Source organism: Camellia sinensis, chromosome 1 (assembly GCF_055761805.1).
Source record: "Camellia sinensis isolate YWXY chromosome 1, ASM5576180v1, whole genome shotgun sequence".
Classification (NCBI taxonomy): Eukaryota; Viridiplantae; Streptophyta; class Magnoliopsida; order Ericales; family Theaceae; genus Camellia; species Camellia sinensis.
In genome coordinates this window covers 105,518,496-105,584,047 of record NC_138961.1, presented here as the reverse complement: position 1 = coordinate 105,584,047, position 65,552 = coordinate 105,518,496, and the positions used below count along the sequence as shown (strand labels likewise).

At 37.7% G+C, this 65,552-nt stretch overlaps 2 protein-coding genes and 1 long non-coding RNA gene across 3 annotated transcripts; 2 read left to right on the top strand and 1 right to left on the bottom strand.

Moving 5' to 3' along the window:
- Nucleotides 1-3,391: 3,391 nt before the first annotated feature.
- On the top strand, nt 3,392-4,227 carry LOC145789887 (uncharacterized). The gene is made up of 2 exons (XR_014328352.1): nt 3,392-3,628; nt 3,767-4,227. It is a non-coding gene; the product is annotated as an uncharacterized LOC145789887 (long non-coding RNA).
- A 27,836-nt stretch (nt 4,228-32,063) lies between these two features.
- LOC114289046 (uncharacterized) lies at nt 32,064-33,302 on the bottom strand. The gene is made up of 2 exons (XM_028232682.2): nt 32,502-33,302; nt 32,064-32,411 (listed from the first exon to the last, which is right to left on the bottom strand). The coding sequence occupies exons 1-2, from the start codon at nt 33,300-33,302 to the stop codon at nt 32,064-32,066; spliced, it is 1,149 nt and encodes a 382-aa protein (XP_028088483.2).
- A 2,338-nt stretch (nt 33,303-35,640) lies between these two features.
- Nucleotides 35,641-42,578, top strand: RPD1 (Ubiquitin carboxyl-terminal hydrolase family protein). Its single transcript, XM_028232670.2, has 2 exons — nt 35,641-37,694; nt 42,363-42,578. Exon 1 carries the CDS (start codon nt 35,731-35,733, stop codon nt 37,171-37,173), a length of 1,443 nt encoding a protein of 480 aa, XP_028088471.1. The 5' UTR covers nt 35,641-35,730; the 3' UTR covers nt 37,174-37,694; nt 42,363-42,578.
- Nucleotides 42,579-65,552: the final 22,974 nt, after the last annotated feature.

Genomic DNA, 65,552 nt, shown 5'->3' with positions numbered 1-65,552 from the left:
TGAAAAATAAATCAGAAACAAATGAGGTGGTGATGATATGATGGTTATGTAGATCGGCAACGGTGAAATGTAGATCTATGACGATAAAGTGTATATAAATTTGCGACGATGGTAGAGATAGTTGGTGAATGGTGGTAGCATCGAATAACAACAGTGGTGGTGGTGGTCGTGGTGGTGGTGATAAGTAGACAACCATGGCGGTGGTGACGAGTGGATGACAGTGACGGTGATTGTGGTAAACAATGGTGGTGTGAAGTTTTTAGAAAAATGGTGGAGAGAGAGAGAGAGAGAGAGAGAGAGAGAGAGAGAGAGAGAGAAGATGAAAGAACTTGATATATATAAGTATTGTAGGACTTATGGGTGTATTTGAAAAGTCAATAGGACTTAATGGTATTTAAATCTACTTAATGAATGTCATTGCAAGGCTTTCATATGGTCCGGTGCTCCCAGCCCGGTAATGCTAACAAAATGCTAATTGAAACCCTTTTTTAGTGGTCCAATTTATCTAGGGTTTTGTTATTCAACTCTTTAGTAAATATTTTGTATTATTTTACTGATAATTAAAATATATTTGTTAGTTTAAGGACATTAACCTTTTTTCTGGACAAAACCACCTTTAGTTTAGTTTCATTACTCCACCACCTCTGGCTACCAGTTTCATCTGCCAGTAACCATGTTCGACAATTTACTTCAACTGATGTCCAACATAGAGAAATTTCACTGTGTTAACTCAAGACCCAATAAAATAAAATAAAATAAATTGTCGAATGAGATCTCTGATGAATAATTATGAAGAAAAAATATTGTCGAATGTTTATTGTGTTCATTGTTATTGTGTGTACGGTGAAATTTCGAATTAAAGAGTAAGTTTGTAAAACTAAGGGCTTAACACATAGTTTGACACTACCATGACCACAACAATATTTTATCAAAGAAAAATTCCTTTGGTTGGAGAAATTTTTTAATTAAATTAATGAAATTTAGTATTTAATAACACAGAGAAACTTCACTGTGCTTACAGTTTTGTGTGTGTGTGTGTGTTTTTAAACAGTGAAATTTCTAATTAGAGAGTAAAATTGTAAAATTAATGGCATAAAATATACATCAACCGTATCATGACTACAACAATAGTTTTTAAAATACAAATTTCTTGTTTGGAAGAAATTTTCAATTCAATTAATGAAATTTGTTAGCTACTAGCACAAAGAAATTTTACTACATCCACACAGAAAAATTTATTTGTTTTAACAAAGTACAACTTCTAATAAAATTGAAAAAAATGTAAAATTAAGGGCCAAAAACATATTTCAACACTATCGCCTCGACAACGAAATTTTTTGAAAAGGAAAATTCTTAGTTAAAGGAAAACTTCAATTTAATTAATAAAATTTGGTCTTTTTAACACAGTTGAATTTCATAACAATGGTGTTTTTGAACCTTTTGAAAATTATTTTTACTGATTTTGCATTTCCATCAATGAAATGAAAGACAAAAGAGAGAGAGAGAGAGAGAGAGAGAGAGAGAGAGAGAAAATAGCAAAAGAGAAAAGTAGAATCACTACAGGAAAAAGAGGTTTAGGTGGCGTTCTTTTAACGATGCTTTTTTAAACGTCACTTTTATTAGTATTTAATGACATTTTATAAAACGTCGCATAATTCTTTATTTAAAACGACACCGTTTTATAATTGGAGGCGTTTAAAAACGCCTCCAAATGTGGTGTGCTTCACGCGCTTCCTCTCTCACTCTTTTCAAATTCTAATTTCGAATCTGAGAAATATTATGCCCAAATCTCCAGCGCTCTCTCTCTCTCTCTCTCAGCCCTTATCATTCTCAGAGAGATTTCAAGATTCAGAGGTTCCACCGCCATCACCATCTGCACCGGCGAGGCAGGTGAGCTCTCTTTCTCTCTCTAAATCTCTCTCTCTCTCTCTCTCTCTCTCTCTCTCTCTCAACCCACTCTAAACCCTTATCATTCACAGAGATTCAGATCGGTCTTAGTGATTTCATCTCAGAGCGATTTCAATTTCGAAGCTCTACCTCCACTACCATTTGCACCATCGTCTACTAAGGTGAGCTCCGCCGTCTCTCTCTCTAAAAATCTTCATTTCTGTCTCTGTCTCTGTCTCTGTCTCTCTCTCTCTCTGTGTTTTAGTGATTGATGAGTTGTATGTGCTCTGTTTCAGTAATTGTTTTTCACTGATGAGTTGGATGTGCTGTAATGTCAGTTCTGGCATTCACTTGATTCATTTGAGATTCATTTGACTTTGCTGTGATATCACTCCATTTTATTTGATTTTGCTGTGATTTTGCTGTAGTGGTAGAAAATACAGGCATTCACCCCATTTGTAATCTCTATTTCTTGTTTTTTGTTAAACTTGTGGATCTATTTGGTTTCTGTTTCTATACTGGTTTCTAGGGTTTTGTTTTGTGTTTTCAATAACAAAGGCAGAAAAAAAAAATGAAATCTTTCAAATATAGAGTTTCAGAAAATCTTTCAAAAAAAAAAAAATGAAAGCTGGTGTTTGTGCTTTAGCTCATTTGGATGATTGATGGTTTGGGATATTTCTAAACTCTAGCATAGCACTGAATATTTTATTAATTTATTTTTGGAGTACTGAAATTTGGTTGGTGCACTTTGTTGAAGCTTTATTGTTACACAATTAGCTTTATTTGCATTTGAAATTGCATGATGTCTTGTTCAATTAGCATTGTTCAGATTAGATAGCTTCCAAGCAATTTTCCCTTTGTAATTCATATCCTATACTTTCGAGGAGGTAGCTAAACAATCAAAGCATTATGTAATACTCAATCTTGATGGCTTATATAAAATTGGTTCATCTGGTATGGTCGTTAGGTCTGCAAGTTTAAAGATGAAGCATCAACAAAGAGCTTAGAATGTAGAATTTGCTAAAAGTCTCACCCTCTTTAACCTCTAGAGAAAAAAAAAATCTATTGCCTCTCTTTCTTTTGACTTTTTAATCTATTTCCCCTTTTCATTGCATATGTGCATAAAAATTAAAAAATAAATAAATTCCATTGCTAGGTTCATGCATTTGAAATTTTAGGGTTTCCTGTCTTTGAGATGAATGAAAACAACACAATGTTTCTCTCATTCATGAATTCTGTGGATGTCTTACAAGTTTTTTGGGAAAAAATCTCATGTACACAAAGTTTTAAGGATTTGTATACCCTGAAAGTTTTTAAATTATGATTAATTTTTTTAATTATAACTAATGAAATCTTTAATTATATCACATATCATTTTCAATTATGATAATTTTTTTTTTAATTATGACTTATTCTTTTTGAACATTACTCGGGTTAACCCGACCCAAAATGCACCCTTAAAAACGAAAGCAATTGATTAGGGTACCAAACAATGTAGAATCAGAGCCAGAGGCTGAAGTCGAGTCCCCTAAAGAAAAGAAGACAAAACCCAAAAACATCCAATCCCATGAGAATTCAGCATCGAGGGCTGAAAATGTATATGTCCAAAGTCCCGACTTAAGTGCTGAAATGCTTTGCTTGGATACACAGCCAAATAAAGGGGAGCCCATGTTTCCATTGGATCGTGATTTAATATCATCTGGCAGTTTGGGTCATTTAGCTATATATGAGAGTGTTCCAAGTATGTATCCACTTGCTTTGGTTCTCTATTTATCCTAAATCCTAATGTATAGCTAACAAACATATGATCATGTTCATGTTGTATGTTTGAAATCTCTAAACAATGCAATGTTCTTGAAACTACTTGTTTTGTGTGCAGGAATGGACCAGTTTATTGGTAAAATGGAAGTTCCAGGGAGCTTTAGTCCTTATCAGCACGGGGAAGGATATGACATCATCGGGTGATGCACACAAGTGCTATTTTGTTGCTTTGGATTGATCAGAAGCTTATTGAACTTGAGGATAATGGACTATATATCTCTACATTAACAAGTCGGTTAACTAGGAAACATACGAACCATAGATAGCACAATTAATATCTACATACTCTGAAGTTTATGATTTGTCAAGACTTGTTAGGGCTGAGAATCTGTGAATTTCTATGAAACTGAATTTCATAGTTTAATGAAATATACTAGTAGTTAGTAACTGTGACACTTCATAGTGCTTGTTGAATTTTCCATCCCGATTGTATAAGCGTGTTGCTAATATGCTATGGTTGGCATGGTTGATTCTATGTTTGTATGTATTGAATTGAAGTAACTTAATGTGAACACCAAAGTATTTGTGTTTCTCATTACTTGTTTTTTTGGTCTAGTTTTAGATGTTATTGAGGATGTTCTCAGTTATTCTCATATGACAGACTGAGAATGGGTTTTGTTTCCTCCACGCCTCCCATGTCCATGACCATAAGTGCCACTACTAATCTCCACCAGAACCATTCTCGTTCTTGCTCTGTCATCAAACTAGCAGTCTAGCTTGTTTGATTCTAGTACCAATTTTAGTGAATCAATCTTTCAAAGGAACATTTTGCTTTCAGCTTTGGTTTAGTTTTTGTCAACCGATGTTTTGCTTTCACAAAAAACATTTTGAATCTATGTTTTAAGGATTTGTATACTCTCATTCATTGATGACACTGAATTTTAACACTCTTAGATGTTAATAAAATCTCAAAAATTAATTGCTACAATTATTATTTTGGTTATTGAAATCTTGATTTTTACTTCTACAATGTTGGATAACTTGATTGTTGAACTATTCTATGTTTACATTCATTACTGTTTAATTTCAAAATTTGATGGTTTTAAATATTACAAGTGATGATTTCCCTTGGTTTGATGTTCCCCGATCAAATATTGAAACATATATTTACATGATTCAATGCTATACATTGTCTTCTTACCAGTTCACATGATACAGATGACTTTGGAACCTTGCAGTCCAAACCTAAAATGTTTAAAAATTGATTTTTGGACTTTGTACGCCTTGGTTCAGTCCTCAATAATGCTGCTGAATCTTTTTTCAAGAGTGAGATGCGGCGGAGATTATTTGTGATAGCTGTGTTAATTGTGATAAGTCGTGTTGGTTATTTTATTCCTCTGCCAGGATTTGATAGAAGGTTGATACCGAAGGACTACCTTACTTTGATAGAAGGTTTAAAAATTCATCATTCGGTTTTTTTTTTTTAAACATTTTTTTTAGGTGTATTGGGGTTTTAGAGAAAGGTTTTTGTTTATTCTCTTTTTTCTTTAATTCATTAGTCTGATTTTGGTTATCTTTACCTTTTGGAAGAGCTAATGCTTTTTGGACTTGTGTCATTGGTAATGGGTCATTGGATCAATCAAGTGAAAGCATTGTTACATAATTTTCCCTCTTGTTGGCTGCAGCCGGGAATGGTAACAACTGATCTTCTGTTGTCTGGTGCTTCTACAAAGCAGGTAGAATGTGTATTGCATATTTCCTTGATTTCTTTTGTGAAGCTTTTGGATCAATCAAGTGAAAGCGTTTTATTTATTTCTGGCCAAGTTTTTCATTAATGTTTTGGCAAAATCGGCAGAAGTGGTAAGAGTTTATTGACGTGGTGATCTACCTAAGGGAGTGATGTACAAACAGTGTTTTTAATTCCTTGTTTTTGAGTTTTAGGTGCTTGCTTTGTTTCAATAGTCATCTGAATTCATGATTATGGATTGTGATGTTCGATGAAATAAATCATATGGTTAGGTTTTCCAAATAGGCAAATGCACATACAAGACTTAGAGATGGACCGTTTAGACACAACATTCTAGGCTATGATCAACTACTGACTGAATTATGTGTGAGTGCTCAAATGAATTTGGGAAGAAAAAAAAGAAAACCGGACTTCTGAAGATCATATTCAAATGTGATGTGCAAGTTTTTGACCATATTCATATGCAAACTAGTCCTCTAGATAAGTAGCAAAACATATTAAAGAAATGAACACATATTTGCAAAATATGCATTGAAGATGTTATAATTTATGTATCATTTGGAACAATTATATTCTATTTTGTTGCATTTCCTTTTCTTTTTGCAACTTGCCCTGTGTGTGCATGTGCCTGTGTGTTTATGCAAGTGAGGGCTTGCATGTAGGTAGCAGAGTACCTCATCCCAAACATCAGATCTGTCCTTGCCAATGGATTGAGCAAGCCCACTTACATTCGATTCCTTACTGGCTTGAAAGCATACTCTCAGATATTCTTAGTTAAGTGGAAAAAAAAATGAAAAGAACTTTTGATTCTTGGTTTTCTATATTTAAATTGTGGTTATTAATCCTTTTGTTTTTTGGCTGTATTGTGTAGAGATTTGCTTTTGGTGCTAGGAGGAATCGATATCTGCTTGAAGATTGATGAGGATTAGAGGTCTAATATGTCCATACAACATATTTTCTTTCACATAAAATTTGCTGCTCTCTCTTTCTCTCTAGCTTTTGTGGTCAAGATTTGCATTAAATCATTGGCCTAAGCCAGCTGTTTCTATCCATGTGTAGCAAACTCAAACGTTTTGGAGAGACTGTCTTTACAATGCCTTACAATTATTTGCTTATTACTATGCTAACCAAGATTGTAGAAAATTGATATAGAAGTTCTGTTGAAATTATATTTTTCTGCTTGTTGTGTTGAATTTGTTATTTGACAGGTTTGCAGTACATGTGTGTGATACAATATTTTTTCTTTTTATTTTTTGGTTGTGTTTGTTGCTTGATTTTGGTTTAGAATATTTTTTCTTTTTAATTTTTGGTTGATTTTGGTTTTGAAATCTAACTGAATGCACAATCTATAAATAAAAAAAAGAGAGGCTATAATGGCGTTTTTCCAAGCGCCACTACAGTGCCAAGTCATATTTTTAAAATAGAAAAAAATCTATCACGGTGTTTTTAAAACGTCGCTAAATACTGGATGACATCATTTTACCGTTATTTATCACATTTAGCGGCATTTTTAAAAACGCCGTCTATACTAATTTAACAACATTTTTAAAGCTTCATAACGTTATAGTGACGGCCGCATCTTCGGCGTTTGGTACTAAACGTCACAAAAAGAATTAGCGGCGTTTTTTAAACGCCACTAAATGTTAAATTTCCAGTAGTGAATGGTGAATAAGGAAAGACTGTCATCGATTGTCGTTGACATGTATGATGGTGGTGCTTTTGCCGTATAGTGAAAAAAATTATGATGAATCGGATGATAGAACTACAACCACATAGAAGGCACAAATAATGCGATTGATGCAATCAGGCCTAATCTTGGGCATTTGTAACGCCCTGATTTTTCAAGCCATAAGAATATGCAACCCCTTTTTGATTTTATATCCTTTTTATATTAAAAATTCATACAAGATAAAGACATAAATGAAATACATCAAGTAATGATTTAAATACTTCTCTTTCTCCTTGAACTTCCCCAAAAGATTTCGTGCTCTTCTTATAATGATATTTTTCCCAAAATATAACTATCTGACATTAGTAGTTCAAAGAGCTAGAGAGAGAGAGAGAGAGAGAGAGAGAGAGAGAAGAACTAATGAAGTGCCCTAATGGCTTACACCCTTTCAAGACAAGGGTCTTGATTGCACAAAATAGAAAGACTATCCAGACAATTTAACTCGAAACTGTATCATATATAGCACAACAAAAGTGCGTTTGTGCTCCACCATAATGCCTCATCTTCAACTCAACGAGGTAGGACTCCATCATCTTGACCTAAATTTTTTATTTTGACAGGAATAAGCAAAATAGCCTAGTAGAAATACATTTAATGGAGTATATGAACATTTGATATAAGTATGATCGTGCTCATGCGATGTAATGATAAAAATCCATCATTTTCTTTTTACAAATAAAATAAAGCTTATGCACTTTTATTCAAAAATCAACCAACATCAAGTGTAAGGTAGAAAATATGAACTAGAAACCCAAAGTAAGAACCAAATACATATAGGTGGGTTTCATGTATCAAAATAGTCCCACATTTACCGAATCAATACGGAAGGGCATTTGGGCACCTAAAATCAACACTTTTCCCACATTCTCTAGCATGAAGCCCGGAAGTGCAATTGAGCACCTAGAAAACATCATTTCCCACATCTGTCCAACATCAAGCCCGAGACAAAGCAGTTGGGCACCTTGACTCTCTGCGTGGGTACCAATACAATACTCAACACATTTGAAAAACCAACTCTCTATCCGGTTTACTAAGCCATTTACTTTTCTTCCAATGTCTCAACATCCATGTGAATAAAATAAAATGAGTTCAAAACTATAAGATACAATGCAATGCAATGCATGAGTTTGTAAAATATCACAATTTATCTAAGGTTCCAATTAACTTTATAAGAAATAATAGTTTAGATCCATAAAGGAAGTGAATCATTACAAAACTACCAAGAGTTTCTACAACAACCTACCATTACAACAACATTCCTAAAAATCTATGACTTTCTTATGATTAACATTGACTTAATATTATTGTAAATATCAATTTGCTCTCCAATCTCTCTTTTGAAACCAAATCACAAATTAGGGTTTGATTTCCTCAATTTCCTTCATAAATCAAAGAACCCTCAAGGCATTAGCCATTTTACACAAAGTACTCAAAACATTTCAAGTATTTGAGTGAAACTCCATTTTCAAACATCAAAACCCTTTTTAATCAAGCCATTCACCTCACACATCAATATATCTAAGAACTTACCACATATTCATATCAAAATGTAGATATACTAACTCCAAGAGTTGGATGAGTTGGTAAGGCAATGGCCTGCGTGACGGAAGGTCTCGGGTTTGAAACCTATACCAACCTCCTTATAGCTCTTGATTGAAATTGGAGGGTGAGGGGTGGGTTCTTGAATATCCTTCCCAAGTTGGCTTGTAGACTTGGGTCATAAATGGGCCTGGTCTTGGAGTTTCCAGTCAAAAAAAAAGAAAAAAAAAACTAATATGTAGATATACTAAGTTAAAGGCATTCCTACCTCAAGGGAGAGAGTGAGGAGTTGAAGACTCAAAAGTTGATGGTCACGAAATCCCAATCCACTTATACCCAAACATAGCGTTCAACATGCTCTAGTTTTTTCCTTCAATAATTAGGGGTTGATTTCGCTTCTAAGTAGATAAAACCAAGATTGAAGCTTAAAAATGGAGGAAAGTATGAAAGAGAGAGATCGACGGTGGTGGAAGAAAGAATGAGTGACAAAAATGAGAAAAGAGTGGCTACTGTATATAGGTTTGTAGCAGGTGTCAACACCATGAAGAAGGGTGTTAAACCTAATATATGCAGCAGCAAAGGGAAAGGTTCAAAGCAGATAAGGTGTCGACCCCAGATTGCCCTAGTGTTGACACATAGAGAGGGTGGTTTCAACCCTAAAAAGTAGAAAGCAACTATGATAAAATCAGAGACAATGGTGTTAACCCCAGGATGCACTAGTGTCGACACCCAAAAGCAGAATGATTAAGGAGAAGGGAAGGGAAACAAGTGTCAACACCCAGAGGCATAGTATTGACACCCAGATTCATTCTAAGTGTCGCGACCCAAACTTGCCCCTATAAGTTTGGCGTCACAACCGGCCAATAATCTGAGATTACCAAAGGCCTTCCTGTACAATCATAAATAATCGGGACTTGTGGAACCAATATACAAAAACACCAATAGTCCAATGAGATGTGCATCTATATGAACAAATATTTACATGCAAAAACATTAATTTATCCACATTTAATACATAACTTATAACTTAACATCTTATACATAACATATGCACATAATAAAAGTTTATTTCATGATCAAAAGCTTGACAATGGCCTTCTAGGCCTAGCCTCAACTCTAAGGCACTCAAAATCACGCGGTAAGCTTCAAAACGGTGGCTCGACTAAAGACTCCTTCTAAACTTGTCCTCCAGAACGCTCACCTATATATATATACAGTGAGCTAAAGCCCAATGAATAACATTAAAGTAAAGGGGTTAGTTAACGTATTCCAAATATATCATATCCGTAAAACAAATCATGACATGATCATTCATATCAGTCTCATATCAAAACGTAACATAATGGTACATCTCATAGAACATATCACATATCGTTTTCCGACTTGAGTAATCAGTTCCGGGTACCGATTAAACACATATCACCACAATGAAGTGGCTAACGAGATCTCATAATCACATATATGTCATGGACCTGCATTAACATGCCGTCTCCTATGACTTGGGACTATCTATGGATGCCATAATAGATTTCAAACATAGGACATTCGTTCACGTGAACAAATATCATTTCAGAAATCATAACTTATCAAATCACATTTGGAACATAATTCATATAAGCATATCTTTACAATAACGTTACTCACAGTAGGCTTTCAGAACGGTTCGTCAAGCAGTCCTTGACTCGTGACCTACAATCACAAATATGCATAGCACGATGCACAATCATCTTAAACATATTTAGTTCACTTAAGCTTTTAAATATAGATGACTAGAATTAGGAATTAATTCCATTAAGCTCTAATTAAAACATGTTTAGTCATGTATTAACCAAACTAATTAAATATAAATAATCTAATCATATACCAACTCTTATTAAGTTCACTAATTACACAATTAAACTTAAATAGGCTCATACACATTAAATTACAATTATTCAGTCATGTTTAAATTACTGAATCAGAAACTTATAAACATATAAATTTCACAATTCAACTTCAATTTCAAGCAAATCAAGGCCCAAAACCTTCCATAAACATGTGGAATTTACCATCTATAGCTTCCAACAAGCTCATTACTTTAAATTGAAGCTTAATTCCATGGAAAAATATCAAACCCTTGAATTTCAAGGCAAAAACATAATCCATGCACCTTAGAGTTCCAATCTTTGAAATTCATGGAGTTTATTCTTCCAATTTCAAGAACCATGCAAGAAAAACAATTGTATGAACATATTTTCATGAATCAATGCCATGCATGTGGACTTCCTACTTAATTTCACCTATTCTCAAGTTATTATAAACATGTAATTTCATAACTCTTTATTTTCATGATCTTAACTTCAAAACTCATGAACATGTAAGGATTGACCTCAAATACAATAATCCACAACAATTAAGCACATGCATGAAAGAATTTCTAACCATACTTCATCATTCCTTCAATTCCTTTCTAACTTAGCTTGCATGTAGGATGTATGAGCTAATTCATTCAATTCTTCCAAATTAAGACATGCATGTTCAAAGCTTTTAGATATAAGAATAAATCCTTTAATTAATCTTGAAATTCATCCAATTACAACTCAAACCTAAATGATTTCTAAGTAAGCATGCCTATTTCATGGAATAGGTGAAGAATACTTACCTAAAATGATCAATTCATGGAGGATTGGTCTGCAAGTGCTAGTTCCTCTCTCATTTCTCTTACTTTTCCAATTCTTCTTGTGCTAATCTATGTTGAACTCTCACTCTCCAAGACTCTCTCTCTCTCTTTCTCTCTCTCTCTACGTGTAAGTGAAGTGAAAGACAAGATCCACTAGTCCTCCTCTTAAGTCAAACTGATGAGTGGGAATTTGTTTTGATTCTTTTATTTTATTCTACACTTTAACTTAGGTTAATCACATAATTAATGTAAATTAATTTCATTCAAATTAAATTAATTTCATCATCTTATAATCTTAATTACACTAAATTAAATTATACTAATGTGTATTAAGCTCTAATTCCTATTCAATTATTTAATTCCAACCTATTAAAATTAGCGAATAAGATGAAATCAGTTTTCAATTAAATGTCCCAAATAGCTCTAAATTTAATAGCATTCAGGAATTAATTGAGATCTACTTGGTGGAGCATGCCGAGGAAAATGAGATCCACTCCCAAACGTTGACAATAATGCAACAAACCACCATCTTTTTTATATTAACAACAATACAAATATATATATTGTATATTTCACATATACACTTCATATATTATCACACCGCACACACAGTTCGTGTGTAACTTAAATATATATATATATATATATATATTAGGGTAAATTACATTGATCTCCCCTGAGGTTTACTTTAATTACAGGGACCTCCCCTACAGTTTCAAAAATTACACAGACCACCCCTGCTTTTGAAACTAATATACAAATTTCCCCTTCCCGTTAAAAGAGCATGGACGACGTTAAGTTCACAGCAAAAATGACCATAATACCCTTAATAGAAAAAACCCCTAATTCATTCCATTGCCTATGGTTCACGATCAGAAATTCAAAGAGAGAAGAAGAGTGAGCAACGAAGGAATGGAGGAGAAGATGATGGCTTAGGGATTTTTTCGAAGATTTGGTATGATTATCTTTCATAGTGCAAAGTGTGAAAGAGTTTAATCGGTTTGTTTTGTGATTTACGACTTCCAAGTAAGTTCATTAACAAATATGCTGAAGATCAAAATTTTTGGAAAAAAAAAATATGCAATACATGGGTTTAGGGTTTACGAATGAAGGATTTTTTAGAATTTTGGGAGTTTTGCTAGTGTAATTTTGAACAAATTTTTATGGTTTCAAAGTTGTATTTTTTGGTATTTAGGGGTTTTCTAGTTCATAATCAAATATTGTAATTTTTTTGGATTATTCAACATTATTACTTACTAGATTTGGAGTATAAAAAGGGTTTGTTAGATTTTATTGAATTATTTTTGATTTAGGGTTATTGTTCGATTTTGTTCAATGTAGATAGATTTTGTTCAATTCAATGTTGTATTACCTGTTTAATGTTGTGAAAAATATATACAAAAATTGTAATTTTTTTGGATTAGTAAACATTATTACTTAATATTGTGCGTTATTCATGATTATCAATTTGTTTATTTGGTTCAATCATGGTAGCTTTTGAATTACTTGAATCTGTTTTGCTTAAAATTAATTGAATTGGTTCAATTTGTTTATCTGTTCAAATTAAATGTTGATCTGTTCAAATTTGTTTATCTGTTGAAATGAGATGTTTATCTGTTGAAATTATATGTTACCATTTCAGCTATGGCTGCATTTCCTTCATTTGATTTAGTCATCCATTACAAGGGTAAAGTGGGTAGGGTATACAATGTGGATCCTGATATGTATTGTTATGTTGATCTGTTGAAGGATATACATGATTCAGTTCTTACTAACATAGGTTTGATTAAGGCTCTTGTAATTCATTTTGTACTGTGATATACCTGGTACTGATAAGAGAAGAATGTTAGAAAATGATCTTGATGTGCTAGATATGTTTTACATGCAAAGGGTGAGTAGTATAATTAACTTGTATGTAGATGTTGTTTATTCGATTGGGTGTGAGGATGGAGAAATTAATGCTAGGGATAAGGATGTTGTAGAAATTGATCAATTAGTACATGATGGTGATGGTGATGTAGATGGGGATGATGAGTACTACATGGATGATTTTGTTGGGTTTAGTGATGAAGACTTAGATTAGAATGAAAATGTGGATGCTGAAAATGAATCTGGTAGCACAAATAGTAAATATGTGTTAAGTCAAGATGATGGCTTAGGTGAAGATGATGGTACACTTAGTGATTATCAATCAGGAGATGATGTAATGGTGTATGATGTTAGTGCTGATAATGACTTGGATGATGAACCTATTTGAAGACCTAAGAGGAGGGATTTCAAGGGAAAACAGTTTCATGCTCCCTATGATGATAAAGAGCCATATTTGAATCCAAAAGGGGAAGTGGTATTGGAAAAGGGGATGATTTTTGCAAATGTAAATAGCTTTAGAGCTTCATTGAAAGATTATATAGTGGAAACTGGCTTCAAGATTGTGAGGGACAAAAATGAGAAGTCTAGGTTAATCTCCTCTGCTTGGAGGATTCATGCATCTCCTTGTAGGATTAACTTACAAGATAAAAGCCCTAGTTTCCCAACACACATGCACTAGGTTGAACCAAAATACTGAGGCAACTTCAGATTGGATAGGAAAAAAATTGGTTGACAGTTTCAAAGAAAATCCAGATATGGGGTTAAATACAATGCAAGGCAAGTTGAACAAGATGTATGGGATTGATGCTTCAAAGATGCAGCTGTATAGAGCTAAAAAAAAGTTATAGAGATGAAATGTAGGGTAACCATGGCAGCCAATATGTGCTGCTACCAACATATGCTGCAGAGATTAAGAAGACAAATCCTGGTAGTTTTGTGAAGATCAATTATGATAACCCACCCAAGCCAATCTCAGACGATGAACCCACACCAGATGAAGAGAGTACAATCAGTTCTAACCCAGTGTTTAAAAGAATTTTCATCTCATTTGAGGCAATGAAAACAGGGTTCGTTAATGGATGTAGACCCTTCATAGGAGTAGATGGTTGTCACTTGAACGGTCCTTATGGTGGAGTGATAATTTCAACAGTTGGTTTATATGGAAATAATGGGTGTTTCTATTAACAGCAGGAGTAGTGGAGTATGAATGTAAGGAGAGTTGGACATTTTTCCTACAACACTTGAGAACAATACTAAGTGATGCATTGCCCACTAGGCCTTGGACCATCATGTCTGATGGACAAAAAGGTCTTGACACAATTGTGACTGAAATCCTACTAGAGGCTAGCCATAGAAGATGTTGTATGCATTTGTTTAACAACTTCAGAGGTAAATTTCCTGAAATGATCTTGAGGAAGAACTTTTGAAAGGCAGCAAGGGCTTGGAATCAAAGGGCATATGATGAGGCTATGAAAGCCATTCAATGTATCTCAAAGGAAGCATATGCATGGCTGTAAAAAGTTCCTGCTAAAGCAAGGTCTAGGCATGCATTTGATGGTAGGATAAGAAATGATCATATCACAAATAACATAACAGAATCATTCAATAATTGGTTGGGGATTTCCAGAAGTAAACCGATTTTGACAATGTTAGAGACCATAAGATGTAAGTTAATGGGCAACTTTCAAATGAGGTATCAAAAAGCATTGCAATGGCAGTCCAATGTAACTTTGAACATTAAGAAGAAGCTTGATAAGACCTTGTATGAGTCTAGGAAGTGCAAAGTAGAGTATGCAGGAGAGCAGGAGTATGATATTAGGGACAATGAGGGAGTGAGACACATTGTGTATGTAGGTAAAATGAGCTGTTCTTGTAGAGAGTGGGAGATTTCTGGGATTCCATGCACACATGCTATGGCTGCTATCTCACATAGTAGAATGAATGTAGAAAACTTTGTGCATCCCTATTACTCAAAGCAAAAATATTTGATGGCCAATGGTGGGATTATACATCCAATATCATACCACACTATATGGACACTGATAGATGAGAAGCCTTTGCAGCCACTAGCTCTGAAAAGATTGGTAAGAAGACCAAAGAATTCTAGGAAGAGGGCTGCTCATGCGCCTCCTGCAAGCACAAGTCAAGCCAAGAGGTCTTTTACTTTGAAATGCAATTGGTGCAAGGAATTTGGGCACAATAGGAGGACATGTCAGAGAGGTCCAGTCAGGGGTGGCGGAGAAGGCAGCATTTCATTTGGCAGAGGCATAGGTTCTTCATCTGGCAAAGGAGGCAGATCTATAGGCAAAGGAGGTAGCATTTCATTTGGCATATGCATGGGTTCTTCATCTGACAAAGGATGCAGATCTGTGGGCAGAGGAGGCAGCACTTCATCTAGCAGAGAAGGCACTTTACCTGGGAGAGGCAGAGACAGAGGAAGCAGTTCATCTGTAAGCATCTTTTCTTTTCTTTGCCTTTGTAGTTTTTTGTTTCTTTTTACTATTGTTATTATGGTAGTAACTAATTTTAGTTTGCAACTAATTTTGGCTTGCAACTCAGGATATTCTAAGTGGGAGAGGTAGAGGAGGCACTTCATCTAGGAGAGGCAGAGGTAGATGAAGCACTTCATTTGTAACCATCTTTTGTTTTCTTTGCCTTTGTATTTCTTATTTTTTTTTCCATTTTTATTATGGTACTAACTAATTTTAGTTTGCAAATAATTTTTTTTTTTTTTTTTTTTTTGTAACTTAGGATATTCCAAGTGAGAGAGGCAGAGGCAGAGGCAGATGCTCATTTGGAAGAGGTATTTCAGTTGAGAATGTCTGGTTAGTGCTCTAAATTGTTTGGTTTGCAAGTTATGAGTTCAATACATTGTTTGGTTTGCAACTGATGTGCTCTAAATTGTTTTTTTTTTTTTTTTGATTGGTTGTTTGTTGCAGATAAATGGTGCACTTAGTTATGGTTTTTGGGTACACATATGTAACAATGAACATGTACAGAATATATAGATAGTGCATGGTGCTTATAGAAAGATGCACCCACTTTTGTTTTTTTGTTGTGGGCATCTTGATCATACTTTTGTAACTATGATGTACTGATAGATGAGGTGCATAGTGGTAAGACACATGTGTGACAATGAATAGGTACAAAATATATAGATAGTGCAAAGTGCTTATAAGATGATGCACCCACTTTTATTTTTTTGTTTTGGGCATCTTGATCATACTTTTGTAACAATGACGTAAATTTCAACTAACTATGAATCATCAAATGTAACTATGAAGCATGGATATTTGAACTTGTTTATATATGTCTGAAGCACTCATAATTGGATCACAATTTGGGATTTGCCATGCTTTCATTCCAAGGGAAAAGTAGTACAAGCTTGTTGTCTTACACTTACACTTACATATTTCTTTACACAAAAACTAGCACAATACTAGGATATCCTTGCATTACATATCCATAGAACAAGCTTTACATATGCTAAATAGGTTACTTCATAATGGCAACAAACAGGGCAAACAGACTTATCACTATACTTATGACTATCAGTAGCTTCATATATCCTTGGTTGTCTTCAACTACTTGCACTCTTGTGTGCACATCCTTGAAATTGCCTTGAGGTAGTGGCCTTTGAACAGTATCGATAGCTTCATCAGTTGAGTTAACAGGTTTGCACCAATCCCAGAATTTGCATTTTTTTTCTGCACAAGCATAGTACAACTTTCCTTTGTTTTTGTTTCTTTCAGATTGTGTCACCTTGGTAGCTACTTTTTCATCACACAAACATGTTTTGCTTCTATATTTTAGTATGTTGCTTCCATTGTTTGATGAGGCCATATCACTGAACTTGTGCATGCATAAAAAAAAAAAAAAAAAATTACATAGTTCACCTATAAATAACATACACAAAACTAGGAGAGAGAAAGAGAGAGAGAGCTCACACGAAATCTTCATCCATGTCAAGCAATGTTGTAGAGAGAGAGAGACTTTGGAGGGAAACTTAACAAATGCTCTGGGAATTGGAGGGAAATTGTAAGCAAAGGAGTGTATTGTTTTATACAGGATGCCAAGGGTATTTTGGCCATTTATAGATTTATGGAGGCTGATGTCACTGATTTTGTTACTTTATTAACGTCAAGTCAACAACGGGGGGGAATCTGTATATTAGTTTCAAAAGCAGGGGAGGTCTGCGTAATTTTTGAAATTGTAGGGAAGGTCCCTGTAATTAAGGTAAACCTCAGGGGAGGTCAGTGTAATTTATCCATATTATTATAAAAATAAAAATAAAGAAAAGTATATAAATATTCTGTTGTTCAAATGGTAAATATGTTATTTTTCAAACCAAAGTTTATGGATCAAACCTTTGTAAGAGCATCAGCTTCTTCAAATTCTTAGTCAAATTTTAGCTAAAAAAGCTATTTCACTATTTTAGCTAGTCACTTACTTACTGCATCAAACTCTCTATTCTAACTTAACTTTATTAAAATATTATTTTCTTATTATATTTATTATTCTTTCTTTTTTTATTAGATTGATAAGTTACCAACCAAATAATTCTTCAAAAATGCAATAAAATAAAATAAAAATGGCTGTTGGCCAGTTGACCGGCCGGACTTCCAGGCGGACATCCGGTAATACTAATCTCCGTGTTGTAGCGATGAACAGTACCTCGCTTGTTGTAGCGAGGTACTATAGCACTTGTATATTAGCGATGAATAGTAGCGAGACTGATGCAGTTCATTTTTTATGAACAATATCACTAATTTAGCTAAAAAATTATTTTAACTAGTTTGATGCTGATGCTCCTCATTGCATAATTTTATATTTTTAATTATGCTAGAAGGGCATTTTTGAAATACTCAAAATGTCACAAAGTGTCAATACTAACTCTAACCTTCATCTTATAGGGTGCTTCTATTTACACACTACATTTGGTCTCAAAACACACCATTACTCAGTTCACACCTTTAATAATTTAAAAAAACATAATTTTTCTCAACACACACTCCAACTTTCCATTTTTACCCTTAGTTCCACACCACTTAGTACACACCTCAAATTCAAAAAAAAAACAAAAAAAACAAAAAAAAAAAACTCATGTAGAGAATGTGTTTTTGAATTTTTCTCTTCTAAATCTAATCACACTCTCTCAAATCCATGGTTGCATTAGCCTGATCATCCTCTCTCCATGCCTCTAATTCATCAATCTATGGTTCAATCAAACTCAACCCATGTTGTCCCACACCATCACTCCTCATTGCAACAAAAACTACTCGGACGAGCCTCCTCCTTGGGCTCGAGACGAAGCTTCTCAGTGTGCTTTGCAACAGAGCTTTCAGATCCCCTTCTTCATCTACTTTGCTTGCCTCTGCTATCACTACAATTGCCGCTGTGAGCTTCCAAACCCAATTCTTTTTTTCTTTTTTTTTTTCACTCATTTGTGTTCAATGTTCTGGGTTTTTTGTTTTTTTGATTGAAATTTGTGGGTTTGTGCAGATTGCTTCTGTTTTTGAGTACTTGAATTAAAAACCTATTTTATGCTCCGTTGCTCGGATTCTTTGTAGTGGTGGCTAGGGTTAGAATTTGGATGTGTATTCAATTACGGTGTGTATTTAGTTGTGGTCATTTTGGTCATTTTAGATAAAGTCATTATTGTAATAAAAAACAACTAATTAAATGGTGTACCTTGAGACCAAATATGGTGTGTAAATAGAGGCACCCCATTTTATATATTAAAATAGATATGATATATAAAAATTGAAGAGACATTTTGTATTATATACGCAATCCCAATGAAAGCCCTCTTTATTATTCATTTATAACTCCTGTTTTGAATCTCAATGGTTTTAGTTGTACTAGTTATCTTGCTTTTGATCTAGTTTATATGTATGAATAACACCTATGACTGCTTTCTAAATTTCTGGTAAATATATATCAATGGGGTCTGCAAAGAGTATGCGTTAATTGCCAAGAAAATAAAATATTTAAAATAAAATAAAAAATTATTTTAGGATTTAATTTGTATTATGCATATTAAAAAATTTATATTAAGATATAATAAAAATTAAAATTCTAAAATTTTAATTAGACGTACTAAATTATTATTTGGATGTAAATAAAATCACCTAATAAGTTCCAATCTAAAAGGCCCAAAAAGAGTCCTTGTTGGTTCAATTTTATAGCATTATATTTGTTGGGATTTTTTTTTAGGTTGTATTTGTTTTGATATAAAATATTTTTCATATGAAATAATTTTGAACAAAAATAAATTTTTTCTTTAATTTTCGTGCTCTCTCTCTCTCTCTATGTTATTTTATTTTTATTCTTATCCTTCTAAAATTTCAAATTCCAAGGACTTCTACTTTTAAACTACTATGAACATTCTAATGAAGAACATTTTCCTAATTCTTCCATTTCTGAAGAAAAAAACAAAAGGAAAATGATAAGAAAACATTATGAAGAAAAAAACAAAAGGAAAATGATAAGAAAACATAAATTAATTTAAAATGCTAAATCCTTTATTATTAGGGAAAATTTGTCTACGGCCCTTCTCAAATTTTTGGTAATGTAAGAAATTCACAATATTATTTTTTAATGCTTAAGGTCCTTCAATCCCACACCCATATATCATAGAGAAATTTGACGCTCTCAACCATGACACTCAATCTCCGACAAAGACAAACCGGTATTTCTCTCTCTCTCTCTCTCTCTCTCTCTATCTATCTCTAGATTTGTTGATCTAATTTTGTTGCCCTACATTGCTATGAATTACGTTGATCGATTCTTGTCGAGGAATTCAAATATACTAGTAAATGTTGTAACAATCTTCTGTGTAAAATAAATAATTTGAAACCAAATCAAATAAAGAAAAATAAATCACTTACAGAATTTAATGAACCAGAAAAATATTTAAAAGATTAAGTCGAGTGTGTGACACTTTGTCTTTAAGACAGATTCGCCCCCGCTACGGTACTTATAGAAAAATGGCGTCTATCTCCCAAGATACAATGATCTTCACAAATTGTAATAACACTTCAAACAATTTGTACGGTGAACAAAACCTTGTGTTTAATACTCTCAGAAATTTTCCTAAAATAATATGTTGAATATATGCAAAAAAAAAATCTGGACAGCAACCAAATGAATTTTTCGAACGTAAAAGACTGTTGGAAATGGCTGGTATTTATAGGCAAATGATAGGCCCGAACAGGTAGGTTATTTGAACTGAATAGGTGCAAATTCAAACTGGAAGGATACAGTTTGAATTTCAAACAGATCTGATGACAATTTCAACAAATAACTGCCCGGTAGTTTAAATTTGTCTGGGTAGTTTTAAGATTGCTGGAAATGGACTGAACAAGGGACTATTTAGACAGCAAAAAATTAATTTAATTTCGTTTAGAAATTCAAATAATTTTCTCGCAAGAATTTTAAAAATTTAAATAAAATTTTGTCTTAAAAATTAAAGTTAGAACAGACCCAACCCATAACCCACACCTGGCACGGCTCGGCTGGCAGTGGCGGCGCATGTGTAGTGGTTTGAGCCAAGGTTCAATACGTCCATAACTCCTCCCTTCTACAAACTTGGAGTGCCCCTTGAGGCCCAACCCAAGTGTTGCCACATAGAACTTATATACACATATAAGTCCTCTTAAGTTTCCAATATGGGATAACCATTTCAAAGAAACCCATATTTTACCTTTTTAATAGTCCATTCCACGAACCCGAAAACGACGTCAAGTTCCTATTCACTCATAAAATGGTTTTGATGAACTATCTTCACCGTGTCACTTGCCGTGCCACGAGGAACACGTCACCTCTTTGGGCTCACCTCAAAAGACGTGTGGACTCCACTCAAATTTGGGCTTAAAATTGGCCCAAAATAAGCCTAAAAAAAACCAAATTTCCAACAGTAAAATCTATCCACTTTGAGCAATTTGATTTGATTTAATGTGTTTTTGATTGAATATTTGATTTGATTTCAATTCTTGATTTAGCCGATAGAGGGAAATCCGAACAAGAACATAAAGTTTTTTGCGATCTGTTGTCTTATGCTTGCTTGGAAGATGAGGCGTAAGAAATTCTCTGTCACTGAATTCATAGTGAATCTCTTTCTCTCTCTCACTCTCTATATATATATATGTACTGTTAGGTTTAGTATGTGATTGGGTGGTGTTGAATAGGAAAGACGAAGACTTGTCACGAATCCACTTCGGCTTAGGATAATGGACCTTCGGATATTGAATGCTCTGTAATGAAGAATGCTATCCTTGAATGCGATATGCTTCATTGATTACTTCTACCCTCTCTTTAAACTTGGACATCTATAACCAATTCAGGGCTTCACTCGTCCACACATTGCACAGGCCATTATCACAGTTCAATGGGTTAAATTTACTATAATTACTATTTTATTCAAGTTAGTTGATAATTTATTTGGTTTCCAAGAAACCAAAGAAAAACAAAGACTGAAAATTATGATGGATATATATTTGGGTTCAACTAAACAAAAATTGTGAAACCAAAATTTAAAATTTAAAAATTTCCTTTTCATTTTCTTGCCAACTAGTCAATGATTTGTTCTCTGTAATTGATTACAGATATCAGATTCACAAGGTTCAACCTGTCAATAATCGCGACATCGGTAATTATGTGCAGAGAATTTCTCTGGGTTCAAACCAGAGAAAATTAAAGTTTCTCTGAGTTCAAAGAGAAATTTAGAGAAAATTGAAATTTCTGACTTTGTTCACAAATTTCTTTAGCTTTGTTTACAGAAATCTCTCTGTAAATCTCTCTCTCTCTCTACTGTTGTAATCTATTTTAATTTCTTTGATTGACTGCTAAGAAATCGAAAGAAAATTAAATTTATAAATTATGAGTTCTTAAGAGAATTCTATAGTTGTCAAATTAATTAGTATACATTACAACAAAATTCACAGTTTTTTTTTTTAATTTTAATTTTCTTTCTTCCGCTCTTTGTTATCTTATCAGCCAAACAAGTGGCAAGTGATAGAATTTATGTTGCTGATTACTCTATTACCATATCAATGTAGTCGCAACGGAGGACCGCCTCTGTTCGTTGAAGAATTGTGCGGGAAAAGCCTGCAATGAAGCACTCAAAATTACAAGAGAAATTTGTGAACGAAGTGAGAGAAATTTCAATTTTCTCTGAATTTCTCTGGTTTGAACTCAGAGAAATTTCAATTTTCTCTGATTTGAACCTAGATAAATTCTTTTTTATTTTTTATTTTTTTTGAGAAATTAGGCTCTAAATTCACAAATTTTAGTGCTATTTTGGTTAAGAAATGGGTTGAAGTTCTGATTTTGTATTACAGTTTTGCTGTGTAATTTTGACGCCCAATTTTTTTTTTGAAACGTCATAAGATTTAAATAACAATAACTTATTAGATAAAATTTTAACTACTAATTAAGAAGTTTTAAATTCTTAAATAGCCAAAGTCCAACAACAAAATAAAACTACAAGTTCACACACAACGTCACAACATTGTTAAATACTATTACAAGAGATAACAGGACTTTATTTTGATAAAATCTTGACTCAAAGTTAGCCAAGGTTCGATATTAGTAGCTGCTCAAATTTCAGCCTCAGTCCCTTCTTCGACGTAATCTGGCATGAAACGCTAGGACAACAAAATATATGCCATGAGTTTTGCAAAACAGTAAGAAAGCATAAGCAACCTACCATTCTTTTCGAGAGAAAATAATGAGATTATAAACACGAGATAATAATATAATAAATTACAGCTATTAAAATAATTCAAATAATTTTAATAACTTAGGTGACCCTTGAAATCTCACCAAAGAGGTTTAACTTACCAACCACTAAGTCATGGCCATGGTTAATTTGGAAACCCCCCCTTGGTCAAATATTCAAGAACTACCAAAGATGCCCACGCCCGGAGTTATATACCCAAGTGTAGATACCCCATTTTTGACCGTCCTCAAGACTTGGACGTTACCGCTTGAACACTCGGTGATCATCCATGTTCGTGTTTATTTTGAGTTTCTGGAGGTCTTGGCTACGAGCCTTGCCTCAGGATCTCTCGACTTGCTTGTTCTATGCTTGGTTTTACACCAACGACTTGTTTGTTTTTGCACTTAAGGATAGATAGTAGCTTGATAGCTACCCCTGATACCCACCGGCCATGGCTTGAGGCCATCGGTTGTGTTTGCCATTGGTGAAATATACCATTGGCCGGTCGGCACTTAGTGTGGTCGGCCGACCATCTGTTTGGTCGATGGCCTCCTTTTCTGGCCGGTGCCACATTTTTGCCTTTTTCAGGCATGGTGCAAGCCAGCTGTGCCAGCTGGAATGCACAGACCCTCCTCTCCATACACGAGTGTGGCTGTTTTGCTTCTTTTGCACCTTTTTGGTCTAGCTTCTTGAGGAAGCTTGGACCTTTGTCTTAGCTTCCTCAAGAAGCTTGGACACCTATCCCAACTTCCTAAGGAAGCCTTGGCCCTTTTGCCTTGGCTTCTTTAGGAAACCTTGACCCCTTTGTTGGCTTCCCTTGGAAGCTTAGCCTTTTCCATTGTCTATATAAAGAGACCTCCCCTCTCTTTTGTGGGGGTTGAGCAAAAAACCAGAGCTTACATATATATTCTGATATATATCACCTTCTCTCTCTACATCTTCCTTTCTCCTTTTGTGTGTGTTAGAGGCCCCAAAAGTGTGTTTTGACCTTAGTTTTGCACTAAGTCACCTACTATTACACCATACTTCGACTTTGGAGGCTTTGAGAGTTTGTTCTTGAGGTTTTGGATTGGTTTTGATCAGAAGAAGGAGCCTGAGCTTGCTGTTCTTGAGGTGTTCTTCAAGGGTAACACTTTTGCTTTAGATTCCCCAATCTTGCACTAGTCTTTAACCTATCTTGCTTACTGATTTAGACTTTGTGTATAACTAAAAAAAAGTCTTGTATTTGCATGCTTAAGATACTTCATTAAGGTTGTTTTGATGTTGGGGGTCGACCTCCCCCTCTAAGGCCTTGTTTGGCCCTTTTTGTGCCTCCATTGTTAAGCTTTGGTTACTTTGGTGTATTAGCCTTCTCACCACTGAAATCCAGTGGATTTTTAGTGGTGAAGAAGGGCGTTTGAAGTCTTGCAAAGGGGAGGGACACCCCTCTCCCCTTTGTGTCCCATTTGTCCATGTTTTTGACTCATAAAGGTAACATATGTGCTTGGGTGTCTTTGGCTCCATTTCAGAGGTTTTTGGGTGTCATTAGGTCATAATATGCCTCTGTTTTTGGTTGGATTAATGGCCCCTCTCATGCTTAATACACTTGCTTTGTATTCCCCCATTTTGCCTAGAAATGCATCTTGCCATTAGACCATCATGCTTGCACATCTTTGCCTAACTTTGTGAAGCTTTTAGTCATATTTTGCCATGCTTGAGGTCTGTTGGGTGTTGATTTGGTCATGCATTTCATGCTTTGTATAACCCCTTTGCATTCTAGCATGTTGGCATCGGGTGTGTGAGTTATTAGCATGCACTATCTTGGCTATTTTAGTGATTTGGAATCACTTATTACGTCATTTCAGTCCACGTTTTATGCTTGCATGTTTGCATTTTGTTATCCTTTCAATGCTTTGGAGAGACATGATCCTATGCTCCATGTATGGCCTTTTGTACATGCCTCTTGTTTTGTGTCTCTTAGCTGCCATATCAGGGGGTTTTGGGACTTATTTTGGTGCATTAAAACTCTGTTTTTGGTTGTATAGCTCATACCATGCTTGCTTGGGGTAGGTGTTGAGTAATGCTCCCATTTGTGGCCTTGAATGCCTTTCATTTTGCATCTATTCCCTAGCATGATTTGGCATCATCATTCACATGTTTTTTTTTTTAGAAGTTAACATGAGTGTTTAATGTCCATGCTTTCCACCTCTGAGTGTTCTTGAGAGTAGCCTTCCATGCTTGGCTTTTTGGCTCGTTGGTGTGCATGTTTGCATGAGCACTTGTCCACCATTTTTGGCACTTTTGGCCACTGTTTATGGCAAGGCTGAGGTCTGTCCTTTATGGTTTAAGTCCACCATTACATGTTTGTCATATGCTTGTTGCATATTTGGCTCATTATGTGTTGCCACATGCTAGTCCCATTGCATATTTGTCCATGTTTACTACATTACACATTGGCATGTTTAGTTTGCATTGCATTTGGCATGCCTTGCTTACTTAGCTTCATGTTGCATATTTGACCCATGTTGCATATGTGAGGTACATTGCATACTTGCATTACATTTTGCTTAGTTTGGGGTGTCAAACCAAGCTTGAGAATTGAGGAGTATTTGTACTTAAAGTGACGAGACACGTCTTAACCCTCGGTCGCCGATGCCCTTGATCTCAACATGATAGGGTGTTAGCATTCATTTGTTTGTTGCATGCATTTACATTAAGTTGCAAACTTGGTACCTTTGGCCATCACGCATTGAAATGCGTGACTGGTGGCCCGAGTACCAAGAGCTGCACTCCCTTGAGTCCTTAGCATGATAGGAAGAGTGACCATGCACATATTTGCTTGAAAATTCCATGCCATACACTGCTTGCCCTCTGCTGCTGGCCCGAGTACCGACCGGCCATCTTTAGTGCCGACCGGCCATCAGTGCCCAGCCGATGACACCATCTTTGGCCGATAACCTTATTCCCATGGCCGGTGGCCTTTTTCTTTGGCCGGTGGCACTCCACAGCACTCAAAAGGAAGCTCAAAGCAGTTCTGGAGACTTTCATAATTTTCAGAGGGGTGAGACAGTGTAAACAGAGGCAACAGTGGCATGGTACGGGTTTCCGGGCAAGGCGGATCGAGCATGCATCATTCACGCATCCCGAGACAGGGCTGCGGCCATCTTTCTTTTGCATTTCATTTCTTAATTAATTAGAAGTTCTGTAATAATTAATTTAGTAGTATTCATTTGGTTGTGTAATATTTATTCGGACCCTCCGAGCGAGGGAAATTGTGTAATAAGTGTGCGTGAGTATGTGTATGTCTTCCAATCCCGCGCCTTTCTTCCCTTTTATTTACCTGCTTTTAATGGTTAGTATTAGGGCATATTTAAATTAGCATACCTTATGCTATGCATGCGTGCGTTCATACATTTGTCTTGCATGCACCGGGCTCAGCGCATCATGCTAACTGCATTGTATTTCAATCCCAAATTGAATACATGTTATTTGTTGCATTTCACATGCCACGTTTAGAGTAGTCGAGCCTGTCTAGATCGCATCTTTGCATGTGTTGCATTAGCCATTTTTAACACGAACTAGGATCATGCATATGATTACTAACTAGTTTCTGTTTTGGCTTGGAGTACTAGGTAAGCTTTTTATACTTTAGCATGCCACATGTGTGTGAATGCTGCCATGATAGCATAATTACCATGAGGCTAGCTGCTTATGTGATATAACTGCCTGAATGCCTGTGGGTGGAGGTTGGGTTATTTGAATTGGAACAATGCATTAAATGCGAGTTTTAAGCCCACTTGGAAGTGGCAAAACCATATTTTCTAAGGCCCACTTGAGGGTGGCAAAATTCATGTCTTAGCCTACTTGCGGGTAGCACCATCAAACCATTTTCAAACAAACAAACATGAAATGTTTTATTCTAATTTAGGCAACCCAGTCTATACTTGTTTGCTGTGCGCATAACATAGTAAATCTAGGCTAATAACCGGAATAAGAACATGTAATGTTTTCAAAACAAGATATCATGGTTAGTAGAGGCCGATCTTTGATCGGGCGAGAGGGGGTGCTCATAGCTGACCTTCCCCAATCGTACCCAAGTTCTCGAGTCGAGGCAACTTTGGTGGTGACGGACACGTGGCCTCAGGCAAAGAGTTAGGGTTTCCTAAATTTCCCCAAAAATAAAATATTTAGGTGGCGACTCTGTATCTGGCAAAGCAGTCCATGTTTGGCACTTCTTTTCTAAAAATCTGTTTTTCTCAAAACGATTTGCCAGATTTGGACTCTTTGGTTTAGATTAAGAACCGTGACAATTTGAGAGTCCTGAACTGTAGTGAACCCACAAATGAACAGAACGGGACTCATCCTCCCGGGGCGTTCGGGGACGTCTACACCAAGCCGTGACATCCGCGGTCTGCCCCAAGGGAACGGTCTGCCAGGGGTACATAACTTCCCTGCGTGCCACCCGCACATCTACCCTTATTCCAAAACCAAATACCGATAAGGGTTCAAATAATCCCTGTGCCATCTTAGGGTTACGAGACACAATTTGCTTAAAAATTATTAAATACCAGGGCTCACCTTGAATACCCGGTATTAATCCTTTATCAGTAACTTTATATGTATTGAACACAAATTATTCAAATCTCAATCACCAATAATGTTATACCAACAAAAAAAAAAAAAAAAAAATCCCAACATAAAACATTATACATGTCACACAATAATAATTCAATGTCCAAAATTTAACAGACAATTAATTTAAACCATGGTATGAACATAATAACTTAGATATTAAAATTTTAAATAAATTATTTACACAATCCTAAAATTCGTGCAATTGAACAGAATACTCAATAGGGATGTTTAGGTCACTTTTCAGAAAGAATTTTAGAAAAATAAGATGTAAATAATCCTGTAAAATTTCTAGCAATCTTTATGACATAGGTTTGTCACATTTCCTTACATTAATTCCATGCTTAATTTTATAGATCAAATCCATAATCTAAAAATTTATCATGAAACTAGACTTCTCAAATTTCATCGTTTAGTTAGAAATTACCAGATTTGGCTTAGTATAGAATTTTAAATAAATGTTCAAATATATAATAAAATCTGTCTTACAGTTTCAGATTTAGTTAAAACTTTGTATAAATTCGTAGAAAACTCAAAAATTGTTGCCAAAATTCCTGGATAAACTAGACATCATTATCAACTACTTTTTAGAAGAATCATCTCAAAATTTTGAGTATAAAATTGTCTAAAAATTCGGGCAACATTCTGGCAGATTCAAAACAGATTATTTTCAACACAGTTTCAGATTTAGTTAAAATTTTGTATAAATTTGTAGAAAGCTCAAAAATTGTTGCCAAAATTCCTGGATGAACTAGACATCATTATCAAAAACTTTGTAGAAGAAATCATTTCGAAATTGTGAGTATAAAATTGTCTAAAAATTCGGGCAACATTCTGGCAGATTTAAAACAAATTAATTATTTTCAATCTTCTCTTTAAATGTATAAACTACACATGTAAGCCTATTTCTTTACAATAATAAGATGATTTTAAGACTATCAACATCTTGAAACACTTGATAAACACATCACAAAATTCCTACACATATATATAAAATTTCTATTTATGAGTAGTCATTTAAATCACAAGGACATAATCTGAAAACTTCACTAATAAAAAGAAATGAGAGGGTTGAGAGGGTTTTTTTACTTAATAGTAGGATTCAAATGGGTGACAAAATGGTAGAAAATTTTTGCTTCCTTAACCTTTCCCTCTTCTTTTCCTTCTACTGAATCTCTCCTCACTCGTATATACTTCTGCCTTTTTTTGTTTGTATGTGAGAATAAGCTTAGTCCTTCTTGGGTATATATAGGTAGAGCTCTCTCTCTCTCTCTCTCTCTCTTTGTTATTCTCTGCCACAATTCTACTCCACCCAAGAGTCATGATGTGGTGAAATTTACCAAGTTTACATGCAAGTTAGCATGTGGCATATTCTGCCACCGAATCTGATTTTTTTTTTCACTGTTATATATTTTAGATAGATTCTGAATAAAATTAATTAATTAATTAATTTATTTATTTTCTTTTAAGAATAATTTAAATATGGGTTTTCACAATCTACCCTCCTAAAAAAAATTTCCTCCTCGAAATTAATTTGTACCTTTAGACTCGAAAAGTTGAGGGTAATTGGCACGTATCATATCTTCTCGCTCCCATGTTGACTCTTCCATCCCACGATGTCTCCAGAGAACTCGAACCAATGGTATAGTTTTACCTCACAATTTCTTCTCGCAACAATCTAAAATTTTGATAGGCTTTTCTTCAAATGTCACGTCTTCATCAAGATTAATTTCCTCCCAATTGATGATGTGAGAAGAGTGTGGCTTGTATTTCCGTAGCATAGAGACGTGAAAAACATTATGTACTCCAGCCATTTAAGGTGGTAGAGCCAAACGATATGCCACTTCTCCTATTTTGTCCAAGATTTCCAAAGGCCCAATGAAGTGAGGTGACAACTTTCCCTTCTTTTTGAAACGAACAACTCCTCGGCGAGGCTGTATTTTCAGAAACACATGATCTCCAACTTTAAATGCTAAAGGTCTTCTCCTTTGATCTGCATGGCTTTTCTGCCTACTCTGAGCGGTCTCAAGCCTTTGGCTAATTAGTTTCACGTTCTCGGTAGTTTCTTGAACTAACTCTGGCCCTAAAAGAGGTGCTTCTCTAACTTCTGTCCAACATATTGGTGACCGGCAAGGCCGTCTGTACAAAGCTTCATACGGTGCCATACCAATACTTGCTTGAAAACTGTTATTGTAAGAGAATTCTACTAGTGGTAAGTGTTTCTCCCAACTACCCTTAAAGTCCATCACACAGGCTCGAAGCATGTCTTCTAAAGTCTGAATTGTTCTTTTTGATTGACCGTCAGTTTGAGGGTGAAAAGCTGTACTAAAACACAACTCTGTACCCAAGGCTTTTTGCAGACTTTGCTAGAATTGTGACGTAAAACGAGAATCACGATCTGACACTATTGAGATTGGTACTCCGTGCAATCTAATGATTTCTCAAATAAATAATCGACTTAAAGATTCGAGTGTGCCTACTGGTCCTATTGGTAGGAAATGTGTCGTCTTAGTTAACCGATCAACCACCACCCAAATGGCATCATGGCCCTGCGGCGACCGGGGTAATCCCGTTACAAAATCCATTGTTATGTGTTCCCATTTCCACTTAGGTATTGGTAAAAGTTGGAGTTTCCCTGCCAGCTTTTGATGTTCTGCCTTCACTTGCTGACATGTCAAGCACTTAGATACGAATTGAACAACGTCCTTCTTCATTCCACTCCACCAATACTATCGCTTAAGATGCTGGTACATCTTGTTTCCTCCCAGATGAACCGCAAAAACCGAATGATGAAATTCTTTAAGTACTTCCTTTCTTAATTGTTCGATGTTTGGCACAAAGATTCTAACTAGATACCTTAAACTACCATTTTGATAGAGCGTCCAATCTGGTGAAGATTCCCCGAACACTAATCGGGCCTTGATGAAGTCGGTCTCCTGATCAAATCTTTGGGCTTCCAACACTTTGGTAAGAAGTTGGGGTGTTGTAACTATTGTAAACAACCTACCCTTCCCATTCTGAGTCTCTGGTTGTAACTTAAACCCACTCACGGTGCTTACCATTTCCCATTCTTTAATTGATATGCTGGCTACAATCTCTCTTGTCTTTCGACTTAGTACATTTGCTACAACATTAGCCTTCCCGGGATGATATGACAAGGTGAATTGGTAATCTTCAAGGTACTCCATCCAGCGTCTCTGCCTCATGCTCAAATCTCTCTATGTGAACAAATACTTCAAGCTTTTGTGGTCGGTAAATATCTCAAATTTTTCGCCATAAAGGTAATGTCGCCAAGTCTTAAGTGCATAGACCATAGCCTCCAACTCCAGATCGTGAGTAGGATAATTTTTCTCATGATTCTTCAATTGTCTTGATTCGTAAGCTACTACCTTCCCGTTTTGCATTAACACACTACCTAACCCTTCTTTAGAGGCATCACAATAAACAGTGTACCCAACGTCACGTTCGGTTATGATTAATATAGGAGCGCTTGTCAGTCTTTTCTTGAGTTCTTGAAATGACTGCTCACACGTTTCATTCCATTCAAACTTTACTCATTTTTATGTTAGGCGTGTCATCAGCTTGGCTAATTTGGAGAAATCTTGAATGAATCTCCTATAATAACCTGCTAATCCCAAGAAACTACGAATCTCAAACGTATTCTTAGGTTGTTTCCACCCCATTACTGCTTCTACTTTAGCAGCATCCACTGATATTCCTGATTCAGACACAACATGACCTAAGAATTTTACTTCCTTCAACTAAAATTCACATTTGCTAGCTTTAGCATATAATTGGTTCTCTCTTAGAATTTGCAAAACGGTTCCTAGATGTTGCTAGTGGTCTTTCTCCGATCGTGAGTATATTAAAATATTGTCAATGAATACTACCACAAATTGGTCCAAATAGGGGGTAAAAATTTTGTTCATTAGACTCATGAATACCCTAGGCGCATTCGTCAAACCAAATGGCATTACCACAAACTCATAGTGGCCATAACGGGTTCGAAACGCAGTTTTGGGTATATCTTCTCCTCTGACACGAAGTTGGTGATATCCCGACCTATGGTCAATTTTGGAAAAACATTTTGAACCCCTTAATTGATCGAACAAGTCATCAATTCTGGGTAAGGGATATTGATTTTTAATGGTGACTTGATTTAGTTGTCGATAATCGATGCATAATCTTAAGGTTCCATCCTTCTTCTTCGCGAATAATGCTGGCGCTCCCTAAGGAGACGTATTTGGTCTGATGAACTTTTTATTCAATAGTTCTTGCAACTGCTCCTTCAATTCTCGAAGTTCAGTTGGCGCCATATGATGTGGTGCTATTGAAATCGGTGAAGTCCCAGGTTGAAGCTCAATCGTGAAATCTACATCTCATTTTGGGGGTAATCCCAGTAATTCATCCGGGAAAACGTTATCATACTCGCACACCACATGGGGTAATCCTGGATCCTTTCGATTTTCGTCTTCCAAAATTAAGCTTGCCAACCACCCAGTTAGTTGATCATGCCATCGCGACTTGCGACACGTTGGAGTTAGAGAATCTTGTCTACCTCCTTTAAATTGAACTTCCGTGCCATTAAGGGGGATGCTGTCACTATCTTACAGTAACAATCAATAATGGCTCGATGAACTGACAACCAGTCCATTCCTAGGATGACGTCAAAATCAGACATATCCATAACTCTTAGATCACAGATCAAATATGAACCGGAAATTTCTAGCTCACAAGATTTACATACTAGATTTACTCGGGTTTGACCTCCTAAGGGTAAAGCAACACTTATAGCTATCTCCAACGTTTCGGGTTCCAAACCCAAACTTGTCACACATGCAGTGGATATAAAAGAATGCGAAGCTCCAGAATCAAACAATACTTTAACCTAAGAATTCATAAGGATTAACATACATTGAATTACTGATGGGTTATCAACATCCTCTTCTCCTTGAAGAGCATACATTCTTCCTACTACCTGTTGGTTAGTCCCTCCTAGTTTCTTTCCGTTTCCAGTTCCTTGTGGTTGTGTTCTTGATCGGCCTACATTCCTAGAGGCTTGTGGCCGCCCCTTGTTGGTCTGAGTATTTTGAGTAGGCTTAGAACCTTGCCCTGGTTGGCATTTGTTGTATTGTTGTGCCCCACACTGACCCATAAAATACTCCTCACCTTGAGGACACTCACTTCGACGATGCCCCTGTTGACCACATTTGACACATCTTCCTTTCCACTCATTTACAAAGTTTCCACCTTGCTGGCTTCCTTGATTTTGCCTTTGTTGCTGCTGTTGCATCTCTCTAGCATAAGGTGCTGGTGCATGATGGTTTCTAGTGTTGTGGATTGGACCCCCTCTGCGTGGTTGGTTGTTGTTCCTTGATCGTTGATTTTGAGTGCGTTTGGAATCTACTAATTCTCGCTCCACAATTGAAGCTCGATCCACCATTTGAGCATAGGTGGACAGTTGCACTGCGATCAATCTTCCTTTAATGTCTGTGTCCAAACCCCATTCAAATCGCCTAACCTTATCCTCTTCATTTGCTACTATGGCTGAAGCGTACCATGAGAGAGCTTCAAAACGGTTCGCATATTGAGCGACTAACATTTTTCTTTGTTTCAGTTGGAGGAACTCTTGAATCATTTCTTGTCTTAGCGAGTTAGGAAAATACTTTTCCATGAATAGATCTTCGAACTGTCTCCAAGTTAATGTCTCTACTTGTCGAGTACTTTTGATCATTTCCCACCAATGATCTGCTTCCCCTTCCATTTGAAATGCCGCCATGGTCACTCTATCTTGTTCATTTCAGATGTCGGAAATATCTAGCAACTTCTTAATTTGTCTTAACCAAGCTTCAGCTTCATGGGGGTTTGATCCACTAAGGAATTTGTGGGGACGTAGCTTTTCAAATTTTGCTATCATTTCCGATTTGTTTTGATCTTGGTTTCGGGATGGTATATTGCCTACCCTATCAGCAATCGTGCGTATAATTCGAGCGACATCGCCATCAGACACTCCATCACCATTACCGTTGTTATTATTTCTTGTTCGTCCAGCCATTCTGCATGATGGGAATTTTTTTTCCTTTAGTAATTCGTGATTTGTTCATTTATTTATTTATTTATTTATTATTATTATTATTATTATTATTATTATTATTATTATTATGTGCAAGGATAGTAAAAAAAAAACTTCATTAATTAGATTAGATAAGCTCCAATTAGCAAAATACAAATAAAACAAAGGAAAAGATTAAATAACATACTACGGGCAAAAGATAGCCCCTACAATCCGAGTTAACTCCTACACTCACAATTCTAAACTAGGCAATTTTACATGTGAGTATACAAAACAATCGGTTAGCCTAGTTTATAATTCCCTTAAGACCCCTTAAAATAGCCAAGGAAAGTCTCTCCACACAAGGGCTTCCGGCTCCCATGTGTCTTGGAAAAGCCCCATGAATCGCCACATCACCCTCACGAAGATAGCAGTTTCGCACACACGATGCCCTAGCAGCTGCACCGGCTCCTCCCAATAGGTCATCCAGTCTCTGAAGTCCACTGACCCATATGTCCTCACAATTCTGCTTGGGTCGGGCATGATATATTGAAGGCTCCAAAAGTCAAAAAGGTTGCCCACCCCATCAGTGAAACCATTCGGGAAGAGGCCTAATTGATATACCCAGGGAGTCTCTTGTCTTAGAATCTGGATAGGTCCGATATAGGCACCCACCCAACTCTCAGCTTTCCAAGCACAACCTCCTAGGGGATAAAGTCTGACATATATAAAAGAGCCAATCTGCAACCCATTTCGCACATCCTAACCCTCAAATATGGCTTCCATATCTCCAGTGCTCTCCTTGGTATTGCCTTCTATAGACTCATCTTCGGTGTCTAACTCAATCACAATAACCTCCAGGGGGTTGTATTTTGGTACAACTTCTTCAGACTCAGGTTCAGGCTCAAGTTCAGAATCAGGTTCGGGGTCAAGCTTAGGCTCAGGTTCATAGTCTTCTATAGGCATCTCCACTTCTTCACTTGGGTCAGATTCTATGTCATAGTTTTCCACCGAATTTTCCTCGTTAGAGTTAATGTCTGATGACCCTGGCATTCTACAATTAAAAGATTCTAACTTAGTTAAGTCACTGAATAAGCTTAGTCCTTTTTGGGTATATATAGGCAGAGCTCTCTCTTTCTCTCTTTGTTATTCTCTGCCACAATTCTACTCCACCCAAGAGTCATGATGTGGTGAAATTTACCAAGCTTACATGTAAGTTAGCATGTGGCATATTCTGCCACCGAATCTGATTTTTTTTTTTACACTATTATATATTTTAGGTAGATTCTAAATAAAATTAATTAATTAATTAATTATTTAATTAATTTTCTTTTAAGAATAATTTAAATATGGGTTTTCACAGTAATTTTGCTAAGTTGGTGAATTAGAGATTTGGGTTTGGATTTTGAAGGTTGATCAAAAATAAAAATTTGTTAGGAAGTTGGCTGTAAATTTACAAAATTTAGTATTTTGGTGAGGAAATTACAACAACTTATTAGTATTTTGTTTTAATCAATTTTCTCTAGGTAATTTTCTTTGCCCTGTTTAATTTTCTCTATGTTATTCAATTTTCTTTGGTTAATTTCCCTGCCTTGTTTAATTTTCGCTGTATTGTTCAATTTTCTTTGGTTTGAACTCAAAAAAATTTAAATTTTCTCTGGTTTGAAACTAGAGAAATTTTTCGAGAAGCCCAGAATTTCTTTGGAGAGAATTTCTCTAGATTAAAATTTTTCTGGATCAATGTTGAGGGATCTTAGACATTATAAAAATATTGAATATTTTTTATATTATAAAATCTTAATATGAGTATCTTAAAAAAAATATCTCTTAATATTATTATTATTATTATTATTATTGTTATGAAATATTCAAACATAATATTAATAAATCCGACATACTGCAATCCAGCAGCAACCCGCTAGTTCTGCCGATCACAGATTAGAGTTGGGCCTGGACTGGCCCCGAGTAGGTCCAAGCTTACTATTCTGCACAAAGCTTTCTAAATTGCTCTACCAGCCCAATACTTTCATAAAATGTCAACGTCCTCCACAATATTTCAAGAATTTACACCATTCCTCTTTGAACCTTCCCCGTAGATTAGAACATCCAACTCTCTCCAAAAGCCCTAAACCCTAACGACCCATTAAACAAAAAAATGCACTTGTTCTCTGCATATTCAACCAAAATGTGGAAACTGAATAATAGCATAACCACCACCTTCAAAACCAGTTCACTGATTCAGAAGACAATACTCCAAAACACATCACCCATTAACGCGTTCGCATCAACAAGAAGACCCTTTTCACAGTCGACCTCCATACCCAAGAAGCTCCAAAGGGTGCGAGACCATGGCTACGACAACTACATGGAGGTCGAGAAGAAAATGCGCAAAGTCCTCAAGTTCCAAGACCTCATTCTCTCGTTACCCAGTTCCATGGTCTCTATTTCTCGCCTCGACACCCTCGCTCGCCGAATCGGCTTGAAGCAATTCGAAGCCGGCCGATTCATCCTCAAATTCCCCCACATCTTCGAGATTTTCGAACACCCAGTTCAGAGAATTCTCTATTGCAGACTAACCCGAAAAGCTCTGCTCCAAATTGATCAGGAGAAGGAAGCCCTTCTTGCCCAAGTCCCCGACGCCGTGACCCGTCTCCGGAAACTCGTCATGTTGTCCAACACTGGCCGTCTTCAGCTCGAACACGTTCGAATTGCCCGTAAAGACCTTGGGCTTCCGGATGACTTCGAATTCTCGGTAATTCTCAAGTACCCACAATTTTTTAGATTGTTTGATGCCAAGGAAACTAGGAATAAGTACATTGAGACTGTAGAGAGAGATCCAAAATTGGCCGTGTGTGCTATAGAGAGACTCAGGGAGAAAGAGTATAGAGAGAAGGGAATTGATGCTGAAAATATTCGGTTTTCATTTATTGTGAATTTCCCACCTGGGTTTAAGATTGGCAAGTATTATAAAATTGCTGTGTGGAAATGGCAACGGATTCCATATTGGTCCCCTTATGATGATATTTCGGGTTATGATTTGAGGTCGCTTGAGGCGCAGAAGCGGATGGAGAAGAGGGCTGTTGCGATGATTCATGAATTGTTGTCGTTGACAGTGGAAAAGAAGATTACTTTGGAGAGGATTGCACATTTCCGGTTAGTGATGAATTTGCCCAAGAAGCTCAAGGAGTTCCTTCTTCAACATCAGGGAATATTTTATATATCAACAAGGGGTAATCAAGGGAAGCTTCATACAGTTTTTCTCAGGGAGGTTTATAAAAAAGGGGAGTTGATAGAACCAAATGATTTGTATTTGGCAAGGAGAAAGCTTGCTGAGTTAATTTTGTTGAGTCCTAGGAAAGTTAAGGTGGATAGAGAACTGGTCAGTTATAGGAGGAATGGAGAAGATGATGAAATGGGGAGCGTCAAAAGAGACTGTGTTGAGAATGCTTTTGATGATTTTGAGACAGAAGACAGTGTTAGACACGTCGGGGAGGGAAAGGATGATTTGCGGTCAGATTTGCTGCATTATGATGATGTCTCTGACTATACGGATGGGGATAATGATAGTGAGGAAGGTGTGGATGCAGGACTGAGATAAGAATTTCGCTTGAATGGTCTTTATGAAATCTTTGCATTTCTAGTTATTTGCTGTCCATTTTTGCGTCAAAGTGTCGCTGTCTTTCAATTCTAGAAAAGCATTCGGACATTGCTAGAGAGAACCATGCATCTTGTTCATCATATAACTTATGAAGCTCATCAATGGCTGCAGATTGGCTGGTTATATAAGGATGGCATGTGACCAAGAATGCACTCTCGTAAAGAATTTGTAAGTTGGACTGTGTAATTGGTGGAGATTCAACTTGGTATGGGTTTGGTTCTTACTAGATGATATTGTGAAGGAGAAGAAGGTTTGATATGTCAAACTGATCTAATTTTATTCTTGATGAGCTGAAAGTTACATATTTCATGGGTGTATTTGTCCATTCAATGGCTACTTATTATTATCAATCCAGAGCAAGTCTGACAGTAACGTTTGCTGAGGCGGGAAAGTTAAGGTTTTTCCAGAAGAACCAGAATGTGAAGAATTCTTGCTTCACTAGGCTTCCTGTGCATATTCATGTAAGTTAAATCCATTCATTTTGTCCATCATATGCAATTTTGTGACATAATAATCAGGAGTGATCGTAGATCTAAGAACAGAATGATGTATATTCTGCCTTAGTTTACATTTTGTACACATTGGATCAAGAATAGTTAATGAAAAGACAATAATACCAAGGAGTTGTTTTTACCTTATGTTACATGGACTTGGGTATGAGCATTGGGTGTGGGTCCAAGCTTCGGACTTCCCTAACCTTTAATCTTAGAATATAGGAATATGTGTCTAAAGCTGGGGTGGATACATGAACACATCTTGAACATTTAATAAATTATATATTGTACAATATTCTGATTTATCAAAAATGTATATATATATATATTTTACAATATTTTAACATAGGTGGTGCTATTATTTATGAATGTACTTAAAATTAATAGAATTTAGGGGAAAACAGATTTCTATCTGCCTATGGCATCCATATGAAAAGCTAGAAATTTTTACTATCAAATGTGAGCTTCTTTTTCTTCAAACTTCATTAAAAATTAGAGAATTCAAGTGTCTTATTCGATTATGGGGTTGGACACATACCCCATAGGGCCTATACTATTATCCTTGTCCTATCATGTGCAGACAGTACACTAGGAGGAACAAAAGAGTCCATGTATCACAGGTTTTAATTCAAATCAGATATTTGAATTTTTAAGATACTTAAGTAACCTTGACCATTTTATCAATCTCAAGTATCAGGCATATTTCTAAGTCTCGTGCAATTTGAAATTCCTGAACAAACATATTATTTTAACATTAGCTCTAATTTTATAAAGGTCTGGTCAGACGTGCTAAATTATGCAAATTAAGTGAGTTTGGGGCAAACTTATATTGTTATCCTAATAGGATTTATTTTCTTTAGGAAAAAAATGCTGGGTAAATCATGTTAAAACTGATGTTGGATCTCTATCATCTTTTCAAACCACTTCAATGAGGATCTGTAATTGCCGACCATACTCCTATGTGAGTGGGTTTGGGTCGGTTCTCTTCCTTTTGGAATTGCAGCAGGATGCATTAATTCTTCACTCCTTACAGCTTGTGTGACATCCGAGTCTTCTATTTGGACCTCATCCTCTTCTTGACTAACAATTAGATCTTCTTGGGGTGCTTTTGAATCATCAATAAGAGCCTCACCAACCTTGAAAATCTGGTCATCTTCCACCTTGGGCAGATTTTGATCTTGGTCCTCTAATTCTACCCTGGAACACAGAGTTAGGAGTAAAAACCTTCTTCAACCTTGATGCTGTGTGGGGTGATTTTGATTCATCAACCAAACTCTCTTTATTCTTGAAAATTTCAATATTTATCACCTTGTCTTGAGTTGGTCAGCTGTCCAAAGCATTAAGCCATTGACTAAAATTATCAAGGTGCACAATTTTTAAAAGAAAATCGATCCCTTTGGTTCTTAGAAAATATCCCTGCGACAAAAGATCTTCCACAACGAATTGACATGTTTTATAGCTTGCTCTAATAATAGGATCTTTTGCTTTGATACCAAATTGATGCAAGACAATTAGGGACAACAACAAATCTAGGCTTTTGGGGCTGAAGAAGAGAGAAGAAGAGAGAATTGAAGAAGATAGGTTTAGACATCACACCTAAATTCCATAGGCATCACATGTAGGGTTAGGGTTACATCACACAAACCCAAAAGAAGCTTAAAAGCTCTCGATTTTTATATATATATATATATATATATAAAATATCAACTTGATTGATTATGAGTATTACATGGCTTCCATGAAGCACAGACACCTCTTCGAGGGCTGCATATCAGTGTCGGACACGGACACACGTCGGACATGCGGTGGACACGTGTTTGACACGCAGTAGAAGGTGTCCGATTTTTTAATTTTTTATTTTTTGTAGACGGACATGTGTAATGGACATGTTCGGGACACCGTAGGGTGAAATTCATAATTTATGAAACTTGTGGGGGTCAATTTGTAAAAAAACAAAAACAGATCAATTTGTAACCTTGAATTGAACAGAGAGAACATAAGAGAGTGAGAGAAAGGCTCGTCAGGCACACCTGGTCGCTCTTCGTTGGTTAGTCGTCGCTCGTCGGTGGTTGCTGCTCGCTGCTCTTGTTGTTATCCAAGGTACAACTTTGATCTTCTTCTTCATTCTTCGATCTTCTTCTTTGATCTTCTCTCTTGTCTCTCTCAGTCGCTGTCTTGCTCTCTCTCAATCACTCTCTCTTCTGATCTGCTCTTGAACCCTTATTTTCGTCTTTTCTTTTATAGGCTGATGGTAACATCTCTCTCTCTCTCTCTCTCTCTCTCTCTCTCTCTTCTATTTTTTCGATTTTATTTTATTTTTTCTTTTCTGTCTCTATAACTTTTATTTGATTATATTCTTTTTTTTTTTTGGCTGTTTAGTTTTGTTAAATCAATGAAATGTTTTTTATTTTTATTTTTATAATTGTAATAGTGTTATTTTGTATTTTTTTTTATTACATTTCAATGATTTTTTTAAAAATAATTTTATGATATATAATAAATAAATTTAATTATATATATTGAACGTATTCCCACCTTGTCGTGTCCTCTATTTTTTTGAAAATTTACGAGTGTGTTTGGTTTGTGTTTGTAGAGTAGTTTTTGAGATAAAAAGTACGAAAACTTGTTTGGTTTGTCTTTTTTCAAAAATGATTTTGGAAAATTGTTTTGGAGAGAGGGTTTTAAAAAAAGTGAGTGATTTGATGTGTATGAGAGAGAGAGAGTGACTTTGGAAAGTAGGTAATCAAACAAAATTTTTAGATTTTTTTTTGGAAAAATTTGTTTGGTTTGATTACTCTTAAAAATTTGTTTGCAGAGATTTTTTCCCAATTTTTTTTTCTAAAATACAAACCAAACAAGGCCACGTGTCCGTGTCCGTGCTTCATAGCATGACTTTATATTGGACTAGGAAACTTTCTAAACCAATTATGACTAAAAAAGGAAACTATTAAATATATTTGATTTCTAAGAAATAAAATAAAATTACCAAAATATCCCTAACCTTAAAAATCCTAGAAAACATAAAAATAATAATAATATAAGACGCTAATAATGCTTAAAACATAATTATAAAAGATTTTTATAGGATTTTCTATGAAATCATGTCAATGTCCAAGTATTATCATGTGACAACCAACCTTTCATGCATAATGCATATAATGTCATTCATGTATTTTAATCTTGTGATCAGGCTTACTTGCTTGAACTAGAACTTGATAGGAATCATATGAGAAGGAGAAGTTAGTTTGAAAAATTAAGCCTAGAGAATTGTTTGCTTCATGCTTCAAGTTAGGGAATGTTTTGGTATAGAATTTATAGACCATAGGATATGCCATACCTTAATTGAGGAGCTTAAAGACTTTGGTCTAATTTGCTTATCCATTTGGTGCTATTTGTTGTTTTGCTAATTTGGATGAGTACTAATTAAGAAGGATTAGTGAGCTTTGATTAAGGTTAATTAAGTTAAGAAAGATTAGATTAAGCCTTGTTTAATTAGCCTTAACATGTATTAAGTTAGCCTAAGCAATTTTTGATGTTCTTGATGCATGTAGGTCTTCATGTTTATATTTCCCATTGATTTTCACAAGTTTTATAGCTTAAATTTATGCATAGGAAGGAAGGAAAGATAGATTGCATGAAAAACAAGTTCTACTCAAATTCTTGAAAGTTTCATCCTTGATTCTTGAAACCAAATGAAGTTTGATGTTTTTAATTTGGAAAACAATCATACTTTCTTGTTTACCATCAAATATACACCCAACTCAAGAAAAGAGGAAGAAATGAACTTGAGAGATTGCTGAATTTTGTACAGCAGCTAATTACCTAGAACTGCACGCGCGGTGGGACTCCCGCTCGTGCGGCCAACACTCCTCTGTTCACGAGTCAATTCTAAAAAAAAAGGCAAGTGCGGGCCACATGTGCGGATTGGGTCCTGCACGTGCAGAAATCCACTGTTTTGCCTATGCTCTTGTTTTGTAACCTTCTTTCGCATAGGACACTTCTTATACCCATTTGACGCTTAGATAAGACTTGAATTGGACCTAAAGCAATGCTAGAATACTTGAGAGGATTTAATAAAAACATTTTACTAAGTTTAAACAATCAATTTGTTATGTGAATACAAGTTAAGTAAGTGTTTCAATGTCTTGCTATTGTTTTGTGTATAGCTTTGGAAGTAGGAAGAAACCCCTTGTTTAATCGAGCTATTTGTGAGTTGTGATTTAGTAACACTATGTTCAAACGATTATGTTTTCAATGCAAACATTGATTATGTTTACAAGTTATGATGTGTTTTGCTATGAATGAATATTCCATACTCTTTTATCATGTACTTCGATGGCATTCTTGGATCATGTCCCACAATTGGGAGAATATCCAATCATGTGTTATGGCTAAGCTTATCTTGTTCTGTTTAGCCAGTACCTAGGCTAGTTAAGCATCTTTTAATCATTGAAATGTCTATCACTATGTAATGGTTTCAAGTCAAGTATGTTTTGCCTTGTTCAAATTAAAGATATGTTTAAGTTATATTTCAATGTTATATTTGTAAAGCTCATTGATGTTCATTCATTTACTGTCTTACTTTATTACTATTCACTGGATAATGACTGACCCCTCTCTCTTATATGTATATAGGTGAAGATGAAGAACAAGGACACGAGGAAGAGTCGCACTAGAACCCTTTTCTTTTAGTTTGTTCTTTTGGAAGTTGTTTCCTTGAGACATGAGTTTTGTTTATATGTTTTGGTTTTTGTAGGACGTCTTTTGGTGATGTACTCTTTTCTTTTTGTTGTTTGCACTTGTAACTATCAAGACAAATAAATAAAAGGCATGCTTGTTTTGTTTTCATCATACTTATGCACATGCTCTGGATGGATTTTGATTAATATAATAAACAGGTTATTCTGCATAAGCCTCAAAGTTATAGTTCAGTCTTGTCTTGTCTTGTCTTGTCTTGTTAGGCCTTTGGTAGTTCGACACTACTAGCCGATCACAGTTGTTATCCTATTTCGGACGAGATGGGGTTGTGTAGGAATGGCAACGGGCCGGGGCGGGGTCGGGGATTGCACTCCCCATTCCTGATCCCCGAAGGTGAAAAAATCTCTGTTCCCGCCCACGCCCCTGATCCCCGGTGGGGAATCTATTACCCCCCCTCCCCCCCGCGCCTCCGTCGCCTAATGGGGATCGGGTTTCCCTGACCCCGAAATATTCCCGGCCTTTTTTTTTTTTTAAATTTTGTTCAACACAATACAAGAACAAAAAAAATAAAATAAAATTAATCAGTATGTTTCATCATCATCAACAACAATCATCAACTTAAAAAAAAAAGAAAAAAAAGAGAGAAGACAATCACTTTATCGAATCCAAATTCATCACAAACACACAAGATGCGTTGATCTACCTTCAGATCTGGGTTCTAGCTCGATTGTTGCAGATCTCAGTTTAGATCATTGCAGATCTCAATTCTAGCTCGATCGTTGTAGATTGGCGGTGATAGGAGGAGGGAGAGGAGGACAACGGAAGAAGAGGAGAGGACAACAAAGGGAGGGAGTTGGTGGTGATGATCGTTGCATATTGGCGGTGATGGGAGAAGGGAGAGGACAGTGGAGGGAAGGAGTCGGCGGTGATGATTGTTGCAAATCGGCGGTGATGAGAGGTGGGAGAAGACATCGGAGGGAGGGAGGGAGTGGGCGGTGGTGGGAGGGTTTCAGAGAGAGAGAGAGACCGTGAGAGAGAAGATTAAGAGGCGTGTGTGTGTGTGTGAGACTGTGAGTGAGGTTTGGTTTATATATATGGAGGGGTAAAATGGTAATTTTATTTCGGGGACAAATCGGGGCGGAGGCGGAGGCGGAGGTGGAGGAGGGGGCGGGGACGGGGACGAGGTTGGGCTGAGTACGGGGGTTGGACACTTATCCCCGTCCCCGGTCCGAAACTGATCGGGGATTGATTTTTGAATACCATCCCCATCCCGTCGGTGGTATTTTTCGGGAAAAAACCGCTCAAATCAGGGTCAGAGAGTCGGGTCCCCGTTGGTTCGGGTTTAAATTGCCATCTTTAGGGTTGTGACACATCACTTCTCTGAATTTAGCCTTTCTTGAGCTTCTTATACTCTGCATCACTTATGCCATCCCTCTATGAGGCTTTTGTCACCATTGATAGTGATGAGTGACGTTGGTGATTGGTTTAGCTTATCTCTCCTCCAGTCCCTCCAGTTTTATCTCCTCATTTATAGCAGCTTCAGTCCCAGATTGGTCAACTCCAGAAGCAACTTGGGTCTTTCACTACTCGTTCTCAGGGCCCATTATCTTCCTCTGCTACCACACTCGCTACAGGTACTACTATTGCTTTTCATGTTCTGTTTAATATTCCCTCATAGGTTCAAAATTTTGAAGTTAATGATCATATGACGAGTGAGTTCTCTTTTCTTTCATCTCCAGTCCCTACTATCGCCCAATTTGTCTTATCTTGTTGATGGTCCTTCATCTTCTATGCGTCATAAGGGTTTTGTTTCTTATCTCCTAATATTTCTCTATCTTCTATTCTGCATGTTCCTAATTTCGCATATAACCTCTTATGTGTTGGTTGTTTTGCTAAAACTTTTAATTGTATTGTCATCTTCTTACCCACTTTTTGTCTTTTATAAGACCTGATTTGAAGAGGATTTTTGACAGTGGTTATGAGCCCGATAGGCTTTACTACTTGGGGATCCATCGGACCGACCTTCATCTGCTTTAGCTAGTTTTCAGACTTCTAGTTTGCCTGCTTTTGTGTCGTGCGTTTTTTTTTTTTTTTTTTTTTTTTTTTTTTTTTTTTTCAGTTCAAACATTAACTTATGGCATGCCCATATGGGTCACGTCAATTTTCAATATTTATGTGTACTTTTTCCGTTATTAAAGAAAGCATGTAAGGATTCCAAGTTTCATTGTATGGTTTTTGAGTTGGTTAAGCATACCCCGTACTAGTTATATACCTCACATGACTCGTGCCTCTAGTGCTTTTGATCTCATTCATTCAGATGTTTGGCGATCTTCTCCAGTCCATGCCTTCTATGACTATAGATATTATGTGACTTTTATTGATGACCACACTAGGTGTACTAATCATCTCATTGCCCAGTATCTTTCGTATGGGCATGTTTCAAATTCCTCTCTTTCCTTGGAAAACTCAAGTTAGATTCTATTCCTCGTCCTATGTCAAAGGCCCTTTGGAATCCCAAATGGGTGGAATCTATATAGGCTGAAATGGCTACTTTACAACATAATCAGACCTGGGAATTTGTCTCTTTACCATCTGGGGAGAGCACTATTGTTTGCAAATGGGCGTTCAGCATTAAGTATCTTGCAGATGGCTTTGTGGACTGCTACAAAGTGCGGCTGTTTGCCGAGGACTTGACACATGTTCCTGGCAAGGATTTTAGGACTACTTTTGCGCCTATTGCTAAGTGATTAAGGCCGAATTGTACAACACTGAGACCGGTAACTAGGATCTCTTAACCTTACTTGCTAGTCAAATTGTATATTTTATGTCTGTTTAATGTTAATTAGGTTGGATGCAGTATGAGCATGAAATGAGCAAAAATCAATATTTTTAACAAAAAAATGCTTTCCGCACGTGTGGAGGACCATTGGCCCATCCATTACAGCCAAATAGGGGCCCAAGAAAATAGCACGTGCGGAGGCCCATTCCTGCACATGTAGTGGCATTTCCTGTACATGTAGAAGCCCATTCCCGCACGTGTGGTGGCATGTCCCGCACGTGCGGCCATACCTCAGAAAACATGCCCGTGGTTTGGAATTGTTTGAAAGAGCTAGAGGTATAAAAAGACAGAGAAAAGGCTAGATTAGGGTTCCAAAATATTTCAAGAGAGAGGAAGGGCAAGGGTTTGAAAAGGAGGTTTCTCCAGCTTCAAGAACATCTTTCATGGGGGTTTCTTCTTTTTTTACCTCTTCCCACTCCTCCATGAGTGGCTAGGCTTCTATTTCTAGGGTTTTAATGAAACCCTAGCCAAGTAAATAGGGTTTTCTTTTTTATTTTTGATTATGTAATGGTTTGAACAAGTTGTATGGTATTCAAGAAGTTCTTAAATATATTTTTCATTATTTCTTCAAGTATTCGTCTTTCTGTGATTGTTGAATACTTTTCATGAAATGGTTTTCTATTCTTTTATATTCAAGGAATGAGACGAGCCATACTATGAGAAACGAGTCGTCTTGCTACCCTAGTTTAGAGCGAACGACTTATGCTACTTGAGATGGTTCATGCCTATAAATTGAATGTGATAATTCTCTTGATCAATGCTTTGGACTTGTAGTTGCAAAGTATTATTTGGTTCGAACTGTAACATAATTGATTTTCAAATTGAGACCTTATTTATGTAACTAATGGTGAATTTATTACCCTAGGTTTTTCCCAAAATCAGTAACTTCATCTTTACTTTTAATTGTTAGTTTAATCTCATAGTTATTTTAATTATCATTAGTTTATGATCAATCATCTCTTTGATCAAAATTAATTTAGGAATTTAACAATTAAATTAGTTTAATTTCACATTTGTCTATGTGGATCGATACCAGGACTTACCATTATTCTAAGAAATTTGGTGTAGTTTAGTGTTTATTTTTGGTGTGTGAAACGACCCATCAAATTTTAGCATCGTTGCCGGGGACTTTTGGCGAAATTAATTAATTTAAAATTATATTCTTATTTTAATTTTTAGTTTAGGATTTTATGTGTTCGTGTTGCTAAGTGTGCAAAGTTTTTGCAAGTGGAGCTATCACCGAAGTGCAAGCGGAGCGCAACCGAGCTTTAAAAACAAATTGCAATACTAAAGTACCTAAAAAAAACAAAAGAAGAAGCAAATACTCGCAAGCAAAGCACCAAAGTGGTAAAAATAGAGAACTCATGTGGAGATTGGAGACAACGGTCTACACGTTAAGCACTCGCAAGATGAGTAAAGCGTTTTCGTTAAACTGCTACGAGTATTTTCACCTTTGGTATTTTGATTTCATAACTTAGTGCACAAGAGTCGGAACTTAGTGTGTGTGTGTGCGCGTGTGAGTGGTGTATGCACGGGCGCCGTTCTTGCCGCCCTGAATTGTAGAGTTTGGACCTTGAACTAGAAAGGACTCTTAGGAACCTTAAAGCCTCTTCCCATGTTCCTAGGCTTAAATATCAATATCTATACTCAGAACCATTAGAGATGGTGAACTAGAATGCTTTCCCGAATGGGCCCAACCAGACCCTTAAGGATTACTTCACACCTACTGCATATACATTACCATCATGCATTCAGCTACTAGACACCACTGCTACTCATTATGAGATTAAGTCCAACACTATCCAAATGTTCCCATCATTCCATGGACTAGCTCATGATGATCCTGACAAACATCTGCATGAACTTTTGGAAATTTGCTCTACAGTGAAGATCCATAATTTCACCAATGTGGCCTTAATGTTGCCACTGTTCCTATTTTTACTTAAGGACAAAGCCAAACACTGGCTGAACTCCTTACCTGCTAATTATATCACAACAAAGGAATGATTATAGCATAAGTTTTTAGAGAAGTACTTTCCCATTGGTAAGACCAACCAACTCAGGTGAGCCATCACCAATTTTGCTCAAATTGATGGCGAGCAATTTCATGAAACATGGGAAAGACTTCATGACCTTCTCCAACAGTGTCCCCACCACCAAGTGTCTAATTGGCAATTTGTTCAGACATTTTACTATGGCTTAGCTGAGCCTTACCACCAAATGGTGGATTTTTCTTGTTGTGGGACATTCATGTCAAAAAATGATGCCGAGGTATGGAAATTACTTGAGAACCTAAGTGATAATTCCTTTCACCATGCCTCCGCAACCTGCAAGTTCGAAAACCTATAGTTGAAGCCCTGAAAAAAGGGTGCATTTATCAGATAGGGCACAATCTAGAGTTAGCCCAACAAGTAGAGGCATTGTCTAGTAAAATGGACCAATTATTAGTTTCAAGACATGCCCCTGCACATCAAGTTCAACCTCAATTTCACGAGGCATATATTATTTGTGTGAGCCCCCCGCTCATGACTTGAGTGATTGCCCTTCAGCGTTACAATTTCCGTAGTTAGTCCAAGAGCATATGAATGCGGCTCAAGGATTCTCCAAACTGGGTAATAACCCATAGTCTAACACATATAACCCTGGATGGAGAAATCACCCTAATTTTTCATGGAGACCTCATTCACAAGGCACTTCTTACAATCCTCCACCACCAAGGCAGAATTTAATAATTTTGCCAACCAATCTTCCTATCGCCCACCACAACCTTACCAGCAACCACAACCCCAACCTATTCCTCAAGGCAACTTGGCCTTTGACCGTCCCCAAGACTTGGACGTCATCGCTTGTGCACTCGATGATTGTGACTATTTGTGCTCGTTTTAGTACTCGAAGTCTTCGGCGGTATGCCCAGTCTTTGAGCCTTCACACCCTGTCCATTCTGTGCCCTTTTTTTGGACCAAAACCTTCAATCCTGCAACCCCTGGTGGCTGTCGGCCACCAATTGAGGCTATTTGCCACCCAAGTGGCCTGCCAAACATCACTGGTGGCCTGTCGGCCACTAGTGTCTTTTTGCAGATATTTTGGTGACAGTTGTTCCAACTGTTACCACAATAGGCTTCATCTCCCTACACGTGTAGGAAGGGATTTCTTTCAGCCAAATGCATGTTTTTCTATATATATATGGGGTCTCCTCCCCCATTTTCGAGGGTTGAAAAATTGAGAACAAAAATCTCTCTCTCTACATTTCTCTCTCTCTCTCTCTCTCTTGCAAATTTGTGCATACTTGCCTATTTACATTACTCTTTTGCATACATTTCCTTAACCAAAGTTGACCATCTTTGAGCTGAGGTTCCTTGAAGCCTTTTTGGAGCTCTTGAAGGTGATTTTGGCTTGAATTACTGCCTTGAATTGTTCTTTGCTTCAAGAGGTATACGACTTGCCCTTTTAAGCTTGTTTTGTTTACTTGTTTTTCTATCTCTTCCCACTGTTTTTGGGCTGTTTTTGAGCCATAAAAAACTCTATTTTTGTGGGTTAAAATTGGTGTTTTAGGCCATTTAAGTTTAGGGGGGCATCTCACCCTTCTTCATCCCTTGCTTGTAAGGCTTTTCCACCTTTGTTTCCCATCTTCAAACCATCTTTTTTTGGGGTTTTGAACACAGAATTTCAGAGTATTTTTAGTGATAAAAATCATGTTTTGAAGTCCAAAATTGGAGAGGGTTAGCCTTCCCTCCTTATGTCTTGTTTGCTAGCCTAGATAGCTCTGTGTTAGCATATTTTTCTAGCTTTTTGTAGCTTAATTCCAGCAGGTTTTAGGCTCTATTTTAGATTGTTTTAACTCTATTTTTGGTTGGTTATTGCATTTGAGTCTTGTTTTGCATGCTTCTAGTGTAAGTGTCCTCACAAGCTTGGTGTTTTAGGTCTTTAGACACCACTTGTTTGAGCTGATTACATGTTTTAGTGCTTTTCTCACTTCATTTTCAGCACTTATAATCTCTGCAATCTTCCTCATTTCTTCACTCTTTATTTTCTTTGAAGGTTGTTTCAACCTTAGGATAGTTTAAGCTTGAGATTGAGGTTCATTGCTTAATGGTTTAATCCTCTTTTGGGGGTTCATTACCAACGGCATGATACCTCTCGCTTGCCTTATACTATCTCTTATTTGACACTTCCTTCCCTTTGGAAGACTTCTCACCAACAAACTTAATTGGTTAAAGAATGGAAAGATAATTAAAATGGGTAAACAAGTTGAAACTAAAATTGTGTAAGAAAAGAAATTGGTAGTGTTTTGGTGTGTTCAATCGGACGTTAATTGAACACGAGAAAAATTGGGGCATTTTATACTCAAAGTGATGAAATGTGCCAAGTTTCCAAGGTCTCCATTGCCCTTGATCATGCATGATAGGGTGATGGTCTTTGTTAAGTCTTATTTGTGCATTTATTAATTTGTACACCTTGGTTCTTTGGCCATCATGCAATGAAATTACTTGATTGATGGTTTTGGAACCAAGTGTATCACTCATTTCAGCATGTTTTGATGATAAGGAGGGATACATAGTACAAACAACCTATGAGAATACTCTCTCTTTGCCCTGTTTGCTCTCTGTTGCAGCAAAAAATGGTGTGTCATCAGTGGCCTGTCGGCTATTGTTACTGGCCTGCCGGCCACCAGTGTTGAACGGCAACCCCTCAATGGTGGACTACCGCCACCACTACTGGCCTGCTGGCCACCAGAGAATTTTGAGTAGTGTGCTTGTGAAGCATGGCAGAGTTGATATGGAGAAGGAAATGGTGCAAGGGTTGTGCAACAGGGGCATTCAGGGGTAGACATCGGATGTTCTTTGGGTGAAAACCGTGCATGCATGGGCCTCCCTCGCTTCCCGGGACTAGTTAGTTAGTCAATTAGTTTAATTAGCAATAAATCATTTATTTGTTGTAATTAATTAGTTGTAGCTAATTAGTTTGTCTTGTAATTAATTAGTTGTAGCTAATTAGTTTACTTATTTAATTAGTCCAAATTAATTAAATTAGTTTGTGTTGTAATATTTAATTATCTTAGCCTAGTTAAATTCTTAATTAATTAGTTTAGGATAGTTAGTTAATTTATTTCATTCGGTTTTGTAATAATTAGTTAAGTAGTTTAGCTTAGCTAGTTTATTCATTCGGACTCTCCTTCATAAGAGTGTGATGTAATAACGTGTATGTCTTCCAACCCCACGTCTTTCTCCCTTTTATTTATCCGCTTTTGATAGTTAGATTAGGGACATGTTTCAATTAGCATACCTTATGCTTGCATCCATTCATTTTGTATTGCATGCACTGAGGCTTGGCGCATCATTCAAACTGCATTGTCATTTCAATACTTCGTTGAATACGTGCTTAGATCGCATGTCTTGAATTGATCCATATGCCACATTAGTAGCCAAACCTATTAATTGCATATTGCATGTGTTGCATTAGTCATTTATCATAGTTAGGAATCATGCATTTTTTCTAACTTTGTCTTCTTTTGGCTTGGAGTACTACGTGAGTTTTTTATGCTTTAGCATACTTGCATGAGTGTGAATGATTGCCATGACTAGCATACTTTCCATGAGGCTAAATGCTTACTTGTTGAACTGTTTGAATGCATGTGGTTGAAGGCTTGTTGCTTGAATTGGAATAATTCAATAAATGTATGTTTCTTTAAGCCCACTTTGTTGAGTGGCAAATTCGCAAACTTTAAGCCCACTTGAGGTGGCAAATTCAAACCCTTTTCATAAAACAAACATGAAGTTGAATTGTTCCAATTTGAGCAAACTAGTCTATACTTGTGTGTGTCCGCATCACATAGTAATGCTAGCATAATAATCGGGATAAGAACATATAATGTTGATAAAAATCATATCATGATTAGGAGACGCCGATCTTTGATCGGGCAAGCGGTGGTGCTTAATTCATGACCTTCCCCTCTCGTACTTAAGTTCTCGAGCTGAGACAACTTTGGTGATGACAGACACGTGGCCTTTGGCACGAGTCATGGGTTTCCTAAATTTTTCCCAAAATAAAATATTTAGGTGGTGACTCTATATCTGGCAAAGCAGTCCAATTTTGACATTTTTGATTCAAAATCGATTTTTCAAAAGATTTGCTGGATTTAAACTCTGTGGTGATTATCAATTTCACATTGCACCTTGTGAGATTAGATTCAGAACTGCGGGAGTCTGAACTATAAGGCTTCTTTCAAACTTCTAAAAGGGGGCGCGAAAAAGTCGAGCTACAGTTTCTGGCGACTCTGCTGGAGATTTAGAGAACTTGATTCGAACTTCTTATATACACTTATGTGTTTCTTTGCATTTGCATTTTCATTGGTGCACCTAAGTCACTATGTTTTCCATCTGCTATTCCTGGGTGGTTTGCCGGAGGCTTGCTTCGAAAAGCTAGCCAAAAGTCTAACCAGTTGCGGGCTCTGCCACAATTGGAACACAACCCTTGGATCTGGACTACCGCTGTACCATTTGATCCTTCTTTCACTTCTTAGTGTTAGGTGTGAGAGGTATATTAGGTAGTCTTGTTGAGGTACCATTTTTGACCATTTGGCCTAGTTGAATATCGAAAGCCATTGAGATTGTTCCAAACTAGGACAGGTTGCTCACCCAAATACAGGATTGCGTGAAACTACATTGTTTGAATAGTGAACCCTAGCTCCTGACAAAACTAGGACAGGGTAACCCTACCCCCTCATAGGGGTGTTTTGGCTCTTACTTAACTGGTATGTGCTTTTAGAGTGAAACTCTATAGGAATGTGTGTCTCAGTTGCAAGTTTGGGTATCAATTTTTGGGGCAGAAATCAGTGTTGAGTGCAGTTCTATAGTTTTTGATTGCATCTGTGTGTTGTTCACATCTGAGCTGAGGTGTTGTGCAGTTTCTAATTTTTGTTTTCCTTTTGATTTATTTATTTTTGCTAGGTAGTTTATCACAATTGCTTCAGACAGTTCCGTTACCCCCCAAGCCCTTTGGACTCGTGTGAGGAGACTTTACTGATCTGGGGATCATGTTAGGGAAGAACCAGTGTTTGCTTTGCTCCCACCAGTTACTAAATGGAGGAGGGTTAGGTATAATTCACTAGTTCAGAAATCACCTGCATTCAGTCAGGCTTCAGCTTCTACATCTAGGCCAGTAGGGGATCACTCGCTTATTTAGATGACTTAGTACCCTACGACTAGTATGGAGGACTTGATCCGTCATCTCCAACAAATAGTGAAAACCATGCACCAAGATGCTGCCCGCCAAGCTGAAGTTACTGCCCACCAAGCGAAAATGATAAATAGGCTGCGGCAACAGCAACCACAGCAAGCAGCAGCTTCTGCTTCCCACATACCTCCTGTGGGTATTCCAGCACCCAGAATCACTGCTAATGTCCAAGAGAATTTGGGCAATCCAGTAGACCCCATTCCACCACAAGCCTCCAAGGCACTAGTGTACCAAATTGAGGCACCGTTTGAATTTGAGGTTGACCCCACTATATTGAAGGTCAACAAGCTGGAGAGGTTTCTCAAATGGGCACAGGCCATGAACTCAACCCCCAACTTAAAGATGGATACACTGACTCTACAGTAACTCTGCCAGACCGATTTAAAATGCCATACATAGATTGGTTTGATGGCTCTAGGGATCCCATGGTCCATTGCGGTTGTTCTTCGCTATCGCTTTTTGGCCAAACCTTGTCAGGAATAGTGGCTATCTGGTATGCAAAACTAGAGGATTCAGTAAAGCGAAGCTGTGAGGAAATGGCTGAGGCCTTTATCGCACATTATTCCTATAACACCCAGATCGAGGTCACAACCCATGATCTTGAAGCAACTCGTCAGGAGCCAAAGGAGGGCTTCTCAGATTTTGTAACAAGGTGGAGGGCCAAGGCTTCAATGATGACTACTAGGCTATTAGAAAAGGATCAAATCCGGATGGTGGTCCACAATCTGCAAGGGAAAGTATTGCAAAAGATGATCGTCTTGCCGTTATTCACATTCATTGAGCTCCACGAGATAGGGGTTCAGATTGAAGATGCAATGAAACAGGGGTTGATAACCGACGAGAAGGAGCAGGCCAAGAGGCCTTTTACACGCAGTTCCAATGCAACCACTAGTGGTAGCACATCTGCACAGCCATCTAATGTGAATGTTGTCACCACTATAGCCAAGACCGCCAATCCTTTCACCAGCACACTTCCACAAACCTCAAACAACTAAGCTCGAACCCAAAGGGTCTTTGCCCTGCTCTATATGCCTTTATCCCAAGCCCTGATGGTGTTGATCAAAAAATGACATCTTAAGCCATTAGAGCCTTGCCCACTACCCGATCCTCTCCCACCTAAACACAACCCAGCCAAATACTACCCTTTTCACCAGTAACACGGTCACGACACCGACCAATGCTATAGGCTGCGTCTTGAGATTCAAGATCTCATCGACAATAAGGTGTTAGAACCACCCCAAAAGCCAAATGTAACCACCAACCCTCTCTCGACCCACAACCAAGTTCCCCCACCTCAAAACCTAAACTTAATACATACACTGGCCATCCCATATGACCCTAACATATATATTACCCCTCCCTACCTACCAAAATTAGCCATGTTCATCCCTGAAAGCATGGACTTGTGCATGATGGACATATCCACACTTCAACCTAAACCAGTGGTGGTGATAGAGGAAGAAGAAGAGAGGTTGGCCTTGGAAGAGAGTACAGTCCGCTGCCTGAGGGAGTGTATGACCCTTGCTGTTACATTGTGCCAGTTGATCAAGCCAAGCCCGAAGTGGTATTGCCGACAACAGTGGAGGTCAATGTGGTTAGAGAGGATGGCCCAAGCCAAAGTCTGGATGATCTAGCGGAGCTGGAATAAGACTTAGACAATCTGCAGTTCTATGACAAACATGATCAGGGGGACGTACAGATTGACTGGTTTGATCTGAATGGGTTGATAGACAACTCCGGGTGGCTTGGTGACAAGCCAGACAAAGAGGAAGGAACTGAACCAAAACCTGAAGAAAAAGAAGCAAGAATATTTGCAGTGGCCGGAATGACCGAGGAAAATGGGAAATTGCCGGAGAGCACCGGTATCAAGAATTTAGCTCAAGAACTGGGCACTATGAGTATTGCGAATACTGAACAGGAAGCCGTGTTAAAGTGTTTTGTGCAAGAAAGGGATCAAGATAAATAGAAAGTTGGAAAAGCTCAAATCTCTATGGGGAATACTTCTGATGAGGGAATGATCAAACCGAAACTGGACAATTGTTTGTCGGTTGCCGAAGGTATATGGTGGGAAGATGATGATTTCCATCTAGCCCATACTGATGAAGATTAGGGTAAAGATCTACCAGACAACACCTGGTACTCTGAAAAGGTTGACTTTATGACGAGAAGTGGGCGGTATTTCAAGCTTTTGCACTTGGACCAAGCTGAAGCCTCCGGGAAAGATAAAGAGGTAGAGAAGCAGAGAGAAAAACAATTAGAAAAAGAGGCGGTACTGAAACAACTGAAGAAAATTCAGGCCGATATTTCGATCTGGGGATTGCTCATGGCTTCTCGGGTGCATCGACAGGCTGTATTATTAGCGATGGACAGAGCCAAACTATCCATTAATACGACTCCTGAACAACTCGTGGGATTAGTTTTCCCAGGCGGTGTGAGCCTAACTTTGACCTTCTCAGACAAGGAACTGCTGCCAGAAGGTTCAACACACAACAAACCTCTGTACATATCAGTGGAGTGTAGAGAAAAGTGGGTGCCAATGGTATTGGTCGATACAGAGTCAGCAATTAACGTCTACCCGTCGTGCATAGCTTATGCTATTGGCCTAAAACTAGCAGATTTTGTGCCTACAACCCAGGTGATTCGGGCGTACGACAATACCAACAGGGAGGTGATGGCCACAGTACAAATCCTAGTCCAAGTCAGCCCAACTCAATAGGACGTCGTGTTTCATGTCCTAGATATGTCAAGCACTTTCAATCTACTGCTAGGGAGACCTTGGTTGCACCAAGTGAAAGCTGTCTCTTCTACTCTCCACCAAATGCTGAATACCCCCATGGGAAAGGGGTGGCTATTGTGTTTGGAAATTCATCTATACATCCTTCGCCAGAGGTAACTACACCTGTGCTGGAGATCGTTCATGGTGAAGAGGATGTATTCCTCCTAGGGTTTACCCTAGCTGAGGCCCGGGTAGTGCAAACAATCTTGGTAGCTGATAAGGGCTTACATGTTAGTGCCCAATCAATCTATTTCATGAACAAGCTCCAATATGTGCCAAGAATGGGGTTGGGAAGAAGTAGCCAGAAGGGCGTCACTGTATTGGCCGGTGTGCCACATAATTTGCATGCCTTTGGTCTTGGCTATATGCCTACCAAAGAAGATTGGGTTAGGAAAGGAAAAGAGATGGCAGGCAGAGCCAGAGCTAAGCAGACCGGGAAACGCTATGAGCTTATACACAGATCGATCCGAGGAAACCTGAATGGTCATTTTGCAAGGTAGTGATATAGAGGAAAGGGCCAAGCCAATTACTGCTAAAGCTAAGAAGAGCACAAAAAATAACCTAGACAACAGCGAACTTCAAGTAGGAGTAGCATTGTCATGTCTCATTTCGGATCCTCCGATCGACTCAGAGAGCTTGGGGGATAACTTGACTATCTCTATGATTCGGAACCAACCGGGTGTGAACCCTTCTAGCAGCATTTTGGATGTATCTGACACACTATCCCTCGTTTGGGAGCTGGAGAAGGGCTACTTGTCTGGTAGTTCTGAGTCGGGTAGTGAGCCAAAATCTGATTCCACAGAGTTTGTGGAGTCAGAATTAGATTCCAGTGCTTCTGAGTCTGAGTCTGGTATTCCTGGGGGTGATAACTCGGATACCAAGGTCTTGTCCAGGTTGTCTTTTTCTTTTGCTTTTGAGTTGGTCATAACCGAAGAACTGGATGAGCTGGACCTTTTGAATGAGAATGCCACTATAGATTCTGAGTATTTCTCTGTGCCGCTTGTTTATTGCAATGATCAGGACTTTCAAATTTTTAATGAAAACAAAGAGGAAGGAATTCCTCTGTGTAGACACCCCATTTTTGACCGCCCTTAAGACTTGGGCGTCACTAATTGTTTACTTGGTGTTGAAAGTTCTGTAGTGCAAAGGTTCGATTTCTTTGGCAAGGAGAGATTCAAATCCCAACCTTACACCTCATTTTGGACCAAAGCTATTTTGAATGGTTTTTAGACCTTAAAACCCTCTCTTTCAAAATATTTTTGAAATAATGATTCTACGATGTTCCGACGCTCGCATTTTGTTAAATGTTGCGCTTTTCGGTAAACTGAGTGAGGACAAAGTGGAAATGAATGAAAGAGAGATGAAATCTTTGAAAAATCTTTCAAAACACCTTGTTTATGGGTTTGGAGTTGAAGAAAAGAGGAAAGGAGAGAAGAAAACTAGTTGGGGACAAGTTCGGCATAAATTCGGGTGAGATCAAAACTGCACGGCTTCACCAAAACAGGCATAACTTTTTCCACAGTTGGAATTGTGATGCAAGGCTGCCACCATTGGAAAGATTACTTCCGGGGCTTTAATTTGGACACAATAATGACCTGAAAAGGAGTCCAGATGAAGGAGTTATGGCCATTTGAATTTGGCCCTGGAAAGCAGAATTTTGCCTGTCGACCAGGAAAAACTGGCTGGCCGACCAGAAAAACTGGCTGGCCGACCAGAAAAAGTGGTTGGCCGACCAGAAAAGTGGTCTGCAGGTCCCAAACTCAGATTTTTTGAAGATATTTTCTCTCCACCTGTCTTCCAAAACCTCTAGCTGTTCCATAGACAGATATTTCAAACCAACTCTTGCTTTTTGCTATATATGAGCCATATCTCCCATTTTTGCAAAAAATAACATTTTGAGGAATTGTGGGAGCCTCTCACACTAAAATCTCTCTCTCTCTCTCTCTCTCTCTCTCTACAAATTTCAGAGCTAAAGTTCAGCTTTTCTCTCTAGCTTGCTCTCCCTCTTGCCCTTGTGTGCATGCAAGAGATATACTTGGAGATATACTTCTCCTTTGCATACACTTCCTTAACCAAACTTGACCACCATTGGACTGAGATTCTTTGGGACTTTGTTTGAGCTCCAAAAGGTGATTTTAGCTCAGAGTTTGGACCTGTTTTGCAGCTGTGCTTCAAGGGTAAGCATCTCTTTTTTTGCTCATTTTTGTACACTATCTTGGCCACCTTTGCATGCTTGTTTTGCCACCCTTTCAAACTGTTTTTGGCTTGGTTTTGAACTGAAAAAAACTCTGTTTTTCAGTCCTAAAAATGATGGTTTAGGCCTTGTTTGGCTAGAGGGTGTTTCCTCCCTTTTGCTCCTTGGCTTGTAAGGCCTGTTGAGCTAACTTCCAAGCCTTTCAAACCAAATTTTTTTGGCCTTTAAACCACTAAATTCCAGAGGAATTTCAGTGGTGTAAAGGTGGTTTTGAGGCCCCAAATAGGAGGGGGTTGTCCCCCCTCCTCTTCTCTTGTTTACTTGTGTTGATGGCCCATCAAAAGAGCATGTATTTCTCCTTCTTTTAAGCTTAGTTCAAGCACTTTTTTTTGTGACTTTTAGGACCTTCCATAACTCTTTTTTAGGCTGCTTTGGTCATCTCTTGCATGCTTTATACACTTGTAGTGTAAACTTGCACACTAGCCTAACATGCATCATGCTTTAGACCATCATTCTAGTGTGATTTTGGCTCAACTCCAGGAAGATTTTACTCATGATTTTCCATGATCTAGGTCTGATTTATGTTGTTTTGGTCATGCATGCCTTGCTTTGTATAGCCATAGTGCATTCTAGCTCACTTGTCTTGAGTTTTGAGTCCACTAGTATGCATTACTTGGGCTATTTGTATGATTTGGCATCATTTGATATGTGATTTCAGTACATGTAGTGTGGCCATACACTCACATCTTTCACTCTTTCAATGCTTTGGAGGGTTGGTACTTTATGCTTTAAAAATGAGCCATTGTGTATGCCATCTTGCCTAGGCTTTTGGGCCACCATTTCAGTATGTATTTGGTCCTATTTTTCCATGATACAACTCTGTTTTTTGTTGTTTAGAGCATCCCTCATTTTCTTCTTACACTTGTAGTGTAAGTCCTCTTTGCTAGTCTTGCATGCCTAATGAGTGAGCTTATTATTCTAGCATGAGTTGACTTGGTATTGGCCCATTTTTGGTGTTATTTTGACATGCCATAACTTTGATTTTTGTTGGTGAAGTCATCTCATGCTTGGTTTTGGTAGGTATAGTGTAATCCTCCTTCTTGGCCTTGCATACTTCATGCTTCATGCCCTTCATGCTAGCTTGTTTTGGCTTTGCTCCATGCATGTTTTAGCATCATTTTGGCATGTTCTAGGACTTTTTTGGGTTACCTTGGCCATATGCTTAATGTATTGCATAGCTATAGTGCAAGTGCCTATGCTAGTTTTAAGCTTTGAGCCTCCTAGCATGCTTCATTTGTAACATGTGCATGATTTAGCATCATCTACCATGTTATTTCAGAGCATATAGCACTGCCATGTTCTCAATTCTTTCACTCTTTGAGTGCTTTTAAGAGTTGTGCATTATTGCCTTGTTTGTGGCCTAGTTTGTATGCATGCATGCCTAGACTTTTGAGCTCCCATTTCAGCATGTTTTGGTCTTTGTTTTGACCTATTTGAGCTCTGTCTATGACTAGTTCATTCATTTTTTCCATATATTGCATGCCTCTTGTGTAGTCCTCCTTGGTAGCTTTGTGCCTTAAGGACCCTAGCATGCAATGCTTATGTTGTTTGGATGATTTGGCATCATTTCACACCTGATTTCAGAACATATATTGTTGTCACACTTCCATGTTTGTCACTTCTTAATCATGTTTGAGAGTTGTGCTCTTATGCTTAGTTGATGGGCCAATGCATGAGCATGCATTATCTTGCCTTTCATGCCATCTTTTAAGAGTGTTTTGGCCATTGTCTTAGCATGCATGAATTCTATTTGGGGTTGGTTTAGTCCATTGTGCATTGCATTGTATAGCCTTAGTGTTGTGTGTCTCAATGCTTAAGGACTTTATTTGCATGCTTGTTGTTTGCATTGTGTTTGGCATGCTCATGTTGTATTGCATTGTATTTCCATGTTGTTGCTTTGCATTGTGTTTGGATAGGGTGTTAATCCAAACACGAGAAATGAGGGACGTTTCATACTTGAAGTGATGAAACGTGTCTCATTTCTCGGTCGCCGACGCTCTTGATCATGCATGATAGAGTTTAAGGCCCTTATGTGTTATTTGTGCATTCATTTACATTGAATTGTGCAATCTTGGCTTCTCGGCCATCGTGCATTGCGATGCTCGGTTGGTGGCCCGAGAGTCGAGTACTACACCCCCTTGAGCTTAAGAAATGATAGGGAGGGTGGCTGTGCACACATACCTTGCAAATACACTGTTGTGCCCCTTCTTGTTCTCTGTTGCAGCAAATTGGAGTTTGGCAGCAAAAACCGGTCGGCAGACCAGTAAAAGTGGCTGGCTGACCACTTTTTCTGGTCTGCAGCAAATGTAAGTGGTCGGCAGGTGGTTAGCAACATCAACAAGTGGTCGGCAATGCTCCTAGAGGTTCCCATGATGGAGTAGAAGCTATCTGGAGCTTTGTGAAGTGTTTTGAGAACAAATGCAAGCAGAGGCAAGTTGGGGCATCGCGATGGATTTCTGAATGAGGAGATCGAGCATGCATGCACTTCTCGCCCTGAGGACCTCTTCTTTTACTGCATTACTTAGCTTCTTTACTTAGCTAGCTAATGCTTTGGTTTTGTATTTAATTAGTTAATGTGCTTAACTATTCAATTTGTGTTGTAATAACTAATTAGTTAACTAGGATTAGGTTAATTAGTTTTGATTTGTAATAATTAGTTTAATTAGCTTAGCTTAGCTAGTTTAGCTTATTATTTGGACCCTCCGTCGAGAGGGCACAACTGTTGTAATAAGTGTGCGTGTGTGTGATGCATGTCTTCCAACCCCCATTTCTTTCTTCCTTTTACTTATCAGCTTTCGATGGTTAGTTTTAGGGCATATTTCAATTAGCATCCTTATGCTAGCATGCGTGCATCCATTCATCTGTCTTGCATGCACCGGGCTCGGCGCATCATACAAACTGCATTGTATTTTAATTCCAATTTGAATACATGTATCAATTGTTGCATTTCATATACCATCTTAGGTAGCCGGGCCAATCTCATTGCATTTTGTATGTGTTGCATTAGGCATTGATAATGTAGCTAGGATCATGCATTGATTATTAACTAGCTTTTGTTTTGGCTTGGAGTACTAGGTAACCTTTTACGTTTTAGCATACTGTATGAGATGTGTATGTTGCCATGTTTAGCATGCTTGCCATGAGGCTAACTGCTTAAGTGATTAACTGCATGAATGCCTGTGGATGAAGGTTGGATTGCTTAAATTGGAACAATTCATCAAAAAGCGAGTTTTAAGCCCACTTGAAGTGGCAAATAATGTTGTTTTCTAAGCCCACTTGAGGGTGGCAAATCCACGTCTTAGCCTACTTGCGAGTAGCAATTTCAAATCATTTTTCAAACAAACGAACACGAGATGTTTTGTTCTAACTTGAGCGATTTAGTCTATACTTGTATGCTGTGCGCATCACATAGTAATTTTAGATTAATAAATTGGAATAAGAACACATGTGTTTTCAAAAATAACATATCATGTTAGTAAAGGCCGATCTTTGATCGGGCGAGCGGGGGTGCTCATTGCATGACATTCCCCTCTCGTACCCAAGTTCCCAAGCCGAGGCAACTTTGGTGATGATGGATATGTGGCCTTAGGCACGAGTCAGGGTTTCCTAAATTTTCCAAAATAAAATATTTAGGTGGCGACTCTGAAATCTGGCAAATCAGTCCATGTTTGGCGCTTTTTGATTAAAATCGATTTTCCAAAACGATTTGCCGGATTTGGACTCTTTGGTGATTTATCAGTCTTACATCGCACTTTGTGAGATTAGATTCAGGACCGTAACAGGAGTCCGAATTGTAGTAGCTAAGAACAATGATTCGCGCCCTCACGTGCGGAGCGGAGTTCCGGGTAGTCTACACTCTGGTTTTGAAAAATTTGATTAATCGAGAAAAGGAGAGGTTTGCAAAACCCCTCGGTTTAGATCGGGTCCACGTTGTCTTCGGAGAAGCACAAGCGCTTAGTTCCTTTATTAAAAGATTTCAAAGATGTTTTCGCGTGGTCCTATGAAGACATGCTTGGAATTGATCCTAAAATTGTACAACATCGGATCCTTTCGATCTTGAGGCCCGACCCGTCAAATAGAAATTGTGGAGAATACGCCCGGATTGGGCTTTGAAGATTAAAAAGGAGGTCACCAAGCAGATAGATGCAAGATTTTTGCTTGTATCTGAGTATCTAACTTGGTTGGCTAATATCATCCTGGTGCCGAAGAAAGATGGCAGAATTCAGGTGTGTGTGGACTTTAGAGATCTGAACAGAGCTAGTCCGAAGGATGACTTCCCTTTGCCGCACATCGATGAATTGGTGGATTTCACCGCGGGTCATGTGTTGCTTTCTTTCATGGATGGATTTTTCGGGTATAACTAGATTCTGATGGTGCTCGAGGACAGAGAGAAAACTGCCTTCACTACGCCGTGGGGAACTGTAGACACCCCATTTTTGACCGTCCTCAAGACTTGGATGTTCTTACAGGTACATCTAGTGGTGAGTTTGATTGCTTGTCGAGCGCTCGAACTCCGCGGCGGAACGCCACAGGTTTGAGCTTTCCAAACCCTGCATCAATTCTGTCTCATTTTTGGACCATGTTTTGGTCCTTCCAGCATGTTATTCTTGATGCACTGCCAGCCATGTTAAGGCACTGCCGGCCATGGATTTTGGCTTGCTGGCCATTGATGTGCCCTGCCGGCCATCAATGAGTCCCTGTCGGCCGGCCACCAGTGCATCAGTAGATATTTTCTGATATTTTGTGCCAACTGTTTGCACAGATTGGAGCATCTGCTTGCACGTGGATGATTGGATCTTTTTGAGAGGATTTTGTATCTTCTATATATAGAAGTCTTCCTCTTGCATGCAAGTGGTTGGAATTTTTGAAGAGAAAAAAATTTCTCTCTCTCTCTCTCTAAAATCCTCTCTCTCTAAATATTTTGCCTTAAAGCCTAAATTCTCTACACATTTGCTTGTGAGCCCTTGATCAAACTTGATCACCATTGTGTTGAGGTTGCTTGAGGTTCTACTTAAGCTCTAGAAGAGGATTTTTGCTTGGTTTGACTTGCCTTTGTTGCCTAAATAGCATCTTGTCTTCAAAGAAGTAGAATATTTATATTTTTAGCTTAATTTAAATACTTGTTTGGCCGTTTTTGCATGTTGTTTTGAGGCTGATTTTTGACCTCTAAAATCTCTGTGTAGACGTCCTCGAACGTCACGGGAGGGAATCCCTCGTTTTGTTCATTGGGCTCACTACAGTTCAGGACTTAATGTTACGGTCCTGTATCTAATCTCGCAGAGTGCAATGCAAGACCGATGAAATCATCAAAGAGTCCAAATCCAGCAAATTGTTTTTGAAAACAGATTTTTTGAAAGAAGTGCCAAACATGGACTGCTTTGCCAGATACAGAGTCGCCACCTAAATATTTATTTTGAGAAAATTTAGGAAACCCTGACTCGTTGCCTAAGGCCACGTGTCCGTCATCACCAAAGTTGCCTCGGCTCGGGAACTTGGGTACGATTGGGGAAGGTCACTTCATGAGCACCCCCGCTCGCACGATGAAAGATCAGCCTCTACTAACCATGATATCTAGTTTTGAAAACATTATACGTTCTTATTCCGGTTAATTAGCTAGAATTACTATGTGATGCGCACAGCAAAACAAGTATAGACTAGATCGCCTAATTTGGAACAAAGCATTGCATATCCGTTTGTTTGGAAATGTTTGAAGTTTGCTACTCGCATGTAGGCTAAAATGCGGATTTCAATGAATTATCCCAATTCAAGTAATCCAACCTTCACCCACAGGCATTCAGGTAGGTATATCACATAAGCATATAGCCACATGGTAAGCATGCTGTCATGTTAACATTCACACTCATGCGAGATGCTAAAACATAAAGACTCACATTGTATTCCAAGCCAAAATAGAGAACTCGTTAGCAATCATGCATGATCCAAGTCCATGTTAAGTGCCTAATGTATCGCATACAGAATGCAGTCTAGAATAGGCTCGGCTAATCCTAGGGCGGCATGTGAAATACAACAGATAACATGTATTCAAGTTAGATTTGAAATACTATGCAGTTAGTATGGTGCGCCGAGCCTGGTGCATGCAATACAGATGAATGAATGCACGCATGCTTAGCATAAGGTATGCTAATTGAAATATGCCCTAAATCTAACCATTATAAGCGGTTAATTAAAAGGGAGAAAGAAATGGGGTTGGAAGACATGCACATACGCACCCACACTTATTACAAATTTGCCCTCACTCGGAGGGACCGAATAAATAATACAAGCCACCTAATTAACTAACTCACAAGCTAATTAATTATTACAGAACCAAATTGAATAACTAGCTACAACTAATTATTACACAACTTAATTAATTAACAAATTAATTAACTAATTAATGAATGGCAACAAGCAGGTAGGGAAAGCAGTAAACGGTGCTATTCCAGCTCTGTTTGAAGAAAGGAGGCATGCATGCTCGCTTCGGTTCTTCGCCTCGAAACGCCTTCCGGTTGTTCTTTAGAGGCTCTGTTTGCAGGGTGTCTTCCAGCACTTGTTGCTGGACCTTACCAAAACACTGCAGGGGAAGTCACCAGTGGCTTGCCGGCCATGTAAGGATCACTGCCGGCCAAAGGTGGTCCATTGCCGGCCAAGGGTGGCACACTGCCGGCCATCAGTGACAGGCTGCCGGCCACTGGTGTGCTGTGATACCAAACTGCAACGAAGCACAAAATAGAGAAAAAGGAGGGTTTCCCAAGGATATGTACGCACCGTGGCACTCCAAATCACCTCAAGACATTAAGGGAGAAGCTTAGTCAGATCCACGACGATCAATTACGCATCTCGATGCATGATGGCCAAAGATCCAACTTGTGCCAATCAATATGAAAATGAATGCACAAATAAAGCAAGTAAAGCCTAGAACTCTATCATGAATCATCAAGAGCTTTGGTGACCGAGAATTGAGACACGTTCCATCACTTGAAGTATGAAACGCCCCTCGTTCCTCGTGCTCGGATTAACACTTAATCCAAGCAATGCAACACATAAGCATGGCAAACATGCAACATGACCTAAATGTGCAAACATGCAACTAAATCAAGCATGCAACAAGCATATAAGCATGATGTGAGGTGATGACCTTGGACAACATGACAAAATGCAACATGAACATGTGAGCATGCAAGGTATGCAAAGCTTAAACAAGTATGCGACAACATACGAAATGAAACAAGCATGCGACAACATGGTAAGATGGGCTTACACCAAAGATGGACGGCTCTCAACTAGGTCCAAATCAGTAGCCAAAGCGATGAATTAAGCCAAACAACACACTCAAGCATGCGAAATGCGAAAGGTTCATCAAAGGGGCCTAAAAGGGCAACTCTCAAAAGTGCTTAAGAAGTGACAAATGTGAAAGTGTAACAACACTATATGCACTGAAATGAGATGATAAATGATGCCAAATCATTTAAATAGCTCAAGGATAGCATGCATGAATCACCGAAACACGAGGCATGCAAGGCCAATTACACTACAGCTATACGAAGCATGAAGGATATGGCAAGGGCAACCCAAAATAGTCCTAGTACATACTGATATGAAACTAAAACATGCAAGGAAGTAAGCCAAAGCAAGCTAGCATACAATGCTAAAACATAGGACATGCAAGGCTGCAAAAGAGGCAATGCACTACACCTATGAGAACCAATCATGGCTTGACTTGGGCAACCAAAAACAGAGTTACATCATGGTATATTAGGACCCAAAATTTACTAAAATGATGAGCCAAAGGCTTAGGCTTAATGGCATGCACAAAAGCTCATTCTTGAGGCATAAAGCACAAGCTATACAAAGCATTCAAGGCATGTCAAATGCGAGTGAACAACAATATTTCATGGACTGAAATAGTATGTGGAATGAGGGCAAGACATGCAAACATCACATGTATGGCATGATAGAGGCCTCAAAACCCAAAACTAGCCTAAGCATTTACACTATAGCTATACAAAGCATGAGTGATATGGT

What these genes read in the sequence shown, in the direction of transcription:
- LOC114289046 (XM_028232682.2), bottom strand. Translation starts at nt 33,302, where the DNA reads ATGGCGGCATTTCAAATGGAAGGGGAAGCAGATCATTGGTGGGAAATG. An exon ending in TAGGAGGGACTAACCAACAG is followed by an intron (nt 32,412 to 32,501) that starts GTAGTAGGAAGA and finishes ATGAATTCTTAG; the next exon opens with GTTAAAGTATTGTTTGATTC.
- RPD1 (XM_028232670.2), top strand. Translation starts at nt 35,731, where the DNA reads ATGCACTTGTTCTCTGCATATTCAACCAAAATGTGGAAACTGAATAAT.